Source organism: Vipera berus (genome assembly GCF_964194415.1).
Source record: "Vipera berus genome assembly, chromosome: 2".
Taxonomy (NCBI): domain Eukaryota; kingdom Metazoa; phylum Chordata; class Lepidosauria; order Squamata; family Viperidae; genus Vipera; species Vipera berus.
In genome coordinates, this window is record NC_138203.1 from 273520827 (window position 1) to 273577618 (window position 56792).

Genomic DNA, 56792 nt, shown 5'->3' on the forward strand with positions numbered 1-56792 from the left:
TATATTCAGGAAGGCGCTATGCAGTACAGAGCAATATCTTTTGCAGATATCAACCCACTGATCTATTCAGTTCTGTCCATCCCAGCTGACATTAACTACCAAGACTGCACAAAAGGGTCATTTCTAACCTGCTGGCGATCCCAGGGCTTGAACAAAGAACTTCAATGTGAAACAAGTCTATTTTAAAAACATTTTAATGTGTCGATATTTTTTTTAAAAAAAAAACCACCAATGCCTCTCGTGCTCGGCTCTCAACTGTCTGCTAATATTGTCCCTCTGAAACTGCCTATTAGACCTGAACACCAATCCTGCCACCTAGACTGTTCCTCATAGATGGATTTTCATGTTTATGAAATATGGAAAAATTACAGAAACTTGTACTTTTAGTGGACCACCAAGATGGATTTGGCATTCTTGTGGCTTCTCTCCTATATGGTCCTCTTGTGTTTGATGAGGGTGTCTTGACCAATGCAGCTTTTGCCACAATTAAGTGTGTTTGTATGGCTCAGGGGCTTGACCAGAATCCCCTATTGCCCCGCAAAAGCTTTTCCACTTCATTGCATTTGTATGGCTTTTCTCCTAGATGGGTCTTCTTGTGTTTAATCAGATTTTGCATTGAACACCTTTGCTGGAATTTGAACTTTTATGACTTCTCTGCTGTGTGGATTTTCATGAGCTTCAGAAGCTTTGTTTTCCAACCCATTTCCCCATACTCTGAGCAATACACTTTTCTCTTGCAGAGGGAGTGTGCCCCTGTTGAATAAAAGAGGGTTTGCTGTGAATTTTCTCACAGAGATATTTATGCAGGTTATCCTTTGGTTGCACACGTGGGGTATGTGGAACAGTGATGGTTGCACACTGTTAATTCCAGACTTTTTCCCAAACTGAAAATTGGCTTCATTTGAGCTTTGATCACCTTCGTCAGACAGGAAAGCCTCACTGGCTTTTTTTCATGAGCGCCTTTGTGCTCCCGCTGGATTTATTGGCTTTCCTTTAATCCCAGACCCCAGAAAAATAATCTTTTGACTCATTCCAAACTCTTGCAAATGTCCATTTCTTCAGATCATCTCACCAAGAAGGTCTTCTTCTTATGTATCTGTCATATGTCGTATTCTAAGAGAAACAGAAAAGCATTTATTGTATGTCTAATTGTCCTCCAACAATAAATTCCACTTCCAAGCAACTTCTGCTATGAATTCTACTGCTGGTGGGTCTCCTCACAGGCCAAGTCTTCCCTCTCCCATTTGACCTAAGAAATCCCAAATTCAACCATCCTCATTTGATGCCATGCCAGCATCTACCCAAAGCCTCTGATTTGGGAGGACCCCATCATCAAGAAGACTCTTCTAGGACTAAGCCTGTTCTAGTTAGAATAGGTTCTGAACTGTAATCTTATCTAAACACAATGAATGGTCTCACCCATTAACATTGTGCAAACCATCATTGTTGGGTCCATGCAACATTCCAAGCCAATCTAAACACATTACAGCTAACCTCAGCCTTCCCTAGATGGGCACAGTTCAGTTCCCAGAATCCTTCATTCCTGATCAATCTGTGCAATAAAACCGACAAAGCTGTGGGCCAGAAAGATGGGAAGTTCCCCTTTGTTATAGCCAGGCAGAAGTTAAATAGTTGTGCATTGGGTGGCTAACTTTGCATTCCTACCCTGACCAATATTTTGGACTTCCTGGCCTCCTCGGAATATAGGATTCTATCCTCTGTAGGGTGATTAAGTTAATAATAATAATAATAATAATAATAATAATAATAATAATAATAATAATAATAATAATAATAATAATAATAATAATAATAATAATAATAATAATAAATAAAAAGAGCCTTGGTGGAGCAGTGGGCTAATGCCTCCTTAAGTAACACCAGCTGCCTGCAATTAGTGCAGGTTCGCATCCCACCAGGCTCAAGGTTGACTCAGCCTTCCATCCTTCCGAGGTAGGTAAAATGAGGACCCAGATTGTTGGGGGCAATTAAGCTGACTTTGTAATAATGCCGCTTGGGGTGTGTGTGAAAGCCCTAATAAGCAGGCATATACATAGAATGAAGGCTATTGCTAAGCACATTGATTTGTGCTTTAAATTGTAAGTCGCCCTGAGTCTTCGGAGAAGGGCGGGATATAAATGGGATTAAATAATAATAATAATAATAATAATAATAATAATAATAATAATAATAATAATAATAATAATAATAATAATAATTAGTAGTAGTAGTAGTAGTAGTAGTAGTAGTAGCAGCAGCTGTTGGAAGGGACCCTGGAGATCATCTAGTCCAACCCGCTGTTCTGGCAGGAATCCCTATACCATTTCAGACAAATGGCTGTCCAGTCCCTTCTTAAAAACTTCCAGTGTTGGAGCATTCGCCGCTTCTGGAGGCAGGTTGTTCCACTAGTTAATCCTTCTAACTGTCAGGAAATTTCTCCTTAGTTCTAGGTTGCTTCTCTCCTTGACTAGTTTCTATCCGTTGCTTCTTGTCCTGCCTTCGGGCATTTTGGAAAATAGCTGGACTAATTACAGATCTAGTCATGGGAAAAGTCTATCTACTGTGTGTAGTCACTAATACTCAACACTAATGGCTCATGGTCTATACAATTATTGGTTCCTGACAGATATAAGGAACATGGGGGTACCTAGTCCAATATTACATTCTCAACTGGGGCAGGTCTCTAGGTTTCTCAGCAGTCAGGTCTTTCCTATCCACTGCAACCTAATCCTTTTCAACCAAAGATTTTATGAACCAAAAATTCTGCAATGGAAACTGGGTCCGTCTCTTTCCTCAGCTTGCTGGAATCATCCGATGTGAAGGACTGTGCACAACCAACTAGTTCTGCCAGATGCTGTCCCTTCTCTGGTTTCAAAAAAGGGAGCAGAGGATTCTACTGGCTCAAAGCACCCCAGAAATGTTTGCAATGATTGACACTCTGCATCCTTACCTAGTGAGTTGGCCTCCCCATCAATCTCTTGCTTTATGTCCAGGGGAATCTTCACCTTCACAATCTCAAAGGCTTCTTCTTCCAATTTGGGAGGTTTCAGCATTGTATCTTTTGGGACTCCTGGGGGGGGGGGAGAAAGGGAAAGTTGATTCAATTTAAAGAAATCCTGCATGGGTTTTGCACCAGGCATTGTCTGCCTCCCTCCATGATTTGTAGCACTCAAACAAGTTGGGGGAGATGGATCCACAGTTCTGAACTGGGCAGTAGATGATCCAAAATACACAAAAATAATTGGCTGCAACTCTGAAGCCTAGTGATGAAGACTCTTCCCTACCGAAACATTTCCTGGCTGTAGGAATCACAAGGAGCAAATCCTGAGCAGCTGCCTCTTGTAATGACTTTTCTGGTTTATTGATTACACCTGCTCTTCATTCTGTTCCAAAGACCAGGTCATCAAGCGAAATGTCACTGGGTGAGCTATTGCTATTGTGCTTTCAATTTTAATTTGGCCTCCCACATTCAATATAATAATAATAATAATAATAATAATAATAATAATAATAATAATAATAATGATGATAATAATAAAGTTGGAAGGGATCTTGGAGGTCATCTAGTCCAACCCCCTGTTCAGGCAGGAAACCCTATACCATTTCAGACAAATGGCTGTCCAGTCTCTTCTTAAAAGCTTCCAGTGTTGGAGCATTCACCACTTCTGGAGGCAGGTTGTTCCACTGATTAATTGTTCTAACTGTCATTGTTCTAACTGTCATTAATTTTTGATATCCTTTCTGAAGAGGACATGTTTAACAACATTTTGTTTAACATCTAAATTATATATACATATATACATATATACATATATACATATATACATATACATATACATATACATATACATATACATATACATATACATATACATATACATATACATATACATATACATATACATATACATATATATATATATATATATATATATATATATATATATATATATATATATATATATATATATATATATATATATATATATACACACACAGTTTCTATCCTGCGAGGGAGCTGGGCAATTTCTAAATTTGATAAGTAAATAAATAAAATAAAAGTTATGCATTCTGCTTCCAAGATCTCTTTCATTCTAACATATTTTTTTTGCGATTAAAATACAGGAAGTCCCTGACTTACAAAAATTCAGTTAGCGACCGTTCAGTTACAAACAGCACTGAAAAAAGTGACTTATGAGCCCTTTTTCACATTTACGACCATTGAATTACGGTCATGTGACCAAAATTCAGAGGCTTGGCAACTGTCTCATATTAATGACGGTTTGCAGGGATCATGTGATCCCCTTTGGTGACCCTTCGGACAAAGCAAAGTCAACGGGGAAGCCAGATTTACTTAACAACGACTGCAGTAATTCACTTAAGAACGATGGCAAGAAAGGTCGTAAAATGGGACAAAACTCGCTTAACAAATGTCTCACTTAACCACAGAAATTTTGGTCATAAGTCAAGGACTACCTGTAGACTACAGTAAATGATTAGCTTTTAAAGCTTTGGTTATCATTCTGACAATTCAAAACGCAGGACTACTTTCAAAGCTTACGTTTAATTCTGTAGGCAGATTTTTTTTAAAAAAAACCCAACAAGAAGTAATCCAAATAGAAACAAAAAAGGTTAAATGGAAGATCAGCGTGTGAATATTGAAGGAGTCCTCGCCTCACGGCTACTCAAGACTGCCTTGCCAGGAATGGAGAAGATGGATTGATTATATCCAGAATAAATATGGGGCCAAAAAGTTTCATTTAGCATTTGAATGAGTGTTAGATTTAGAAGATTTGTTATTATTTAGTTATTTTTAAGGAGAGTTAAAAGTGCGATAGGATTCAAAGTGTTATTATAGTTAGTTTGCATATTATAGTTTAAGATTGTTATGGTCAATGCCCTGTATTTGCTCTGGGAAGTTGGGGGGGGGGAGGGAGAGGGAGGGGGAACTGGGTGGGGGTGGGATGGGTTTTTATGTTTTTTATGTTTAAAATTAAAAAAAAAAGACTGCCTTGCCTTTCAAAGTTATGACGCTGCTGAATGAGGGGGTTTTACAAGCCTACTCACAAGTTCCAGGTGTCCCAATGTTTGCGCAGTCACGAGATCGTGATTAATGTAGATGATGACGATGCAGGGAGCAGCCATCACGTGAATGCCATTCACAACCTTACCCTAGGGCTTCCGGTAAGCAAAGTCAGTGAGGAAGTCGGCAGGAAGTTTCACAAGGCCTTCTTTTAAGCTGCTCCTACCAATTTTCTTCTGAGGAGCCCGACTACAGAGTTAAAAACAGCCCAGGGATCCCGTACTCTGTTGTGCCTCCTCACCAGCCTCTGCCCTATAGCTCCCTCCCCCCAGACTGCCCACACTTCATAGGGACCATCATCCACATCCTGTGGTTCCTGCCAGCTTGCCTTTGGTCACCAGCACCCAGCTAAGGCAGGGGTCCCCAACACACACACACCCGGTCCGTGGACCGCCACCGGTCCACAGCATGCCAAACAAGTGGGCTGCACAAACAAGCAAAGCTCCATCCTCGGGATGCAGGCAGTATTCAAAACCACACCCTCTCTGGTCCGCGGAAAAACCTTTCTCCACGGCACCGGTCCCTGTTGCCCAAAAGGTTGGGGACCTCTTGACCTAGGGGACTCATCTACCCATCTGCAGCTCTCACCATCTGGCCTGGTTGCCCTACGACTCCGTTCGCCTGAAGTCCTCTCTGAATGACCCACGCAGTCTCTGGGTTATAACGGCGCCGGGATTACCAAGATGGCCATCGCAAGTGATGTGGTTATGTGACATTTTACAAGAGCATCACTTAGTGTTGGAAAATTACGGTCCCAACTACCGTTCTAAAATATTACATGTATTTTATGCTAAGTACAAGATTAGGGGTAATAATATCGCATTACCAACTTTTTTTTTTAAAAAAAAAAGCAAGTAGACTACAATTGGGGTCAGCAACAAGGTCAGTGATAACGCATGATCACACAGGTGGAGGTAGTCCTTGACATACGACCACAATTGAGCCCATAGTATTTGTTGAGACATTTGTTAAGTGAATTTTGCCACATTTTAGGACCTTCCTTGCTACAGCTGCTAAGTGAAGCACTGCAGTTGTTCAATTAGTAACACGTTTGTTGAGTGAATTTGTCTTCCCCATTGACTTTGCTTGTCAGAAGGTCGCAAAAGGGGATCACATGACCCCGGGACACGGCAAGCGTCATAGAATACATGCCAGTCGCCAAAGCATATGAATTTTGATCGCGTGACCCTGGGGACGCTGCAATGGCCGTAAGTGTGGTAAACAGTCACAAGTCACCATTCCAGTGCCGTTGTAACTTTGAACGGTCACTACGTGAACTGTTGCAGCAGCTTCATTTAGCAACCATTCGCTGTTATCACGGCAACGAAAAAGTAATCTCACTTCACGAGTAAATCCTTGTACTTATGACCTTTGCAGCTCTGTAAAGCAATCAAAAAGCTGAATTGGGAGGGTGAACGCTGTGTGCCTGTACTAAAGATTTCCTTTCCTTTACCGATCTGTGAAGATCCTAGGTGCAAGCGTTAGGCGTAAAACTATTTTTCCATCATCACCGTAACTGCGCTTGTTAAAATGAGGCAGTTGCTAAACGAAGACTCCCCCCACCTGAACAAATCAGATTTTACAGTTACAGTACCTGTAAACATCAAGTTGGATATGAATCCTTGGAAATATTCATAGTTTTCCACGTTTTCGGGAACAGTGAATTGGCTGGCGTAGCTGGTTGACGGCTGAGGATCTGGGTGTTGTATTCCTGTAGAGGGGAAGGGCAAGAGGAAGGGACGTGGATCTGGGGAAGGAGTAACTTCCTTCAGGAAGCCACTCTGCTTGGCTTCTTTATCATTCCTTTCTTTCTTTTTCCCTTCATATATTTCGCGGTAACACTTTAAGATTTCACTCATTTCCCAGTGCACCTTTCTAAAACGTTCCACATCTGGATCCATCCGCTTCAATTCCGATAAAACTTTGTTAACCCCCGAAAAAACTCCAGCCAATCTTTTCAGACTGAACTTTTTGGGCTGAATTTCTACGACTTTCTCTTTCTCTTTCTCTTTTTCTTTCTCTTTCTCCTTCTCCTTCTCCACTTCTTCCTCCACCACCTTCTGTGCTTCCAGTTCTTCCTTCAGTTCAATTAAATCTTCATTGGAAAGCTCCCCCTCCGCGTAACCTATCCATTTCTTTACATCTTTAGCATCAACCTCCAAGTCAAGGAATCCCACGAGGGTCAAAATTTTCTTATTTATCTCATCCAGGTTTGGGGTTTGGTCAAATTCCCCCGAATGATCGAGAAGATCAGCAAAACATTTTAGGCATTTATTCCAAAATCCTTGCATGCATTCCACGCTGACGTCCTGCCAGGCTGTGGCAACGTTTTCGATACAGTGCAGGATATTGTAGCTTTTCCAAAAGTCCCGCAAGCTAGCCCTGTCATCTTCCGTTGCAGCTAAAGCTTTGGCAAGCATTGCATGCAAGTAGTACATCTTGAAGGCCGAGATAGCTCCCTGGCCCACAGGTTGTAAGAGAGCGGTGGTATTTGGGGGTAGATAAACCACCTTTATATTAGGGTGGATACTGTCGAGATGCAAGGGGCGTCCCGGGGCTTTGTCTACGAGCAGCAGAATTCTAAACGTTATTCCTTCGTGCCAACAATATTCCTTGACTTGGGGTATGAAACAATTCGTAAACCAATCCTCAAAGAGGGCGTGCGTCATCCAGGCCTTCCAATCAAATCGGTAATAAACGGGGAGGCTGTCCTTGCTTACGTTTTCAAACATATAGGCGTGATCCGATTTGAGGATCAGGAAAGGCTTCAGCTTGAATCCAGCGACATTTCCACCCAATAGTAAGGTTACTCTGTCCTTAAACGCTTTGCAGCCGGGCATGGCTTGGGCTTCTCTGTGTATGTAGGTCCGCTCCGGCATTCTTTTCCAGTACAACCCAGTTTCGTCCACTCGGAATATCTGCTCGGCGAAATAGTTCCCTTCGGTTACGACGTTATCAAGTTCATCCAGATACTGTCTGGCAGCTTCTTTGTCAGCTTTGCTGGATCTGTGCGTTTTCTGGTAGTGAAACCTCTGCTGAAACCGCATAAACCAGCCCCGGCTGGCCGTGAACGTTTCCGTGCACTCCTCGCCCGCTTGTTCCTTCAGCGTGGAGAAAATACTGCGCGCCTTGTTCTGGATGAGGAGAAGGCTCACCGGCAGCCTCTTCTGTATCTGGTCTTCGATCCAGAGTATCAGGAGTTTTTCCATTTCGTGGACGAGGTGTTTTTGCTTCCTGATGATGCTTGTGGTCATTCCTGATGATCCTTTCATGGCCTCTTTGATCCTCTCCTTGTCCTTCAAAATGGCGGAGATGGTGGAGTGGGCCAGGCTTTCCTCCTGAGCTATGTTAGTCACTTTCTTCCCAGCCTCGTAGGCTTTGATGATCTTCATCTTCAGATTGAGACTGATGACTTTCCTTTGTTTCTTTCTTATGCCTTCCGGTGTGTTGGAGTTCTTTCTCTTTGAAGTCAGCTTGGGGTGGGATACAAACGGACAAAAACCATTAAATAAGCAAGTGAAATTAAGAGCAGGTTCTACACATGTGATTAAGAGATAAGGGCCTCAAAGGGCCTAAAGGAAGGCACCAATTGCTAAATTAATGTTCAGCTGCAGAAATTTCCTCCTAAAATTATGTTTTTACACGGCTTATTACTGTTGTATTTGCAAATCGCTGCTCGCCTAGGTAGCAGCCAAACGAAGAGCCACTATATTGTGGCTAGTGAAGTTAGGAGTTGAGCTTATGTCGTGAGAAGTCAGCCACAGATTTATAAGCAAGGAAGTGATCCTTTGCCTCTGCAGTAGATTGCCCAGGATGAGGTAGCGACTCCTCATTTAGTGACCTTGAATAGGAATCACTCGCAAACAGAACAGTAACAAACAAAAACTAATAATTTTACAACCAATGTATGCACTTATGACCAAGTTTCTGTGCCTGACAACATACACTGGAGGGAGAGCAATGCTGGCACGGCTGCACCAGAAAAGCTTGTCTGAATGAAATGGCAGCTGCCAGAGATCTCCGCAGCATCTCTTGATCACATGTTTGTTTAGCAACCATTTCGCTTCCTATTTAAGCAGCAGACTGTGGTTACTAAGCAGGAAAGGGTGTTTGCAGAACTTATGAAACCCAGTCATTTGAACTATATTGTGACTGAATGTGATGACTTTCTCTGTGAAGGTTGCAAGACAAAGTTGGGGCTCCTACAACATGCTCACTCACAAACTATCCAGCCCTTGGATGGAGGAGGAGGAGGAGGAGGAGGAGGAAGAAGAAGAAGAAGAGGAAGAGGAAGAGGAAGAAGAAGAAGAAGAGGAAGAAGAAGAAGAAGAAGAAGAAGAAGAAGAAGAAGAAGAAGAAGAAGAAGAAGAAGAAGAAGAAGAAGAAGAAGTAGTAGTAGTAGTAGTTAGGGAGTGCCGGCGGGTGATCCCCAGAGGGAGGGCATTCTCTGTGGGCGCGCCTGCCCTTTGGAATGATTTACCTGTGGAACTCCGGACCGCCCCCGATCTGTGTTCATTTCGCCGGGACCTGAAAACCTGGCTTTTCGATTTATCAGGCCTGGACTGAAGGGGTTTTAGCTTTTTAAATATTGTTTTAATTGTTGGGCTTAATTAATGTATTTTAATTTTATATTATCTTTTATATTGTATTTTATGCTGCCCTGTAAACCGCCCTGAGTCCTTCGGGAATAGGGCGGTATAGAAATCTAATTAAATAATAATAATAATAATAATAATAATAATAATAATAATAATGATGGTGCATAAAATCTACACCTATTCACTGGCTACCAGTTCTTAGCCACATACTTCCCCCGCACTTACGACAAGAAGCTCTCATTCGGGAGTATAGTAAGATCCTGCTAAACTCCTCTCTACCCATTCATGCCTATACCTTTGATCTCTTAAGATGTCGATTAAAGTCAAGAAATCCACCACTCCTCACAGCGCTTAAGCTGCTGGCTGAACATCAGAGCACTATACAAAAATGGATGGAAGCATGGAGTAGCTATACCTCCCAAGATATTTCTGAGCATATTAATCCTAATAGTATACCTCCAGGATTTAATCTACCCCGAAACATATGGGTGACATACAATAGAATTAGAACGACTCATGGGGTATGTGCCGATTCTCTGTATAAATGGGGAAAGACACCTTCAGCACAATGTGATTGCGGGGCTCCCCGACAGACTATCCAACATATAGTGAGGGAATGCACTAATAGAAGATACCCAGGAGATTTTAAGGACTTCCTCTGCGTAACAACGGCAGCTACTGACTGGATCTCCAAACTCGACATTAAACTCTGAAATGTTTTAACTGTTCTAACTTGTAAATATGAAGTGCTTTTAATTCTGTGTGTGACCAGCCATACGCTAAATAAATAAATAATAAAAGAAGCTGCAATGAAAGAACTTTTAATAACAGCAGCAGCAGAAAAGGTGGGAGAATGGGCAAGGAAGACCAAGAATTGGTCAGCACAGATGAAGATGAACTGCAAGGGGTTTGGCTGAAACATGTGACTGGCCGACACCCATTCGTGGCTAAACAGTTCAACAACAAAGGGCAAGGCAGTAAATTGGAAGTCGGTTAACATCTGGTAAAACCTGCCTAATAATGAAAAGTCCAATAAAAAAGGCCGCACCAGGCAACTACAGGCTAATTATCTATTTACCGTGTTTCCCCCAAAATAAGAGAGGGTCTTATTTTTTTTTTTACACCAAAAGACCCATTAGGTCTCATTTTTGGGGGAGGTCTTATTTTGTGCCCACCCGCTCCCTCCAATCATCTGCTTGCCTGGGGCCTAAAGGCTTACAGGGCTTCCCAGGGCAGACACACTTTTCGCCTGGACGGAGAAAAGATGGGGACTCGGAGCTTTGTCTACTTGCAAATGGGGTGCTTTGAAATGGAGCACCCCATTTGGGTGCTCCATCTGGGCGAAAAGTGCATGGCGGAGCCAAGTGGAAGCAGAGGGGGCAGAGGGAGGAGGCAGGTGATTCGGCGTGCCTGTCTGAGGCATTCTGGGAGTTGAAGTCCACAAGTCATAAAAGGGCCAAGTTTGAAGACCCCTGATCTAGATGAAGAAGATCACTGCAAACACCTGGATAGCCTCCAAGCTCACAAGCTCAAAAACAATGAAGTCAAGCAGAAGGTTAGAAATGGAACACATCACTAAAGTGAAGGAAGTACCATCAAGGCAAATAACACCTGGGTAATTCCAGTCATTAGATACACAGCTGGAATGCTGGATTGGACTGGATTCAGGCTGAAGTTAAAGCCCTGGATCGGAAGACCAGAAAAATAGCGACAATGAAACATGCCCTCCATCCACGCAGCAATGTTGACAGATTCTACTTATCAAGGAAAATAGGTGGGCATGGAATGTTGCAAGTAGACCAGACAGTTGAAAAAGAAAAAAGGAGATTGGAAGAATATCTAAAGGACGTGGAAGAAGATGCACTGAAGACAGTAAACTGTGAAGTAAACTGGAGATATCTAACTCACTTATAAGAAAGACCAAATGAAGAATGAAAAAGAGGCAAAGTATTACATGGCCAGTACATTAAACTGGTCTTCCCAGTTGCAATGTATGGCTGTGAAAGTTGGACCATAAGAAAGGCTGAGCGCCAAAGAACTGAAGCCTTTGAACTATGGTGCTGGAGAAGACTCCTGCCAGTCCCTTGGACTGCAAGGCGATCAAACTGGTCACTCCTAGAGGAGATCAACCCTGACTGCTCTTTAGAAGGCCAGATCCTGAAGCTTTGGCCACCTAATGAGAAGGAAGGACTCACTGGAGAAGAGCCTAATGCTGGGAAAGGTTGAGGGCAATAGAAGGAGGGGACGACAGAGAATGAGGTGGCTGGATGGAGTCACTGAAGCAGTAGGCATGAGCCTAAATGGACTCCAGAAGATGGTAGAGGACAGGAAGGCCTGGAGGAACGTTGTCCAAGGGGTCACGATGGGTCAGACACGACTTCGCAATTAACAACAACAATACATTAAAAAAAAGCAGACAAAGCAAATAACAATAAGATCTGATAATGGCTAAGATCAGGAAAATTGAACAAAAAAAAATGACGGGCTAATTCTGGCAGCACAAGACCAAGCCTTAAGAACAAATGCACGCAAAGCCAAAATTGAGAAAACACCAACAGATAGCAGTGGACCACCTCCTTAGTTGCTACAAGAAGATAGCATAGACTGACTACAAACAACAGCAAAACAAACTAGCAAGTAATGATAGGCGCCTTGGGTGCAATGCCAAAACAACTGGAGCACCACTTGAACACCTTTAGCACTGACAAAAAATCTCCATCAGTCAATTGTAAAAGGCAGGCTTACTTGGAATAGCTAATATCCTGCAGTGGTGCCTTTCTTATTAAATGACAACATATGTCTATTTCAAGTCTTTGGAAGGACTCGAGGGGTGAACAAAAAAAATGCCAGATCCCGTTTAAACAACTGGCTGATTGTGTGATCAACCATCATAATAATTTATTAAACTTATAAGCCCCCTGAGTCCAAGTGACTCTGGGTGATTATGGTAACCTAGCGTTCCCAAGCTGGGAGTCTTTAAAAATCCAGCCTTCACCAAACTGTCACATTTTAATCTACTGCAGGGGTGTCAAACTGCCAGCCCACGGGCTGGAGCATCACGGAGAAACTGCGCCCATCCCATTTTCGGCAATGGGAAAAAGTTCCGATACGTCGCGCGACGTCACGTGACGTCGCAAGTTTGACATGCCTGATCTACTGCAAGGTGAGGATAATGAGAACATCTGGAAAGCACTGCTTGGGGAACACGTTTTAGATCAGGAGTGCCAAACTGCTGGCCCGCTGGCCGGATGCATCATAGCGAAACTGCGCCCACCCCATTGCTGGCAATGGCAAAAATGTCACGATAGGCAGAGACACGTCACGTGATATTGCGAGTTTGACACCCCTGCTTTAGATCACTAAGAGAGAGGAAAGATTTGGGTAAAAGGTTCTGCAGGAAAGTCTTTATCTGAAGCAATTGATAAACAGCTATAAACACCATCTGATCCTTCTGCAACAGCCTGAAGACCTGGCTCTGCCAATTGGCCTGGGGACCTTGGCTCTTTTATGACTCATGGACTTCAACTCCCAGTATTCCTGAGCCAGCTGTGCTGGCTCAGGAATTCTGGGAGTTGAAGTCCCCGAGTCATAAAGGAGCCAAGGTTGCCTACCCCTGCTCTAGTCTGTACTAGAATGATAGCAAACCCCAGCTCCTCCCTCTGCATTCCCTGCTTCCCCTCGTCTATCTTTTAATCTCACATTGCTGTATGCCCATTGTTTATTTCACTGTTTATTTTATTGTTTTGTTATTTTCCTACTGTTACATTGACACTTCATTTTTCTGATTTTACTGGTGTAAACCGCCTGGAGTAAGCCCCACAGTGAGAGGCGGCAAATAAAATTTCACAAATAAATAAACAGGTCATCCAAAACAGTGTTATATTCTATAACAAAGGGAAAATTGCATTATTATTATTATTTTGGGGGGGTTCTCAGGCAATACTACCAAACAGGAACATCTAAAAATCCTGCCATCTTCTTTTACCTTTCTCATCCTCCGGATCCACTCCAAAATCATCTGCCACATAATATTCCCCTATGGATAACCGCCCAGTCCTCATAGATGAATAGAATCCCCCACAATCTCCTTAAAGGAATCCCGGTATTTTATGCTCCGAGACGATTATGGTAATCACGTTTTCCTACAGGCTCTTCCGAACAAAACTGAAATGCAAACTCTAAACTCTGCCACTTCAGATGGCTCGTAAGAAATTTCACAGGTTAGTAATTCTGATGGCTTTTTGCAACCCCCACATTATTTTCCCCACCCCACCCCACCTTTCCCTCTTTTCGGGATTGGATACCTCCTGGTGCTGCTCAGCATCCTGGGGACCGAACTGCCTGAGCTGCAAAGGCCACTGGCTCCCCAGATCAACTGCCTTCAAAGTCTCTTCCACCTGCACTTTCATGCAGAAATCCAGCTTTTCCCTGTCCATCCAGGCTTTCCCACTGATGTTCGGATCCATTTGGAGCACAGATTCCCCTCTGGACCACCCAGAATTCTCTTCCTGCAGATCCTCTTGGTCTTTCCCCACGGAGGCCTGGGTGTCTGTGGCATCTTCCACCAAGGGAGGCAATGCTGCAGGAAGCTCAGCCACCCTTTTCAGGAATTTCTGCAAATGGGAGTCCCAGCATTGGTGGATTTCCTCCTGTGACTCCAGCTTAATGTGGGATGGGCCGTGGCTGGTCAAGCAGTCCCCCGTGGTCCTGACTACAATGACCGGGTCTCTTTCCTCGTTCTCATTCCCCGCTTCTCTGGGTACCACAAGCCTCTGTTCTGCCATCGTCGTTCCTCCCTGCAGTTCCGGAAGGAAAAAAAGGAAAAGAAGGAGGAAATATTAATGAAGGGCACACAATGTGTCAGGAATAAAAGGATCTGTAAATCCCTGTAAACCGCCCTGAGTCCTCAGGGAATAGGGCGGTATATAAATGCAACTAAATAAATAAATAAATAAATCTTCTCCTATATCTCCAATATTCATTACTTCTTTAAAATTTCGAGAATATTCTCTCATTAGAATAAAGATTCCCTGACGGTATGTATAAATAAATAACCTGGAGTCTAGGCTCAGCTGAAGCCATGGCTGCTGATACTTCAATTATCCCAGTCTTCCTCCAATATCACTTGGCTTTTCTCTTTCCCCACAGCCCTCAGGCTTCCCTTGCTCAGGGTTGGTGGGCTCTTCGAGTTTGGTGTCTTTACGTACAAGGTCCTCTGAGCTTAAAATGAACTCCTTTCGTCTCTTGGGGAAAACCGGCTTTTAAAAAGGGTATTTAAAAACCTCTTTATTTAATTAGCCGTTGAGTTTAAAGCCTGGTCATTCCATCCTACTCTTGCTTAGTTGCAAGTGAACAGCCGAGTTAAATTATTTCATCTATTGCAGAGATACACGGATACGTCCTTGCTTAGCAACCACAGTGCGGACGGGCAACTCAGTTGCTAAGCATTGTGGGCACTAAGCAGAAAAAAAAATAAAAAATAAATAAAAATCACATGACCGTGACAGAGTGATGATGTCACTTCCCTTCCATTGTTAAAAGACAAGTGGCAGGTTGCTAAGCGCAAGATCACAATTTGACCCGATCACAATTTGACCCGCCAGCTTGTGGTGGGCTGGTTTGAAAAGACAAGAAGGGGCCATTATGTGATGGTGGGACGCTGCGGTAGCCGCCCCCGTACGTGGGAGAATTAAGTCACCAAAAAAAAAATGCAAGACTTGGGTCACAAAACCCGGTTTTCTTTTCCCACCGTCCTGACTTTGAATGGTGGCTGCCCTAAGCATTATTTCTCCACCCCCCCCGCCCCCCCAAAATTGGTCTTGACTCTCTGGGCATTTAGGAAAGTCCTGAATGAGTGTAGGGCTTTGGGGGGGGGGGACAGGGGGCTCTTACAGGGGCTGCGCTGCAGATTCTGCCCCTGACTGTGATTTATTATTATTATTATTATTATTATTATTATTATTATTGTTTCGTTTTTTCAATCTGATTGCGGGGTGGATGAAGTGGCGGCGGGGGGGGGGCTACAAATCGGACCGCATAAAGACCAAATCCGTGCCGGAGGGAACGCTGCAAAAGATCGTAAATGAACGAGAGAGATGATTTCCAGCCCCCCCCCCAACCCCCGACCCCCGACGGTCACTAAGCGAGGCGGTTGTTAAAAGGAGGCACCTCCTCGTCCTCTGCTGGGAAACTCCGCCCCAACGGTCGGGCATTTAAAAGCAGCCATCTAGCCAATTTGATAACGTAAACTCTTGCTAAGCGGGTCGCACGATCGGTTCTGATCCACCGAGGGAGGGGGCGACCTCCACGATCGGTTCTGATCCACCGAGGGAGGGGGCGACCTCCACGATCGGTTCTGATCCACCGAGGGAGGGGGCGACCTCCACGATCGGTTCTGATCCACCGAGGGAGGGGGCGACCTCCACGATCGGTTCTGATCCACCGAGGGAGGGGGCGACCTCCACGACACCGCCGAGGCTCCCCCCTTTCCCTTCCTCGTGGCTCGTCTCGGCCACCAACCGACGGGGGGGGGGCTGCCGCCACCCCGGCATCTCTTGCCCACCCGCCCCACGTTGCCCCCCCGCAATATGCAACTCCGTCCAACCGGCATGGCTGAAACACGGGGCGAAAAGGCGGCGCAAGACGAGATCGCGAGAAGTTCCAGCTTGCTTGCTTTCCTTTCCACCCCCCCCCCTCCTCTTCCCATTCAAAAAAGCCACCGCCGGATCCGAGGAATCGGGGGAATAAGAGGAGAGTCCGAGGTCTCCGATCTCCAGGAGGGATTTCTTTTCCCCGCCGCCCCCACCACCCCCCCAAAAAAAAAATAAGTGCAAAAAGGCCTCTTGAGCTGCACCTGCGGGGCAAAGGGCGAAGCCTCTGGGCTGCTGTGCACGTGCGGCGGGGGGGGGCGGAGAAAGGCAAAACAAAACGAGATCCCTTCCCCCCTTTCCCCCCCCCCCGCGGCCGCTCCAGCGGATCCCCGATCCGGAGGGTCCCCTCCCCAACCCCTACCTTCTTCCCCCGGGAAGCCCCGCCGCCTGCCTGCCTGCCTGCCTGCCTGCCTTCCAGGCAGCGACCCTCCTCCGCGGGAAGAGCCGGCGCCCCTCCCCCGCCCCGATCTGCTCGCCACGCGCCTCCCTCCCTCCCAGATGGGGCCGCAGCCTCTCCGCCCATCTCCGGACGGGAGGAGGGGCGGGGAGGGGTGTGTATGTGTGTTTGTGTGTGTGAAAGAAAGAGGCCAGGCGAAGGGCGTCTCTTGGGAGGCGGAGCTCAGGTTGCCTTTGCACAGGTTAAGCTGGGGAGGGTTGGCTCTCCGGGGCCCTCGAGAGCCCGTCGGGAGAGGAATCCATCCGTTGCTTGCTAAGCAACGAGAGAGAGAGGCCTGGCGGCGGAAGGTCCGTATCCTACCCATCAGACCCCTAGGGACAGGCCAGTGAAGGGAAGGACCAGGGGTGACATGAATAATAATAATAATAATAATAATAATAATAATAATAATAATAATAATAATAATAATAATAATAATAATAATAATAATAATAATAATAATAATAATAATAATAATAATAATAATAATAATTTATTTTATTTATTTATTTTATTTTAATTCCATTTATATCCCGCCCTTCTCCGAAGACTCAGGGCGGCTTACAAGCTTAGCAGTAGCCTTCATTCTATGTATATGCCTGCTTATTAGGCTTTCACACACACCCCCAAGCGGCATTATTACAAAGTCAGCTTAAATAATATTAATAATAATAATAATAATAATAATAATAATAATAATAATAAGAAGAAGAAGAAGAAGAAGAAGAAGAAGAAGAAGAAGGAGGAGAAGGAGGAAAAGGAAAAGAAGAAGAAGAAGAAAAAGAAGAAGAAAAGAGAAAAAGAAATTGGAAAAGAAAAAGAAGAAAAAGGAGGAGGAGGAAGAGGAGAAGGAGAAGAAAAAGAAAGAAGAAAAGAGGAAAAGAAATTGGAAAAGAAGAAAAGAAGAAGAAGAAGAAGAAGAAGAAGAAGAAGAAGAAGAAGAAGAAGAAGAAGAAGAAGAAGAAGAAAGAAGAAATTGGAAGGGACCTTGGAGGTCATCTAGTCCAACCCCGTGCTCAGGCAGGAAACCGTATACCATTTCAGGCAAATGGCTGTCCAGTCTCTTCTTAAAAATTTCCAGTGTTGGAGCACCCACAACTTCTGGAGGCAGGCAATTCCACTGATTAATTGTTCTAACTGTCAGGAAGTTTCTCCTTAGTTCTAGGTTGCTTCTCTCCTTGATTAGTTTCCATCCATTGCTTCTTGTCCTGCCTTTGGGCACCTTGGAGAATAGCTTGACTCCCTCCTTTTTGTGGCAGCCCCTGAGATAGAGTGTTCCTATATTATTTGCGGGGCTGTCGCAGAGAGGAAGAGGGGTGTGTGTGTGGGGGGGGGGGTCAGCCTAATTTTCCAAAGCACCTGAAGGCCAGACGAGGAACGACGGGTGGAAATTTGATGGAGGAGAGATTCAAGCTGGAAATAAGGAGAAATTTCCTGACAGAACAATGAAACAGCTCGCCTTCCTGTGTGTTGTGGGTGCTTCATCCCTGGAGGCTTTTGAGATGAGACTGGGCAGCCATCTGTCAGAAATGATATAAGGCAGGGAAACTGCCAGCCCGTGGGCCAGATGTGTCATGCCAACCCCCCCCCCAGCTTCGGCAATGGGGGGAAAAGTCGCGACACATCACATGATGTGGTGAGTTTGACACCCCTGGTATAGGGTCTCCTGTGGGTTGGACTATATGATCTATAAGGTCCCTTCCAACTCTGCTATTCTATTCTATTCTATTCTATTCTATTCTATTCTATTCCTATTCTATTCTATTCTATTCTATTCTATTCTATTGCAGTTTCTATTCTAATTTCTATTCTATCTGACCTATTTAAGGGCATCATCATCATCATCAATCATCATTTTAGCCATTGTCTGTTCACTGCAGGATGAAGGCCTCTTCCGCATGTTTCCAACCTATACAATCCTGAGGTTTCTTTTGCCAATTGGGCCCGCAATACTTGCTGATGTATTGGTTTATCATAATATAAGATACAAAACATACAAGAAAAGTAAAGATAATGGGAAAAAATAGGGAGGGAGAAGGGAAAGATAAAGATGTGGAGGCAAGAGGGAAAAAGAAAAAAAAAGGCTTTGGCTTCTGACTCCTTTGAGTGCAGTAGAATATGGTAATAACATAAAACCTCATTTTTTAAACTTTTATATAACAATATATACTAGCCATTACTATAACAGCAAACCTATCTAATCGGCAAAACCCAAGTCAAAATTTAATTTTTTCCCACCACAAGCACAAAGTCCAAAAGTGAAAATAGTTTTCCATTTTCAGTTATCTGAAAGATTAAAGGCTTATATGATAAGGAGCAAAGTTAGCCAGAATTTGAAATTCAGTTGTGTATGGTGATGAACATGGAACTGCCAAAGTGAACAAAGCCTTCCTGAAATTTAACCTGAACAGGTTAAAGAACGCATGGTAAAGTGTGCCAAAAATTTGGAATACACAGTAATATATAGATGGATGAGTGGGAAATTATGTGGGTAAAAATATACATTGTGTTATGACTTCAAATAGAATTTTTATGATGAACCATTGTTGATGCCAGAGAAATTATCTAGAATATACAAAGGCACTTCAAATATGAACAACATTTTATCATGCTTGGTGGTCATGTAAAAAAAGCTTAGAATTTTGAATTCAAATACAATCTTTAGTACAGAATGTTTTAAAGATCAATACTGAAGCCAGCAGCGCTTTTCCTGTTAGGATTAAGGGATAAACAGTCAGAAAAATGCCGTGGCAGATTATTTCAATACGATTACTGTGATAAGGTTACAGTATGCCTAGAGATGGAAAGTTTTGACACTACTCACTGTAGAGAAATACCATAGTGAAGTTGACAGATTTTGCTGAAAAGTACCTATTATTGTAGGTAATGATACCAATAAGCGCCTTGGGTGTAATCCTAAAACAACTGGAGCACCACTGGAAAAAAAATCAGTATTGACAAAATCCCCATAAGTCAATTGCAAAGGACAGCTTTACTTGGAAATGCCTATACCTTGTTATGAAAGCTGTAACATTAAGCTACATCATCATTGGCATCCTTCAATCTCGAGAGACTATATGCCAGGGGTAGGCAACCTTGGGTCTTTGATGACTTGTGGACTTCAACTCCCAGAATTCCTGAGCCAGCATGGCTCAGCTTGGAAACCTCTCCCTTTTCCCCTCTGCTGGCTCAGGAATTCTGGGAGTTGAACTCCATGAGTCATCAAAGAGCCGAGGTTGCCTACCCCTGGACAATCTGTCCCCTGTCCAGCCCCCAGATTTTGCTGGTTCTGGGACTGCCTTTGCCTCAGCCTGCCGCACAAGTGTCTCTTCAAATTGGAGAAGGCCATGCTGCGTCTTTAGCCTCCAAGCTGAGCGACCGGAGGTCAAGGTTCCCCAGCTGTTATTGTCCATTCCCAAGGCCTTTAGATTCCCTACCAATCACGGGGCTGCTAAAAACTGGGCGGGAAGAGGGAGAAAAGCCTTAGCCGAGCAAGCCCGTGAATTGGGCGATGGAATGCCAAGCGGCAGGTGAAAAATTAAAAGGGCTGTTCGTGGCTGGACCAGTTTGAAAACACCCAAACCCAGAAGTGACATTTGTGATTCAAGTGGATACCAGTGAGGTGGCTGTGCGGACAGTTCTCCAGCAGAGCCAAGAGGGCCAAGGGCATGAACATAGTAGGCCAGAAGCCTGGTTAACTTTTAATTTGGACAAAAGCAAGAATCAGCTTTTCGAAATTCCCAGACCGTCAAAATACCATCAACCTTGCTAGAAATGCCTTGCAGTTGCAGACCAAGTACATGTTAAATGAGGCGGCTTTGCATTTTGCCTTGCAATATATGGGATTTATTGGTTTCTGTATTTTATTGCTGTAAATCATGTGGAGTCACCATGAGTTGGGCTGCCATATACATTTTCTTACTAAATATACATACCCCACATTTATTATATGTAGAAATTACTCAAAATGGCAAACATACCTAATGCAGATCTAAGCTCGCTTTCTCTGGCCCAGCATGGCAGTTCCCTTCGACGCCATGAAGGGGAACGACCACACTGGGCCAAAGGAAGTCCAGATCTCCTCCCTCATGTTTAATAATAAGACATGCTTGACTAAAAAAAAAGCATGCAATAAATTAAATTAATTTCTCAGCTGAGCTTCCAATATGAGACAAGAAAAGAAATTCAATATTCCTCCGCAAAGGACATGTGTTAATTCCTCATGTGGAATTTCTTCTGTGATAAGGGAGGAATTTTGTGTGAAAAACTGTCCACAATCTGGGTATTTGAATGGTTACTCCCCTATATGTAACCTTACATGATTTATAAGGCTAGATCTAGTACTGAAATCTTTCTCACAATCTGGACATACATATGGCTTATCTCCTGTGTGGGTCCTCTTATGTTTCAGAAGGTTGGAATTATAACTGAAACTTTTCCCACAGTCAGGAAAATCAAAGGGTTTCTCTCCTGTGTGAGTTTTCTGGTGGACAAGCCGGCTGGAATTCTGCTTGAAAGTTTTCCCACAATCAGTGCACTCATATAGTTTTTCTCCTGTATGAGTTCTATGGTGTTTCACCAGGTTGCAATTCTGACTGAAACTTTTCCCACAATACAGACACTTATATGGTTTCTCTCCCGTGTGAGTCCTCTGGTGTATCACCAGCTTGGAATTATGCTGGAAACTTTTCCCACAATACACACATTCATATGGTTTCTCTCCAGGGTGAGTCCTCTTGTGTCGCACCAGATTGGTTTGCATGCTAAATCTTTTGTCACAATGAGAGCAGTGGTAGAGCTTCTCTTCGATCTGAGTCCTTCCATGAATCATGAGAGACCTGTTCCGAGTAAAGCTTTTGCCATACTCCATGCATTTGTATTGCTTTTGAAAGGGTAGATCCACTTGTGCATAATTAAGATGTTTATTTGCAATCTGTGTTTTTCCCACAATAGGCAATCTGTGCGGTTTTATCAACATTCATATTTTTGGATTCTTGGAAGCCAAAAATATTTCTGATCTCTTGTCTGATGGTTTTTTGATTCAAGCCACTCTTTCCTTCCTCAAAGGCTTTAATGCCTGCCCATTTTGGCTATCCAAAGTACCTTTTCATTCCCACTGACTTCCAAGGTATTTCCCACTTTTTCTTTCTTTGGAAATTATCCTCCTTGACTTCTCATGTAATGTTTCCTTGAGTTGCACGTACTCTATTTTTTTCCCCAGCTCAGAACTCTGTCCTTGTTATTCTCTCCCTTGTTTCTCATTTGCTGAGGAAGAAGCAGAGTTTTTACACTTTCCGAAGGGAGTAGGGAAAAAAATTTGATTGATGATTTGTTTTGCATTTTAATGCTCCTTCTCATTCTCTGTTGTCCAGAGTGCTCTTCTTGGCATCCTCTTTGTCTGTAAGATTCATATTAATGGGTTAGTTTCATTATTGTTTAAAGAATGGCTGCAGAACATGTGAAAGCAGCAAAAAAAACACCCTTATATCACCAGGAAAAAAAGAAACACCGAAATTCTAGTTTAATCTCTAATAATAATTATGATTCATTTGGCATGTAGAAGACTACCAAGATCCAAGTTCAAATATTGATTCAATCATAAGATTCGTTTTTCAATCAATCCATCCATCCGCTTTAAATCGCGCAGCCCCAGAGGAAGAAAATTTGGGGAGAGCAAGATTATGCAGCAGCAGCCCACGTTTCCCCCTCGTTGCTTGGCTGCTCGACTTGCTCCCGGCTTCTCCTCCGACCTGCCCTCCACTCACCTTCCAGGAGCCGCTTCCACCCTGGAACTAGCACAAGAGGCTCCACCGACGCCATCCCCCTCCCTTCGGGGAGTCGAAAGAGGAAGTTCCTCTTTCCTTCGCTTCTTCTCCACGTCCTCTCTAGTAATACTCTCTATCGCTTCAACTCGTGCCGGCTCAGTCTACTCTCTCCCCCTCCCCTTAGAATAGTTCGTCCGCCGCCGTACCTTACCTGCTTTCTAGGCGCGAGTGTTGCTTCTTTGTAGAGCGCCATCTAGCGACAGAAGGCCGAAAGCCACGCCCGTCCTCCGGGCTTCCTTCTGTACCATCGAGTCGTATTCGACTCCCACCGAGCACGTCGGTAGCTTTTCTCCCTGAGGATCCATCCCACAGCTTTTCCTTTGCAAGAAGCGGCAATTAAACCAAAGGAAAGCGCCCTTTGGCGGGTGGGGGGGGGGATGGAGGTAGGAAGTGGGAAAGTGCACCTCCCTTCGTTCAAGCCCCTTTTCCCTCTGGGGAGGTGGAGCACAAGATAACTCGAAATTTGCCTCTGCAATTTAGGGAAGGTGAAAGACTGAAGCTTGCTTGATCCCTTGTGTCTTCTGTCATTTTATTTTCTTTTACTTCCGTGTTTAGCTAACAAGCACCATATTTCCTACTGGTGCCCCATCCCTGCTAAGCAATGGAAATTCGGGTGCCAATTGCTGTCACTGTCAGAATCCATTTATATCACATTCATAAATATATGTTTAAAACATTATCCCCCCCCATACGGATTCTGCCATCTCCTGAGGAAGGAGGAGCAGATGTGGATTCAGCCTGCCTTAGGTTATTTCAAAGACCAAGGAAACCATTTGAACTAGGGGGATCAAAAGGGAAGGGGAGAGGAAAAAGGCAATAACCATAAAGATTCGAAGTTCATTTTTTCCCCCCAGGAAAGGGTTGACACGAAGTAGAAGGATGGGGGCTGGTCAAATGGGGTTGAGGGAAGGGGGGCTGAACTGGGTACCCTTTATAAAATTTCAATTTGTAAAACAATACTAAGTCCTGTCTTGTATTGCCACAACCAAGCATGTCCTAGTAAAGATTCATTTTGGACTAGAACTGACTCCAAGAGTTTTTGTCTTCCTAAGACGTGGTTTGGGGTGGGTCCTGACAGTAGACAGGACTTAGTATTGGGGTGGGTCCTGACAGTCACAATCCAAGGACTACCTATATTTCTTTTCCAAGCTCAGGAGAGGGCTGGAAGAGTCATTTCCCCCACTTCCGGACAGTTGGCATCCCGGCCAGCTTCATACCTTCAACAGCAGTTTTTTCTGTGCATCAGAAAATCATGACAGGTTTTCCTGGCAGAGTTCAAGGCATTGCTGCAAATTAAGACCCTTTTCTAAGTGCAGCTGAAGAGGGCAATGAAAGGCTGGCAGCCTGGAACTTCAACTCGCCCCCAGCTTGCAGCTCGTGACTTTGCCACCTGCAGAAAGGGCTGTGCAGGAGAAAGTCACCTGGGGGCTTCTCGGTCTGGGTTCAGTCTGGGGCACAGCAACAAAATTGGACTGGTTGCAACTCTCATGGACTTTTTGGAGGCCTGGGGATAGATGGGGTACAGCCATTTTGTCCCTCCTAGACCTGTCATCAGGTTTCAATACTATTGACCGTGATATTCGTCTGGACCAGCTTTGGGAACTGGAAATGAGAGGCACTTTATTAAGGTGATTCTACTTCTGCCTCTATGCCCAGTTCCAATTGGTGTGGGTAGAAGAGAGGCCGACTCCTAGGCCCTTGCACAGGGGTAGGCAACCTCGGCTCTTTTATGACTCATGGACTTCAACTCCCAGAATTCCTGAGTCAGCTATGCTGGGAGTTGAAGTCCATGAGTCATAAAAGAGCCGAGGTTGCCTACCCCTGCCCTTGCAGTTTGGGGTGCCCAGGGCTCAAGCCTTTCACTGCTCCTTTTTAACATATATATGAAACCTCTAGGAGAAGCCATCCATTCTACGATACCCAACTATGTACAGGTAGTCCTTCACTTACAAAACTTTATTTACTGACCATTTGCTACCACTTTGTAAAGCCTTAGTAAGACCATACCTGGAATACTGTATCCAGTTTTGGTCAACACATTACAGAAATACGTTGAAAAAGTCCAAAGTGGAACTATGATTAAAGGCCTGGAGACTGAAACACATGAAGAACGGTTGCAAGATTTGGGTATGGCCAGTCTAGAGAAAAGAAGGACTAAGGGGGGGACATGATACCACTATTCCAATATTTGAGAGGTTGCCACAAAGAGGAGGGGCGGTCAACTCATTTTCCAAAGCACCAGAAGGCACAAGAAACAATGGATGGAAACTAATCAAGGAGAGAAGCAACTTGGAATTATGGAGAAGCTTTCTAACAATACAAACAATCAGTGGAACAACTTGCCTTCAGAAGTTGTGGGTGCTTCATCATTGGAGGTTTTTAAGAAAAGACTGGACAGTCACTTGTCTGAAACGGTATAGGGTCTCCTGCTTGAGCAGGGGTTGGACTAGAAGACCTCCAAGGTCCCTTCCTATTTTATTCTAATTGATTGGTTGCGTATATGGAGTTTATTGGTTACTGTACAGGGTTTTATTGCTGTAAGCTGTTCAGTTGCACAGAGTTGGGATGCCATATGCATTTTCTTAATAAATAAAAATACATACATATTTATATCCCACCTTTATTATATGCAGAAATAACTCAAGATGGCAAACATAAATAAGAGACAGCCAAGCTGTTTTTCTCTGGCCCAGCACAGCAGTTCCCCTCAACGCTGGGAAAGGGAATGGCTGCATTGGACCGGAAAAAGGAAGCTCAGATCTCCTGCCTCTTGTGTGAGACTAAGACACATTTGACTAAAAAGAATAAGGCAAGAAATTAAAGGGTTAATTTCTCAACTGGGTGTTGAATGAGAGAAATGAAATTTAACACTCCTCTACACGCATCAAATTTTGCTTCATATGGAATTTCTTGTGTGCGGTAAGAGAGGAATTTTGTGTGAAACACTGTTCACAATCTGGACATTTGAATGGTTTCTCCCCTGTGTGTAACCTTACATGATTTATGAGGCTAGATCTAATGCTAAAATCTTTCCCACAATCCGGACACTCATACGGTTTCTCCCCTGTGTGAGTCCTCCAATGTATCACCAAGCCAGAATTCCGAATGAACCTTTTCCCACATTCGGGACACTCATATGGTTTTTCTCCTGTGTGAATTCTCTGGTGTTTAACCAGGTAGGAATTCTGACTGAAACCTTTCCCACAAAACAGACATTCGTATGGTTTCTCTCCTGTGTGAGACCTCTGGTGTAACATCAGGTGAGAATTCTGACTGAAACTTTTTCCACAATCCAGACACTCATACAGTTTCTCTCCTGTGTGAGTCCTTTGGTGTATCACCAAGTCAGAATTTCGAATGAAACTTTTCCCACACTCGACACACTCATATGGCTTTTCTCCTGTGTGAGTCCTCTGGTGTATCACTAGGGTGGAGTTCCAATTGAAACTTTTACCACAATCCAGACACTGATACGGTTTGTCCCCTGTGTGAGATCTCTGGTGTATTACCAGGTGGGAATTCCGATAGAAACCTTTCCCACAATCTGGACATTTATATGGTTTCTCTTCTGTATGAGTCCTGCGGTGTTGCACAAGATGGGAATTTCGAATGAAACGTTTCCCACACTCCAAACACTCATACGGTTTTTCTCCTGTGTGAATCCTCTGGTGTATCACCAGGTCAGAATTCCAATTGAAACCTTTTCCACAATCTGGACATTCATATGGTTTCTCTCCTGTGTGAGTTCTCTGGTGCATGAGCAGTTTCGAATTCCTACTAAAAAGTTTCCCACAATCTAGACATTCATATGGTATCTCTCCTGTATGAGTCCTCTGGTGTATCACCAGGTTAGCATTCTGACTGAAACTTTTCCCACAATCCGGACACTCATATGGTTTCTCTCCTGTGTGACTCCTCTGGTGTATCACCAGCTTAGAATTCTGCTTGAAACTTTTCCCACAATCCGGACACTCGTATGGTTTCTCTCCCGTGTGAGTCCTCTGGTGTATCACCAACTTGGAATTCTGCTGGAAACTTTTCCCACAATCTAGACACTCATATGGTTTCTCTCCTGTGTGAGTCCTCTGGTGTTCAACCAGGTGGGAATTCCGACTGAAACTTTTCCCACAATCCGGGCACTCATATGGTTTTTCTCCTGTGTGAGTCCTCTGGTGTACTTCCAACTCAGAATTCCAGTTAAAACCTTTCCCACAATCTGGACATTTATATGGTTTGTCTCCTGTGTGACTCCTCTGGTGTATCACCAGCTTAGAATTCTGTTGGAAACTCTTCCCACAATCTGGACATTCATATGGTTTTTCTCCAGTGTGAGTCCTTTGGTGTATCACCAGGTTGGAATTCTGACTGAATCGTTTGCCACAATCTGGACACTCATATGGTTTCTCTCCTGTGTGAGTCCTCTGGTGTATCACCAGCTTGGAATTATGCAGAAAACGTTTCCCACAATACAGACACTCAAATGGTTTCTCCCCAATGTCAGTTCTCTTGTGTCTCACTAGAGTGCTTTGCATGCTAAATCTTTTGCCAGATTGGAGCAATGGTAGAACTAATCTCCAGTGTGGATCCTTCCATGAATCATAAGGGAGCTGTTCTGAGTAAAAGTTTGGCTGCTCTCCAAACATTTGTATAGCTTTTCTCTGGGTAGATCATCTCACCGATGGTCTGCAATCTGTTTTTCTGACAATAGGCAGTCTGTGGGTTTTTCCAACAGTGATATTCTTGGATTCCTCCGGAGGCTAAAAATATTTCTGATCTAGACAGTCACTTGTCTGAAATGGTATAGGTTCTCCTGCTTGAGCAATGGGCTGGACTAGAAGACCTCCAAGGTCCCTTCCTACTCTACTCTACTCTTATTCTATTCTATTCTGTTCTGTTCTGTTCTGTTCTATTCTATTCTTACCTGGGGCTGCTTTGATTCAAGCCACTCTTTCCTTCCTCAAAGGCCTTAATTAATGCCTGCCCATTCTGGCTATCCAAAGTACCCTTTCCTCCCCACTGACTTCCAGGTATTTCCCACCTTTTCTTTCTTTGGAAATTATCCTCCTTGACTTCTCATGTAATGCTTTCTTGAGTTGCACATACTCTTATTTTTTTCCAGCTGAAAACCTTGTTGTTGTAGTTCTCTCCCTTGTCTCTCATCAGCTAAGGAAGGAGAAGAGTTTTTACACTTTCTGGAAGAAGTGGAACAGATTTTGATTGATGCTTTGTTTTACATTTTAATGCTGCTTCTCATTTTCTGTTGTCGAGAGTGCTCTTCTTGGCATCCTCTTTGTCTGTAAGATCCATATCAATGGGTTAGTTTAACTATTATTTTAAAAACGGCTTCAGTACATGTGAAATGAGCAAAAATATCCCATATATTACTGTGAAAAAACAAACATCAAAATTCCAGTTTAACCTGTAACATTATGATTCATTTGGCATGCGGAAGACTAACAGATCCAAATATCAACTCAATCAGAAAATTCTCTGTTTGGCTTCAGTAAATCACATGTACAGTGTATTCAGAAAGTGTCCAAAGTATTCAGACCCTCTTCACTTCTATCAATTTTGTTATGCTGCAGACTGATTCTACACTTGTTGAAATTCATTTTTGCTCATTAATCTACACTCTTATTGACAAAGTGAAAACAGAATTTTAAAAATGTTTGTAAATTTATTAAAAAGACAAAAACTGAAATATCACATCGATGTAAGTATCCAGACCCTTCACTCAGTACTTGGTGGAAGCGCCTTTGGCAGCAACTACAGCCTTGAATTTTTTGGTTACGACGTGAGAAGTTTTGTACACCTGGATTGGGGGATTTTCTGCCATTCTTCCTTGCAAATCCTCTCAAGCTCAGACAGATTGGATGGTGATCATTGGTGGACAGCCATTGCCAGGTCCTTCCAGAGATGTTCAAGTCAGGCCTCTGGCTGGGCCACTCTGGGAGATTCACAAAGTTGTCCCTAAGCCACTCCTGTGTTGTCTTGGCAAAGCTTCTCATGTCATAACCAAAAAAAAAATGGACACTAATTGCTGCCAAAGGTGCTCCAACAAAGTACTTAGTGAAGAGTCTGAGTAATTACACCACTGTGATTTCAGTGTTTTTGTTTTTAATAAATTTACAGACACTTCTCAAATTCTGTTTTCACTTTGTACATACCATTAATGAGGAAAAAATGAATTTCAACAACTGTAAAATCAGGCTGCAGCATAACAAAATTGACATAAGTGAAGGAGGTCCGAGTACCTTCTGAATGCACTATATATGGGTGCTGATTGACACGGAAACACACTCCAAAGAATTGATTCGTGTAAAGAATTCTGTGTATTCCAATCTGCAAAAGGCAGTCAACTCAATCATTCTGACCTCATTTTGAAAGCGGGGGGGGGGGAAGCTAACAGATGAAATGGTGCCCAAATCCCACGGGAGATTTAAACCATCCGTTTTGCAGCAGGAAACTCCTCGCTTGCCAAGAAAACAACATGTCAAAAAAACAAATCACAAGGAATCAAGTGTTACGTGAAGGCTGGGGGAGATGGGAGGTTAAAAAAACATGAAAAAACAAAAGACGTTTTAAATGTCCCAAATCTCCCAGCAGAAAATGACAGGCAGCAGTTTTAAACGATGCGGCATAAGGGCAATAATAGCATTTGGGGAGAGAAAGAGTAGGCAGCTGCAGCTGGCATGCTTCAGCCTCGTTGCTTGCTCCGCTTCCACGCCGTGGAGGAAACCAAACAGCCCGACTTGCTCGCGGCTTCTCCTCCGATCTGCCCTCCACTCACCTCCCAGGAGCCGCTTCGACTCTCGGAACCGCACAAAAGGGGCCACCGACGCCATCGCCCTCCCGCGGGAGAGCCGGAATCGGGAGTTCCTCCTCCCCTCCACATCCCCTCTAGCAATCCAAGACTCTATCGTTTCGATTCGTTCCAGCTCGGCCTCCCTCCCTCCCGTACAATGTCAATACTAGCGATGCGGCTGCTGTTATATACTGTATTCGCGGCTTTTCTAGGCACGACTGATGCTTCTTTCTAGAGCGCCATCTAGCGACGAAAGGTTGAAAATCACGCTCGGTCCTACCCTGAAGCCTTTGGTTTCACTGCTTTCGTACTTCCTTATCTGCCGTCGAGTCGCATTCGACTCCCAACGAGCTCGTCGATCGCTTTCCTCCCTGAGGATCTGTCCCAGGGGGTAGGCAACCTTGGCTCTTTTATGACTCTTTCATGACCCGTGGACTTCTGGGAGTTGAAGTCCTGAAAGAAAGGGATGAGAATAGATCAGGGGTAGGCAACCTTGGCTCTTTTATGACTCTTTCATGACGCGTGGACTTCTGGGAGTTGAAGTCCTGAAAGAAAGGGATGAGAATAGATCAGGGGTAGGCAACCTTGGCTCTTTTATGACTCTTTCATGACGCGTGGACTTCTGGGAGTTGAAGTCCTGAAAGAAAGGGATGAGAATAGATCAGGGGTAGGCTACCTTGGCTCTTTTATGACTCTTTCATGACGCGTGGACTTCGGGGGGGGGGAAGTCCTGAAAGAAAGGGATGAGAATAGATCAGGGGTAAGCAACCTTGGCTCTTTTATGACTCTTTCATGACGCGTGGACTTCTGGGAGTTGAAGTCCTGAAAGAAAGGGATGAGAATAGATCAGCGGTAGGCAACCTTGGCTCTTTAATTACTCTTTCATGACTCGTGGACTTCTGGGAGTTGAAGTCCTGAAAGAAAGGGATGAGAATAGATCAGGGGTAGGCAACCTTGGCTCTTTTATGACTCTTTCATGACTCGTGGACTTCTGGGAGTTGAAGTCCTGAAAGAAAGGGATGAGAATAGATCAGGGGTAGGCAACCTTGGCTCTTTAATGACTCTTTCATGACTCGTGGACTTCTGGGAGTTGAAGTCCTGAAAGAAAGGGATGAGAATAGATCAGGGGTAGGCAACCTTGGCTCTTTTATGACTCTTTCGTGACCCGTGGATTTCTGGGAGTTGAAGTCCTGAAAGAAAGGGATGAGAATAGATCGGGGCTAGCAAACCTTGGCTCTTTTATGACTCTTTCATGACCCGTGGACTTCTGGGAGTTGAAGTCCTGAAAGAAAGGGATGAGAATAGATCAGGGGTAGGCAACCTTGGCTCTTTTATGACTCTTTCGTGACCCGTGGACTTCTGGGAGTTGAAGTCCTGAAAGAAAGGGATGAGAATAGATATGGGGTAGGCAACCTTGGCTCTTTTATGACTCTTTCATGGCCCGTGGACTTCTGGGAGTTGAAGTCCTGAAAGAAAGGGATGAGAATAGATCAGGGGTAGGCAACCTTGGCTCTTTTATGACTCTTTCATGACTCGTGGACTTCTGGGAGTTGAAGTCCTGAAAGAAAGGGATGAGAATAGATCAGGGGTAGGCAACCTTGGCTCTTTTATGACTCTTTCATGACGCGTGGACTTCTGGGATTTGATGTCCGTGAGTCATAAAAGAGCCAAGGTTGCCTACCCCTGATCTATCCTCATCCCTTTCTTTCAGGTCTCCCAAGAGGGACGTCATGTCCCTCTTGCTGCATCTGAATCAAAGGAAAGTGTCTTAGGGGGAAAAATGACGTACAACAGCAAATCAGAACATGGGCCTCCCTTGGGGGGGGGGGGCTAGTGAAGATTGTTCCAGCCTGTTTTTTGTCTTGCGCGCTGCAAGATAACTCCTCGAAATCTGCCTCTGCAAATGATTGAAGCTTGACCCCTACTTTAGCTTCAAAATATTAGCCAAGTCCTGAGCCCTAAAAGTTCATGACATTTTTGGTTGTGTGTTTGTGTGGCGGGGGGGGGGCTAAACGGTTGCCAGCTCCATCCTGTTAATAGAACAAAGAAACATGGAACAACTCAGAAGCGCCCACTGGCATTGCCGCTGCGACACATCTAAGACAGGAGGTAGACATGATCTTCCTGTCTGTATTATTGGGGAGTCTAAATCTTGCTAGTGGTCTTCCATAAACAAAGAACTAGCTTTTCCCCGTAAGCATCAGTGTAAGAGAGGCCTGCACAGCAAAAGCTTGAAACCAGGTTTTTGTTTCTATGCATTTGGTTTTAATATGGTTTTTGAGTAAATTAAGAGATTGGGACCCAGCTAAAATTTCTCATAACGCAGGTGGCTACGTAAATATTTTAAATAAATCAGAAGAAAAAGGAATGAATGAATGAATCCACTGAGGCTGCCCATCTGCAAGTTGCCTGAGGCACTGAAGAGCTATTCATTCATTCATCAAATTTATATGCTGCTATGCATCTGTCTGTCTGTCTGTCTGTCTGTCTGTCTGTCTGTCTGTCTGTCTGTCTATCTATCTATCTATCTATCTATCTATCTATCTATCTATCTATCTATCTATCTATCAAATCTATCTTCTATTAAATTTATATGCTGCTAATCCTGAGGTTAACTTCTCCAATTTAACTCCTTGCCAGGAGAAAGATGATCATTTTTAAGCAAAGTCCACTGGGAAAATCTGCAAAAAAAGTGATGGGGAAAGGGTATCCCACCCACATAAGAGAAAAGAGAAATGGGGCCACACCAGAGAGAGTTAGGAAGGCCGTGTCAGAGCAGGGGAAGGATCAGCAAACTGTTCCAAAAGACCTTATGGAGATATTCAGCAAGAAGGAGTACATCATGCTGCTCCCTCACTGGCCCACAGACTGTGCCATCGAGATCTTGCCTGGAGCAAAACTCCCTAAGCTGAAAATGTATCCCTTGAAAAGAAGAAAACCAAGATCATGGCATCCGGCCCTCTCAATTCCTGGCAAACAGATGGGGAAGAAATTGAGGTAGTGACAGATTTTATTTTCCTGGGCTCCAAGATCACTGCAGATGGGGACTGTAGCCAAGAAATTAAAAGACGCTTGCTCCTCGGGAGGAAAGCCATGGCAAATCTAGACAGCACACTAAAAAGCAGAGACATCACCCTGTCAACAAAAGTGCGTATAGTCAAGGCTATGGTCTTCCCAGTTGCACTGTATGGCAGTGAAAGTTGGACCATAAGAAAGGCTGAGCGCCAAAGCATTGAGGCCTTTGAACTCTGGTGCTGGAGAAGACTCCTGCGAGTCCCTTGGACTGCAAGGCGATCAAACCGGTCAGTCCTAGAGGAGATCAACCCTGACTGCTCTTTAGAAGGCCAGATCCTGAAGCTAAAACTCAAATACTTTGGCCACCTGATGAGAAGGAAGGACTCACTGGAGAAGAGCCTAATGCTGGGAAAGGTTGAGGGCAAGAGAAGAAGGGGACGACAGAGAATGAGGTGGCTGGATGGAGTCACTGAAGCAGAAGGCGTGAGCTTAAATGGACTCCAGAAGATGGTAGAGGACAGGAAGGCCTGGAGGAACGTTGTCCATAGGGTCGCGATGGGTCGGACACGACTTCGCAGCTAACAATAACAATCCCATGACCCTAAGGGAGATGACAGAGCTGAGGGACTACATTGATAAGAAGTTACCAAGTCCAAATGCCTTTGGACTATAAGGCATTTAGCTGATGTTTTTATGCAACTTATAAATGAGGTGCTGCATGAACATTTATACAAGGGGTTTGTTTTTTTTGGTATACCTGGCTGACATCCTTATTTGCTCTGAGACAAAGGATGAATGTGTGAAACACATGCGACAGGTGCCGAGAAAGCTTTTGGATGCTAAGCTATATGCCAGGTTGTCAAAATGTGAGTTCCACAAGACAAACGTAAGCTACAGAGTGTCATGCAAAGGAGTAGAGTTGGACCTGGGAAAGGTGAAAGCCATCTTGGAATGTCAAGCCCCACCCCCACCCCCCCGGCCCCATAAACAACTACACAGCTTTTGGAGGTTTGCAAACTTTTACAGACAACTTACCCCATCCTTCGCAAAGATTGCCCTACCAATCATCCTTGGCATCCTTCAGTCTCGAGAGACTATGGCAGGGGTAGGCCACCTTGGGTGTTTGATGACTCGTGGACTTCAACTCCCAGAATTCCTGAGCCAGCATGGCTCAGCTTGGAAACCTCTCCCTTTTCCCCTCAGCATGGCTGGTAACATGGCTCAGGAATTCTAGGAGTTGAAGTCCACGAGTCATAAAAGAGCCAAGGTTGCCTACCCCTGTATTGAATATGCAACCAACCAATAAAATTATGTATTCAGTGTATAAGTCACTTGAATCTCAATGTTTCTGGGTGTTTAATGGTATCCTAGTTCCCAACCTGCGGCTCTTAAAATCTAGCATTCCCCAAACTGGCACATTTGAATCTACTGCAGGGTGAGAATAATGAGAATATCTGGAAGGGGAACGTTGGGGAACGTTGCATTAGATCAGTACCAGAAAGAAAAGATTTGCTTCTTATTGGAACAACTGACCAGCTGACCAGTGACCGTTCAAAGTTACAATGGCACTGAAAAAATGGGACTTATGTCTGTTTTTCCATGCTTACGACCACTGCGACATCCCCATGCTCACGTGATCAAAATTCAGACACTTGACAACTAGTTCCTCTTTATGACGGTTGCAGTGTCCTGGTGTCATAGGATCACCTTTTGCAACCTTCTGACAAGCAAAGTCAATATTGGAAGCCAAATTCATTTAACAACCATCTTACTAACTTAACAACTGCGGAGATTCACTTCACAAACGGATCAAGAAAGGTCACAGAATGGGGCAAAATTCACTTAACAACTGTCTCACTTAGCAAAATAAATTTTTGGCTCAATTGGAGTCATAAGTTAAGGACTACCTCAGGGGTAGGCAGCCTTGGCTCTTTTATGACTTGTGGACTTCAACTCCCAGAATTCCCTTTCCCCTCAGCATGGCTGGCTCAGGAATTCTGGGAGTTGAAGTCCACGAGTCATAAAAGAGCCAAGGTTGCCTACCCCTGGACTACTTGTGTCTGAAAAGTCGACCACACTTTTTTGCCTTTCTAAATATTCTCCTTTGGGCAGCTGTCTGATCACCATAGCAAGCCAAATAGAATAGAAGTCTGCGCAATCTCCAGGTTTTAGTAATGACAAAAATCCCAGTATCTATATGCTATATTTTTCACAGGGATTAAAACTGAAACTATGATTTCTGCAACTGTATAGTTGGCTAGCAACTAGTTAAGAGTTAGTTGCAACACTTTTCACAGGCTAGTAATTTTTGTGGCTTTTTGCAATGCCCTCACGTTGCCTCCCACCTCCTTTCCTCCCCTCCCCTTTTCAGCCTTTAGAGGCTGGATACCTCTTGGTGCACCTCAACACCCTGGGAGCCAAATTGCCTGAGGTGCAGAAGCCCCTGCTCTCCAGATCAACTGTCATTTGTCCCACTTATCTTAGTCAGTAAAGCAAGACTCCTGGGCTATTTCTTTCCAAAAGTATACTTTACTGCAGGTTAAAATGGTTACAGAAGTAGCAAAGCAGAATCTGGCAATTTGGCGTGCAAAAGATTTTCTTAATTTTCTTTTCCCCATGCCTATCCCCCTTTTATCAGTCACTGATTTGGCACGCAAACGATATTCTTAAATTTTTTTCCCCCATAGCTATTCCCCTTTTATCAGTCACTGTCCAATTAGCAGTTCCTAGGTTATTTGGTTAATGGACCTCACGCTGGTGCCTTCTCCTTCACATTCTTTCCTTTGGCCTTGGCTTGGATTGGTGCACTCATTTCTGATTGGCACAGCTTGGATCCCAAAATCCCACCCTTCCCATCATACACATTCCAATCTCCTCCCCCCCCCCCCCCCCCGCACAAATGTCAGGCTGGCAAGATGCATTGAGAGGCTGGCAGAATGGCAGCCATGACATCAATTTCCCCCAGAGTCTCTTTCCATTTTCACTTCCATGTAAAAATCCAGCTCTTCCCCTGCCTGTCCAAGCTTTCCCAGTGATCTTCGGATCTCTTTGGAGCATAGATTTCCCCCTCTGGCCTCTTCAGAACTCTCCTCCTTGACTCCCCCCCCCCAGGGGCCTGGAAACCTACGGCATCGTCTTCCAATGGAGGCAGTGCTGCTGGAAGCCCAGGAATTCCTGCCATTGAGAATGTTGATGAATATCCTCCAGTGACTCCATCTTAATGGGGGGATGGGCCACCTCCAGAAAAACAGTTCCTGGTGGTCCTGACCTCAATGAAAGGGTTTCTTTCCTCATTCTCGCTTCCCTCTTCTTCTTCAAATACCAGAAATTTCTTTTCTTCCACAGCTGATCTTCCCTGCAATTCCAGGAAGGAAAAGAATTAGCGGGGGCCACACAATGTGGAAGGAATACAAGAAGTCACTTCCACGTTTCTAGTATTCATTGTTTTAAGTCTCTTTGCTAAATATTCTCTTGGAATAAAGACAGTTCCCTGCTGGTACATATATAAGTATGAATGAATAAACAGCTCGGAGCCTGAACTCAGTTGAAGAGCCACGGGTGCTGGTGCTTCAATTCTCCCAATACCTTCCAGTCAGTGTCTCTCGGCCTTTCTCTCTCCCCACAATACTAGGAGACCCTCCTTCCTCAACGCTGGGCTCTGCAAGTTTGGGGCCTTTTTTGTACAGTCTTGTGAATCTGGAATAAGCTCCTTTTGTCCTTGGAGAAATCTGACCTTTCATAAGGTCATAAAAATCTCTCTCTTTGATCAGTGATTCAGCTTAGGGCCTGGTCATTCCACCCTCCTCTTGTTTTGCTGACAGTTTCATGCCGACCCCTGAGTGACCCCTGAGTTACGTTGTTTTGTAGAGGGAAAGATAGTAAGATAGATTGTACAGGGGTAATCCTAGCCAGAGTCAAATATTTCAGACATTGTCTACTAAATAAAGGTCTAGCAAATTGACGCATTTAATAGTGGTAGAAGAAACCAGATAATTCTATGATTCATTGGGTGATCCTTTGAGACCAAGGCAGTACAGTCAGGGATGGCAGTGAGGGTATACTTAGGCCATTGCACCCACCTCAGGAAAAAGAAATTATACCTTGTAACTCATGCAATTTGTTTTTTTTCTTCTCTCTTGAGGTCTTGTCCTCAAAGGAAGCCATTGTTATATTCACCAACTCCAGCACTAATTGATGTTTGCCATATATTCTCAAGTTGATCTTCCCTTTTCTTCTCCTTCTCTGTTTGTCTTCTCATCCCGTAAATTTCTCTTTGTTTCTGAAGACGTGTGGCTCTTTCCTCCACGGTTTCTTGTTCTCTCCTCCTCCTCGCCGCATCCCAACATTTGTGGTCATCTCTTCTCCATAATATTCATCCTTTCTTTCCACATGGCCTAACTGGGTCGATTTTTTTTTTATCCCAATGCTGGGCAGTCTCCTCATCCACTAAGACTACATATCTAAATGGAAAAATAATTGTACTGGCAAATGACCCTCAATAAAAAGTCAATATTTATTTGTGTAAATAAATAAACAGAATGACACCAGGCAGGCAAACAAGCAGTGGGACGGGGAGTGACTTTCTGAAGGTTATCCTGTTGAATTTGGTTGGGAAGCTGGCACAGAGCACCAGTTAGCACGATGAGGTGACCATTGCGGACACTGCCATTGCCTCATATTTGCGAATAAAACTGGTCTGAACATGCTGTAAATTTCAAAGGATTAATGGGTCTAGACCAGGGGTAGGCAACCTTGGCTCTTTTATGACTTGTGGACTTCAACTCCCAGAATTCCTGAGCCAGCCACGCTGAGGGAAAAGGGAGAGATTTCCAAGCTGAGCCATGCTGGCTCAGGAATTCTGGGAGTTGAAGTCCACAAGTCATAAAAGAGCCAAGGTTGCCTTCCCCTGGTCTAGACTCGAGAATTTTTAATGCATTCCTTTTGTTAGCAAATGTTAGGTAACTTGACTTAAAAATTGTTGTGGTAAAGGTAAGGTAAAGTAAGGTAAAGGTAAAGTTTCCCCTGCACATTCGTGCTAGTCGTTTCCAACTCTAGGGGCTGGTGCTCATCTCCGTTTCAAAGCCAAAGAGCCAGCACTTGTCCGAGGACGTCTCCGTGGTCATGTGGCTGGCATGACTAGATGCCAAAGGCGCACGGAACGCTGTTACCTTCCCACCGGAGTGGTCCCTCTTTTTCTACTTGCATTTTTACGTGCTTTCGAACTGCTAGGTTGGCAAAAGCTGAGACGAGTAAGAGGCGCTCACTCTGTTACGCGGCACTCGGGATTCGACCCGCCAAACTGCCGACCTTCTGATCGACAAGCTCAGCGTCCTAACCCACTGAGCCACCGCGTCCCTAACTTGAGAGTACAAAAAGGCAAATAAACTCTATGAGAGTTTACTAGACAACCTATGACCACTTGGTCACCCTTTCAGAGATATTTATTACCTACCATTCATATATCCCATGAATCATCTCTAACATTTGCTGCACCTCCCTTGCATCTTCAGAAACTGTCACTGATGTGCATTCTCCCCAAACACTGGCGATGCCCCTCATATCTTTGCCCACCTGCACGCACTCCACAACCAAATCTGGACTGTTGTGCACCCTCCCCAAACTGTAAGGCAGCTCTGCCACACATCCCCTCAGGCATTTCCCCCAAATGGTAGTAGCCCCTTACCTGCCTGTGGGCCTGAGGTTTCCAACTTCCCGGAGCTCCCAAATATAGATAGTCATCAACTTAATGACCACGATTGAGCCCAAAATTTCTGTTGCTAAATGAGACATTTGGTAAGTGAGTTTGGCCCAGTGGTAGGATTCAAACACGTGAACAACTTATTCTGTGTGTGGATGCCGCTTCCGGAAGTCCATTCTGGGCTTGAGCAACAAAAAATTAGCTACCGTTTCTGCCGAAGTGGAGCGAATCACCACTGGTTCTGCCCCCTTTTACGATCTTTCTTGCCACAGTTGTTAAGTGAATCACTGCAGCTGTTAAGTTAGTAACACGGTTGTTAAGCGAATCTCGCTTCCCCACGGAGTTGGCTTGTCAGAAGGTTGCAAAAGGGGACCACATGATCCCAAGTACACTGCAACCATCATAAATATGAACCGGGTGCCAAGCATCTGAATTCTGATCATGCGACCGCAGCAATGCTGCAACAGCTGTAAGTGTGGAAAACGGTCATAAGTCGCTTTTTTTCAGTGCCGTTGTAACTTGAAATGGTCACTAAACGAACTGTTGTAAGTCGAGGACTACTTGTAAAAGTGGAATAAATTAGTAATATTACAGTAGGAGCTGCCTCATAGAGGTTGAATAAACAGGGATTGGGGAAGAAAGTGGAGCCCCAGCTCTGTTGGAGCCACGGGGTGCTGGTGTTGTAACTACAATGTGCCTTGGCCTTTCCACAATTACAAGGGAAATTGTAGGGGTATAAAACCTCTTTATTAGTGTTTTACTTTAGGGCCTGGTCACTCCACCCTATTCTTGTTTGACAGCTGCAAGTGAACCTCTAAGTCAGGGGTGTCAAACTCAATTTCATTGAGGGCCGCATCAGCATTGCGGTTGCCCTCAGGGGGCTGGGTGGGCGTGGCCAGGGTGAGTGTGGCCTACTGGGTGGGCGTGGCTAGAGTGCATATGGCCTACTGGGTGGGCGTGGCCAGCTCTACATCGTTCACATCAAGGGTGCCTATGGGGACCTGGGCAGGAATGGGGCAGATCTGAGGGTCTCTGGCAGAAGGAGGGTCTCTGGGCCAGGGCCAAGGCAGTGGGGGCTGTTCCCTCACTGTTTCCAGGATGGCTTCACGGGCCACATGAAACCACTTCGCGGGCCGGATCCGGCCCCGGGGCCTCGTGTTTGACATGTCTGCTCTAAGTTAAATTATGTGATATTGAGAAAGATACAGACATATTGATGTAGATATAGAGAAAGATAGAGGTTGCTTAGCGACCACAATTGGGACTGTAAATTTAGTCGGTTAAGCTCCATGGTGGCTAGGTAGATTGATTTATTTCTTTAGCGCAGGCTATACCACACAAGGACTAGCAACGTTATATTAACATTTCACCTAGGTTAGTAAAAACATAGTAAAATGCAAACGTTAAAAGATCTGTCTTCAAACAGCAATGAAGCACAGCATCATTTATATTAAAAGAAATCACGATATTGGCTCAGTATGTGATAGGCAGAAAAATCACGTGACCGTGACACAGTTAGGACAGTCACTTCCCCTTGGTTGCTAAGAGGAAAATCACATAATTGTCACCATTTTATTGCTGGCTTCTCCAAGACTGCTTGTCCCAAGCTGGATTGGGGACAATTATGTGACCGTGGGGTGCTCTGACAGTCATAAATGCAAGCAGTTACCACAAGCTGGGGGTGGTAGTTGCTGGTTTGGGGACAATTATGTGACTGTGGGGTGCTGTGACAGTCATAAAGGCAAGCATTTGCCACAAACTGCTTTTTCTCACTGTCATAACTTTGAATGGTTCCTGCCCAAGTCATTATTCCTCTTCCCCCACCCCCAACTGGCCCTGATTTTCTTGGCCGTTAGGAACGGGCTGAATCCCAGCTCTTCCACCCTGCCCAGGGGTCTAGCAACGGTGGGGAGATCTTACAGGGGCTGTATTGAGGCTTCTGCTGCTAAGCGTGATTTGTTTTTGTTTTTAAATGGATTATGGATAGTTTTTGTATGCTTGTATCTTGGTTTTTACATGTTTTTGGTCTTTACCTCTTTAGCGCTGTCCAGAGTTGCTTTGACAAGATGGGGGTAAACTAAATTTCAAATGTAAAAGTAGTGTTCCATTTATAACAGTTCATTCAAAGTTACAAGAGTGCTGAAAAACATTGGACTTATGATGGGTTTTTCACACTTGTGACCACTGCAGCATCCCCATGGTCATGTGATCAAAATTTGGATGCTTGGCAACTGGTTCACATTTATGACCGTTGCAGTATTCTGGAGTCATGTGATCACCTTTTGCCACCTTCTGACAAGTCAATGGGAAAGCCAGATTCACACGAGTTACTAACTTAACAATTGCAATGATTCACTTAGCAACTGTGGCAAGAAAGGTTGTAACACGGGGCAAAACTCAGTGAACAAATGTCTCGCTGAGCAACATAAATTTTGGGCTCGACTGGTTGTTAAGTCGAGGACTACCTGTTAATGCAGCCTAGCACTGTGTTGGCTTTTTTGGCATCTGCGGCACACAGCTGGCTCACTAGACTTCAAGATCCCTCTCGCAGTTAATACTGGGTTGTTGTTTTGGAGAAAATAGGAGGAGGAAGGATTATTGTGTGTGTTCACTGCCCTGAGGTATTTATTTGTTGTCGTTGTTAGTTGCAAAGTCATGTCCAACCCATCGCGACCCCATGGACAATGTTCCTCCAGGTCTTCCTGTCCTCTACCATCTTCTGGAGTCCATTTAAGCTCACGCCTACTGCTTCAGTGACTCCATCCAGCCACCTCATTCTCTGTCGTCCCCTTCTTCTCTTGCCCTCAACCTTTCCCAGCATTAAGCTCTTCTCCAGTGAGTCCTTCCTTCTCATTAGGTGGCCAAAGTATTTGAGTTTCAACTTCAGGATCTGGCCTTTCTAAAGAGCAGTCAGGGTTGATCTCCTCTAGGACTGACCAATTTGATCACCTTGCAGTCCAAGGGACTGGCAGGAGTCTTCTTCAGCACCATAGTTCAAAGGCCTCGATTCTTTGGCGCTCAGCCTTTCTTATGGTCCAACTTTCACAGCCATACATTGCAACTGGGAAGACCATAGCTTTGACTATACGCACTTTTATTGGCAGGGTTATGTCTCTGCTTTTTAGTGTGCTGTCTACAGTTATTTATAAATAAGTATAAATGAAGGTGGGGCATAAACAAATGAGGAAGAACAGGGAAGCTTTCACCCTGTGAAAACTCCTGCAGCAATGCCTTTATCGAAGCAATTGACAAACAGCCCTGATTGTCTCTACCTCATTCAAAATACATTATAGTTTATAACAAAGGCCAAGGTTATTCATTTTTTCCTTCATCAGGCAAGACTAACCTAAACAGAATATCTGAAAATATTAACATTCTTCTCTGCCTTTTTAAATATTCTCCTTTGGGCAGCTGTCTGATCGCCACAGATGAATAGAATGCCTCACAATTTTCTTGAGTGAATCACAGGATCTTATATTGTGTGACCGCAGATATTCCCCGACTTACAACATTTAGTGACCGTTCAAAGTTACAATGGCACTGAATAAAGTGAGTTATGACCATTTTTCATGCTTACCACCGCTTCAGCATCCCCATGGTCACGTGATTTACATTTGAATATTTGACATGCGGTTCCTATTTTTGGCAGTTGCAGTGTCCAGGGTTCATGTCACCCCCTTTTTGCGACCTTCTGTTACAAGCAAAGTCAACAGGGAAGCCGGATTCTCTTCACAACCATGTTACTAATTTAACAGCTGCCGTGATTCACTTGAGAAGCAGGGCAAGAAAAGTCGTAAAATGGGGCAAAACTCAGCTAACGAATTTCTCTGTCAGAATCCATTTATATCACATTCATAAATGTATGTTTAAAACATTATCCCCCCCCCATCAATTCTGCCATCTCCCGAGGAAGGAGGAGCGCATGTGGATTCAGCCTGCCTTAGGTTATTTCAAAGACCCAAGGGAAACCTTTTGAACTGGGGGAGCAAAGGGGAGGGTTAGGGAAGAAGGCATCTGACCTGTGTCTCCATTTGAATCTGTAGCGGAAGAAGGCAATAACCATAAAGATTCGAAGTTCCCTTTTTCCCATGAAAGGGATGACATGAAGTAAAATGATGGGGGGGCTGACCAAATGGGGTTGAGGGAAGGGGGGGTTGAACCGGGAACTCTTTGTTGTTGTTGTTAGTTGTGAAGTCGTGTCTGACCCATCGCGACCCTATGGACAACATTCCTCCAGGCCTTCCTGTCCTCTACCATCTTCTGGAGTCCATTTAGGCTCACGCCTACTGCTTCAGTGACTCCATCCAGCCACCTCATTCTCTGTCGTCCCCTTCTTCTCTTGCCCTCAACCTTTCCCAGCATGAGGCTCTTCTCCAGTGAGTCCTTCCTTCTCATTAGGTGGCCAAAGTATTTGAGTTTTAGCTTCAGGATCTGGCCTTCTAAAGAGCAGTCAGGGTTGATCTCCTCCAGGACTGACCAGTTTGATCGCCTTGCAGTCCAAGGGACTCGCAGGAGTCTTCTCCAGCACCACAGTTCAAAGGCCTCAATTCTTTGGCGCTCAGCCTTTCTTATGGTCCATCTTTCACTGCCATACATTGCAACTGGGAAGACCATAGCCTTGCCTATACGCACTTTTGTTGACAGGGTGATGTCTCTGCTTTTTAGTGTGCTGTCTAGATTTGCCATGGCTCTCCTCCCGAGGAGCAAGCGTCTTTTAATTTCTTGGCTACAGTCCCCATCTACATTGATCTTGGAGCCCAGGAAAATAAAATCTGTCACTACCTCCATTTCTTCCCCATCTATTTGCCAGGAATTGAGAGGGCCAGAACTCTTTATAAAGTTTCAATTTGTAAAACAATACCAAGTCCTGTCTTGTATTTCCACAACCAAGCATGTCCTAGTAAAAATTCCTTTTGGACTAGAACTGACTCCAAGAGTTTTTTTTTTCCCTAAGACGTGGATTGGGGTGGGTCCTGACACGTACATTGAGGACTGCCTGTACTATGCTAACTGAAATCCTTTTCACAGGGACCAAAATTAAAACACAAATGATGACTCTTGCAACTGTGTAGTCGGCTAATAGCTAGTTACAGCTAGTTGTAACACGTTTCACAGCTAGTAATTTCTGTTGCCTTTTGCAATACCCTCATCCAGGGGTAGGCAATCTTGGCTCTTTTATGACTCATGGACTTCAACTCCCAGAATTCCTGAGCCAGCTATGCTGGCTCAGGAATTCTGGGAGTTGAAGTCCATGAGTCATAAAAGAGCCAAGGTTGCCTACCACTGCCCTCATCCTCTACCCCACACAAACACACACTAACCACCCCCCACACACAAACACACAGTAACCCCACCCCTTTTCAGCCTTTAGGGGTTGGATACCTCCTGGTGCTCCTCAGCATCGAATTGCCTGAGGTAGAAGTTCTGCTGGCTCTCCAGATCAACCATCTGCAGAGACTCTTCCATCTCCACTTTCACGCAGAAATCCAGCTTTTCTCTGCCCACCGAGGCTTTGCCACTGGTGTTTAGATCTTTTTGGAGCACAGATTCCCCTCTGGTCTGCTTGGGGCTCTCTTCCGATGGTTCCCCCTTGACTCTCCCCAAGGAGAACTGGAGCTCCTTGGCCTCTTCCTCCAACGGAGGAGCTGCTGCAGAAAGCCCAGCCAGATTTTTCAGGAATTCCTGCCATTGAGAGTGCCGGTATTGGTGGATTTCCTCCTCTAACTCCAGCTTAATGTGGGACGGGCTGGTCAAACAGTCCCTGATAGTCCAAACCTGGACGATGAGAGGGTTTCTTTCCCCACTCTCTGTTCCCTCTTTTTTTTGGGGGGGGGCACAAGCTTCTCTTCCCCCATAGTTGTTCCTTCCTGCAGATCCGTGAGGGAAAAGGAAAGGAAGGAAATATTAATGGGGACCACACAATGTGAAAGGAATAAAAACTTATCTTCTGCATCCCTAATTATATTGCATATAGTCCTCAGGTTACGACGGGCTCCTTAAGTGAGCATCCAAAATTACGACGGGGCTCCTGAAGGGTATTTAATAATAATAAATAATAAAGCTGGAAGGGACCTTGGAGGTCATCTAGTCCAACCCCCTGCTCAGGCAGGAAACCCTATACCATTTCAGGCAAATGGCTGTCCAGTCTCTTCTTAAAAACCTCCAGTGTTGGAGCATTCACCACCTCTGGAGGCAGGTTGTTCCACTGGTTAATTGTTCTAACTGTCAGGATGTTTCTCCTTATTTTTAGGTTGCTTCTCTCCTTGATTAGTTTCCATCCGTTGCTTCTCGTCCTGCCTTCAGGTGCTCTGGAGAATAGCGTGCCTCCCTCTTCTTTGTGGCAGCCCTTGAGATATTTGGAACACTGCTATCGTGTCTTCCCTAGTCTTTCTTTTCATTAAACTAGACATACGCAATCCCAGCAACCTTTCTTTATCTGTTTTAGCCTCCAGTTCTCCGATCATCTTTGTTGCTCTTCTCTGCACTCTTTCTAGAGTCTCAACATCTTTTTTATATCGTGGCGACCAAAACTGGATGCAGTATTCCAAGTGTGGCCTTAGCAAGGTGTTATAAAGTGGTATTATTTATTTATTTATTTATTGCATTTATATACCGCCCTTTCCCTGAGGACTCAGGGCGGTTTACAGGGAGTTAAAAATCAACCATACAAAAGTTAAAACCCAATTTAAAAAATATTAAATCAGCCCTGTACTATTAAAAACCCCAATTAAAATGAATGTCTCCTCAGCCTGGGCCCGAGAGCTCAAAGAGCCAGGTCTTCAGGCCCCGGCGGAATGATCGGAGGTCGGGAGCAGTCCTCAGCTCCACCCGCAGCTGGTTCCAGAGGGCAGGCGCCCCCACTGAGAAGGCCCTATCCCTGGGTGTCACCCGCCGGCAATCTCTTACCGGCGGGACCCTGAGCAGACCCTCCCTCTGCGAGCGCACTGGGCGAAGGGCGTTTGATGCCGGCAGCAGGTGTTCCCTCAAATACCCCGGACCCAGGCCATGTAGAGCTTTATAGGTAATAACCAGCACCTTGAATTTCACCCGGAGGGCAACCGGAAGCCAATGCAGCTCGCGGAGTAGAGGTGTTACATGGGAGTATCGGGAGACCCCCATTACAACTCGCGCGGCCGCATTCTGCACCAGTTGAAGCCTCCAAGTGGTCTTCAAGGGCAGCCCCATGTAGAGAGCGTTACAGTAGTCCAAACGGGAGGTCACAAGCGCATGAGTAACTGTGCGTAGGGCGTCTCGGTCCAGATAGGGACGCAACTGGCGCACCAGGCGAACCTGTGCAAAAGCCCCCCTGGTCACGGCTCCTATGTGATCTTCAAAATTGAGCCGTGAATCCAGGAGGACGCCCAAGTTGCGAGCCCTATCAACGGGGGGTAACACCTCACCCCCCATCGTTAGAGGTGGAATAACTTGGTTAATCCGAGATGCCGATATGCACAGCCACTCAGTCTTGGCGGGATTGAGATGAAGCCTGTTTCTCCCCATCCAGACCTGAACTGCCTCCAGGCACCGGGACATCACGGAGAGGGCATCGCTGGGTTGGTTCGGGGTGGAAAGAAAAAGTTGGGTATCATCAGCGTACTGGTGATACCCCACCCCGAAGCCACGAATGATCTCGCCCAGCGGCTTCATATAGATGTTGAACAGGAGAGGCGAGAGAACCGACCCCTGAGGAACTCCACAAATGAGAGGCCTCGGGGCGGATCTCTGCCCTCCCGTCAACACCGACTGCGAGCGGCCCTGGAGGTAGGAGGAGAACCACCGTAAAACGGTGCCTCCCACTCCCAACCCCCTGAGACGCCGCAGCAGGATACCATGGTCGATGGTATCGAAAGCCGCTGAGAGATCTAATAGGACCAGGACAGAGGAGCAACCCCTGTCCCTTGCCCTCCAGAGATCATTCACCAGCGCGACCAATGCCGTCTCCGTGCTGTGTCCGGGCCTGAAACCCGATTGGTACGGGTCCAGATAATCAGTTTCCTCCAGGAACAGAGGGAGCTGATGCGCCACCACACTCTCAACAACCTTCGCCAGAAAGCGAAGGTTGGAGACTGGACGGTAGTTGTCTAAAGCAGCCGGGTCCAAAGCAGGCTTCTTGAGAAGGGGTCTCACCACCGCCTCCTTCAAGGCGGCAGGGAAGACACCCTCCTTCAGAGAAGCAGTTATTACTGCATGGAACCAGCCTCGTATTAACCCTTCATCTGATCAAATAGTTATCATAATCATAATCATAATGGCAAATGTGACTGAGGAATGTTGCAAAGACCTAAATACAAGCCTTGGTCACCAAATTATTGGATGGTGCATGAGGTTAATGAGATCTCCCTATATATCGTCCTCTGATGGAAAATGCTGCCCATTGATCACACAGCCAGAGTCGAACATTTCATACAAATGTATTAAATAAAAGTCTGAAGTAAAGGTAAAGGTTCCCCTGCACATGCGTGCTAGTCGTTTCTGACTCTAGGGGCCGGTGCTCATCTCCGTTTCAAAGCCAAAGAGCCAGCGCTTGTCCAAGGACGTCTCCGTGGTCATGTGGCTGGCATGACTAGACACCAAAGGCGCACAGAATGCTGTTACCTTCCCATCGTAGTGGTCCCTATTTTTCTACTTGCATTTTTACGTGCTTTCGAACTGCTAGGTTGGCAGAAGCTGGGACGAGTAACAGGCACTCACTCTGTTACGCGCAGTGCTTTTTTTGTAAAAGAAAAAGGTGCCGGAAGTCACACATGTCATACAACCTGCCTTGCCTACCCTCCATCCAAAAAAAAGGTGCCGGAACTCCGTTCTGAGTGTTCTATAAGAAAAAAAGCCCTGGTTACGCGGCACTCAGGATTCAACCCGCCAAACTGCCGACCTTCTGATCGACAAGCTCAGCGTCCTAACCCACTGAGCCACCACATCCCTAATAAAAGTCTGCCAAACGGTTATATTTGATAGAATAAACTAGACAGGCCTGTGTCCCATTGTGTCGTCATTTGAGGGAAAGGTACAGCCGTCAGATACTACATTAAAAGCCTACTTTGGCCATCGCACTAACCTTCACAGAAATATTACGCCGTGTGAGTCGTGCATTTTGCCGTGCTGTTCTTTCTCTGAGGTCTTGTTGTTGAAGGTGGGCCTTGTGGCGTTCAGCAACTTTTCCACTAATTGCTCTTTGCCACATATTCCCAAGTTGAGCCTCCCTTTCCGCTTCTCTCCTCTTTCTGTGCCTTGCACTGTCTTTCTGGAGACGTGAGGCTCTGTCCTCCTCAGTTACTTCTTTTCTCCTCCTCCTCCTCGCTGCATCCCGACGACGTTTGTGGTCGTCTCTTGTCCACGAAGTTCATCCTTTCTTTCCACGTGGCATCATTAGTCTGACAATTTTTTAAAACCACAATTTATTTTATTTATTTATTAAATTTTTATACCGCCCTTCTCCCGAAGGACTCAGGGCGGTGTACAGGGCAATAATTATCAAAGTGTAAATACAAAAGTTAAAAAAGAGATTAAAAAGAATTAGATAAATTATGCCCAAGAATACAATACTAAAAATGTGTTAAGAACTTATTTAAATCCAACCCCAAACCCATCAGACCAGGCCAGATTGTTCAAATAGATAAGTTTTTAAATCACGCCGGAAGGAGCGCAGGTCGGGGGCCATCCGGAGCTCGACCGGCAAGCAGTTCCATAGGTCTGGCGCGCCCACAGAGAATGCCCTCCCCCTGGGGGCCACCAATCGACATTCTCTGATCGGAGGCACCCTGAGGAGACCCTCTCTGTGGGAGCGCACTGGACGGAGGGAGGTTGATGCCGGCGGCAGGTGCTGCCGTAGGTAATCCGGACCCATGCCATGTAGGGCTTTGTAGGTCATAACCAGCACCTTGAATCTCACCCGGAGGGCAACCGGCAGCCAATGCAGAATGGTCCCGTGATTATCTAAGACAGCTATGTATCACAAACAGGAAAATAATTGCAGTGGCGAGTGAACTTCAATTATAAGTCAATATTTACTTACCTAATAGAGAGGGGAAGGCCTGGGGGGGGGGAAACAGAAAAATTGAGGGGAAAACGGCTTTTTCCCCCCATTTTTTTCCAAATGGCTTTGGAAAAAAATGGAAAAAAACCCCCATTTTCCCCCCTATTTTTCTGTTTTTTTTCTCAGGCCTCCCCATCTCTATATTTAGGTAATATCTAAATAGATAAACAGAATGACAAACAAGCAGTGGAACGGGGCAGACAAACAAGCAGTGGAACAGGGGAGTGATATAATGCACCATTTAGTCAAATCACTCAATAATATTTACTTAATCAATGACTAACAAAATTTAAAACAACAAAACCAGAGTGAAGCAAATACAGGTAGTCCTCGACTTACAACCGTTCGCTTACTGACCGTTTGAAGTTACAACGGCACTGAAAAAAGTGACTTATAACCATTTTTCACACTTCGAACCATTGCATCATTTCCAAGGTCATGTGATTTACATTCGAATGCTTGACAACTGACTCAGATTTATGATGGTTGCAGCAGAGAAGGGAACTAGGGGATTAGCCATATTGGATCTAATCCTCACGAACAGAGATGAAATGATATAAGGTGTTGAAGCCACAGGAACATTGGAGGGAAGTGATCATGCAATATTGGAATTCAACATTATGGAAGCACAAGCAATAAGCAGACAGTCAAACTAGAGTCTTGGACTTTAAAAGAGCTAATTTCAATAAACTTAGAGTTTGGGAAGGATTCCACGGATGAGAATCCTAAAGGGGAAAACAACTCAAGAAGCTTGGGAAATTTTGAAAAGTGAGATAATAAAAACCCAGTCTAGCATAATACCAACAAAGAAGAAAAATAAGAGCTCTCAGAAAAAAACCAGCATGGCTGCATAAAGAGCTCAAAAAGTGGAAAGAGGGGCACATAACTAAGGCAGAATAGTCAAGCTAGAAAAAACGGATGGTGACTAGTCAAGGAGAGAAGCCACCTAGAACTAAGGAGAAACTTCCTGACAGTTAGAACAACTAACCAGTGGAACAACCTGCCTCCAGAAGTGGTGAATGCTCCAACACTGGAAGTTTTTAAGAAGAGACTGGACAGCCATTTGTCTGAAATGGTATAGTGTTTCCTGACTGAGCAGGGGGTTGGACTAGATGACCTCCAAAGTCCCTTCCAACTTCATTATTATTGTTGTTGTTGTTGTTATTAAAAACTACCAGCTACAAGGATTTTACTATGCCTGCCTTGAAGAAGTGCAGATGGAGAAGAATTTAAATCTAGCTTTAGAGATTGTGATTCTCAGCTTAGAGAAAGTCAGATTTAGCAAATCAGTTGGTGGTCCAAATTCTAACATACTGGCGGAGCTTGTAAATTCCAATCTGGAATTCCATATCCCTTATTCTTTGAGTAACAATTTGCTTAGCTTATTATAACCTAACGATATTGGAAATTGTGGAGAGAACCTGTATGAAGTCAGCTTGTCAGCTCTTCCAACTTTTTAAATGTTTTAATATATAATTTTATCACAATTACCATAGTACAAAATACAAATGAAAACAAAGATAATAAGGAAATGGGGAAGGGAAAAGAAGAGGAAAGAGGAGTGTAGGGTAAGGAGAAAAAAGAAGAAAATAAAGCACTAACTTCCAACTTTGTTCAGTACAGTAGAATTAAAATAGTAAAACACAGACTCAATTTTTTACTTTTACATACTTAGTATATACTAGCTGTTTCTAGCACAACAAACTTATCTAACCAAGTAAATCCCAAAGTCAGAATTTATTTTTTTTCTGCTAGAGCACCAAGTCTATAAGGAGTTACTAAGTAGATACAAAACTGATACATTCTTTTCTTTAATTAAAGCAGTTAATTTGGCCAAGTCTGCTAACTCCATCTGTTTTTCTACCCATTGTTCTGTTGCGTGTTTCCAGGGTGAGGAAAAGTTATCTGTTAGAACTAGAGGGGTCAGTCAAACTGGGAAGAATTGCATTTGGAGCCAATAAGTTATCATAATATTTCACGGCCTAACCTGAATTGATATGCATTCCTGTCTCAAGTCTTAACTGGGCATTTGACCCCTATTGGGTGCAGGTAGAATTTATTGCGGGATTTTTATTTGCACTGTTTCCTGTGGCTCCTTCTTCAAATAGAATTCTCTTTGTCCCCACCATAAAGAATTTGAGCCAATGTTTTGGCTCCACAAAGTTTTACAGCTGCAGGGACTAATTGTCTTCCACAAGTGTAAAAGAGATGCTTGATGGAATTCTTCGAGCTAAGGGTTAAATAATTTTTTGTTTGTGTTTGTTTGTTTTTTGCTGCAAGAGCCAACCAGTGCTCTTAGGGAATAAAAGGGCATAACCCCCGGAATCTGGAGGTGACAGTCTTCCAGCTGAGCTATTCAAAATCTTAAAAGACGATGCAGTAAAAGTGGTACACTCAATTTGCCAGCAAATTTGGAAAACTCAACAGTGGCCACAGGATTGGAAAAGATCAGTTTACATTCCAATTCCAAAGAAAGGCAGTGCCAAAGAATGTTCAAACTATCGCACCATTGCACTCATTTCTCATGCTAGTAAAGTTATGCTTAAAATCCTACAAGCTAGACTCCAGCAGTATGTGGATCGAGAACTACCAGAAGTACAGGCAGGATTTCAAAGAGGCAGAGGAACTAGAGATCAAATTGCCAACATACGCTGGATCATGGAGAAAGCTAGAGAGTTCCAGAAAAACATATACTTCTGCTTCATTGACTATGCTAAAACTTCTGATTGTGTGGATCACAAAAAACTGTGGCAAGTTCTTAAAGAGATGGGAGTACCAGACCATCTTATTTGTCTCTTGAGAAACCTATATGCTGGTCAAGAAGCAACAGTGAGAACTGGACACGGAACCACTGATTGGTTCAAAATTGAGTCCGGCAAGGCTGTATACTGTCGCCCTGCCTATTTAACTTATATGCAGAGCACATCATGAGAAAGGCAGGGCTAGATGAATCAAAAGTTGGAATTAAGATTGCCGGGAGAAATATCAACAACCTAAGATATGCAGATGATACTACTCTAATGGCAGAAAGTGAAGAAGAACTAAAGAGCCTCTTGTTGCGGGTGAAGAAGGGGAGTGCAAAACTTCGGTTGAAACTTAACATTAAGAAAACCAAGATCATGGCATCCGGCCCTCTCAATTCCTGGCAAATAGATTGGGAAGAAATGGAGGTAGTGACAGATTTTATTTTCCTGGGCTTCAAGATCCCTGCAGATGGGGACTGTAGCCAAGAAATTAAAAGACACTTCCTCCTGGGGAGGAAAGCAATGGCAAATCTAGACAGCACACTAAAAAGCAGAGACATCACCCTGTCAACAAAAGTGCGTATAGTCAAGGCTATGGTCTTCCCAGTTGCAATGTATGGCAGTGAAAGTTGGACCATAAGAAAGGCTGAGCGCCGAAGAATTGAGGCCTTTGAACTATGGTGCTGGAGAAGACTCCTGCAAGTCCATTGGACTGCAAGGCGATCAAACCGGTCAGTCCTAGAGGAGATCAACCCTGACTGCTCTTTAGAAGGCCAGATCCTGAAGTTGAAATTCAAATACTTTGGCCACCTAATGAGAAGGAAGGACTCACTGGAGAAGAGCCTAATGCTGGGAAAGGTTGAGGGCAAGAGAAGAAGGGGACGACAGAGAATGAGGTGGCTGGATGGAGTCACTGAAGCAGTAGGCGTGAGCTTAAATGGACTCCAGAAGATGGTAGAGGACAGGAAGGCCTGGAGGAACGTTGTCCATGGGGTTGCGATGGGTCGGACACGACTTCGCAGCTAACAACAACAGTGAGGACAATTAAACAGTGGAACAGTTTGCCTCCAGAAATTGTGGGTGTTTCCCACGACTTTTCGGACACAGGCAAGTTGTATTTTTTACACAATGCCCAGTGGTTTAGTTTAGCAACTCGGTCATGTCTAGCTTTGTAATCAGTTTGTGCAATTTTGCTGCACTCACATATTAAATGTGAAACAGTTTCAACTTTGTCGTTGCAAAGTCAGCAATTTGGATTGTCAGTAGATTGTTGTATCTTCACTTCCATGGCATTAGTTTGTAGTGCTTGTTCTTGAGCAGCCAGTATTAAGCCTTCCGTTTCTTTCTTGATGGTTCCCATCTTAAGCCATGCCCATGTCAAGTTGTTATCACATTTTCCTTCAGTGTTTTTCAAATGTTGTCCATGCAAAGCTTTGGTTTTCCATCTATTTAATCTGTCATCCAGCCGTTTTTCCTTATATTCTGCCTTTGTTTCTGTTATTTTTATAATGCTCTCTGTTTTTACAGCCTGCAGCAATTTTTCTGTACTTTGATTGACATAGTCATTCAAACTTCGTTTTTCTTCTTCTACAGTTTGGTGGATTTGCAGTAGCCCTCTGCCCCCTATACTTCTTGGCAGGTACAACCTGTCGATGTCACTTCGTGGATGTAGAGCAGGAGTGTCAAACTCAATTTCATTGAGGGCCACATCAGCATTGTGGTTGCCCTCGGGGGGCCGGGTGGGTATGGCCAGGGTGGGCGTGGCCTACTGGGTGGGCGCAGATGGAGTGCGTATGGCCTACTGGGTGGGCATGGCCAGCTCTACATCGTTCGCATCAAGGGTACCTATGGGGGCCTGGGCAGGAGTGGGACAGATCTGGGGGTCTCTGGCAGAAGGAGGGTCTCTGGGCCAGGGCCAAGGCAGCGGGGACCGTTCCCTCACTGTTTCCAGGATGGCTTCGGGGGCCACATGAAACCACTTCGCAGGCCGGATCCGGCCCCCGGGCCTTGTGTTTGACATGTCTGATGTAGAGCGTGGTGCATATTCAAAAGTTTACGCGTTTTCCGGTCTAGGTTGTTGTTGTTGATGTTATTATTATTATATTATTATATGGTTATAGGGTCTCCTGCTTGAGCAGGGGGTTGGACTAGAAGGCCTCGAAGGTCCCTTCCAGCTGATTGATTGATTAAACAGAGCAGATCAATGCAAATATCTAGAGGTAGTTTCCCACTTGAAAAATATGTGGAACGCACACCAGAATCATGTGGTGTAGCACTTGGTCTAACTTGAGAGTACGAAGAGACAAGCCGATAATTTCAATGGGAGTTTTAGAAGTATATTAGACAGCCCACGCATGACCCATTGGGTCAGCCTTTCAGAGATATAAATAACAGCCTGTTCTGTACCAGCCTGCTACCGGCCCTGCAACAAAAGCAGGGACGACCCCTTTACAAACGGCAAGAGGCTGGAATAAAGCCTGCCAAATTTATGCACATAAAACAAGAGCAAGACAAGACACCAACCATAAAACACGAGCTAAGAAGCAGGAACAATCCAAGCGGTTGCCTTCAGCAAACCAGCCCTCCCACACATTCCCCTTAAATACAGTTCAGGGCGTGGCTTCTCTGTGCTTTCTTCCGAGGAGCCCCATCGCCTTCCTCTGTTTACTCCTACTTGACTGCCTCCTGCGTCGGGCGTCCTTGAACAGGGCCAGCTGTGGGTCATCTTCATCCACGCTGTCAGGCTCACACAGCTGGGTCTCCACCAGGTGGGAGGGGCCTGGCTGGGGGCTCTGCGGAGCCTCAAAGCCATCATCAGCAAGTTCTTCAACACCCCCCTCCTCCTCCTCCTCTGAGTCATCCGACCCAACTGCCGAACCCACAGGCTGACCCTGAATCACAACACAGCCATTTATTGAGATGGGCAGCTATAGAAATCAAATAAATACAGATAGACCTCGACTTGCAACCACAACTGAACTCCAAATTTCTCTTGCTAAGTGAGATAGTTGTTAAGTAAGTTTTGCTCCAATTTACGACCTTTCTTGCCACGATTCTTAAGGGAATCACTGCAGTCGTTAACTGAGTAACATGATTGTTAAGTGAATCTGGCTTCCCCGTTGACTTTGCTTGTCGGAAGGTCACATGACCCTGGGACAGTGCAACCGTCATCAATATGAGCCACTTGCCAAGCATCCAAATTTTGATCATGTGACATTAGGATGCTGCAACGGTTGTAAGTGCGAAAAACGGTCATAAGTCACTTTTTTCGGTGCTGCTGTAACTTGGAATGGTCACTAAATGAACCATTTTAAGTCGAGGACCACCTGTAAATCAATTTACTTACCTATCACTCAGGCATACTCTCACACCATCCCGACCATTAAACATAGAAACACAGAAAACAACTTAGTTGTTTTCTGGCCTTTGAGCTTTTGTTTTCTTTTAATTAATTCATAATTAATTCCAATTATTTTTATCTTTAAAGGAGTACCTCGGGGACCACCTGCTGCCGGCGTCAACTTCCCTCCGCCCTGTGCGTTCCCACAGAGAGGGCCTCCTCAGGGTGCCTCCTGTCAGAGAATGTCGGCTTGTGGCCCCCAGGGGGAGGGCCTTCTCTGTGGGCGCTCCGGCTTTATGGAATCAGCTACCGGTCGAGCTCCGGATGGCACCTGACCTTCGCTCCTTCCGACGCGGTCTGAAGACCCATCTATTTGAACAAGCCGGCCTGGCCTGATGGGGGATATGTTGGGGTTTTAATGGGGATTTTTATATTGTTATTGTTTTAGCTGGGCTACTATTTAATTCTTTTTTAATTTTTGTATTTTGTATTTTTTATATGTGCCCTGTTCACCGCCCTGAGTCCTTCGGGAGAAGGGCGGTATATAAATATAATAAAATAAAATAAATAAATAAATTTATTGGATGATGGACCTGGACGATGGACTTTACCCTAAGGATGTTTAAACTCAGTTACTGATGATGGAAACACAGCGACCTCTGCTGGAGGTCGTTTTCAAGCTTCAACTACTCTTGCTGTGAAGTAATACTTTCTAACATTACTTTTGAATTTCCCTCCTGTCAGTTTGAGATTAATAGAGTAACAGTAGAATTAACAAAATAACAGAGTTGGAAGGGACCTTGGAGGTCTTCTACTCTAACCCCCTGCTTAAGCAAGAAACCCTACAAATTGGCAGTCCAATCTTTTCTTCAAAGCCTCCAACACGGAGCACCGACAATGTCTGAAACAAGTTTTTCCCCTGGTTAATTGTTCTCACTGTTAGGAAATTTTTCCTTAGTTCTAGGTTGCTTCTCTCCTTGACTAGTTTCCATCCGTTGCTTCTTGTCCTGCCTTTGGGTGCTCTGGAGAATAGTTGAATCCCACCACTGGTTTTAACCAAGACAAAACCCTCAGAACTGAAAGGCCTCAAAATACAGTTGCCAGTGGTTTTACCATTTTAGTTATCTGAAAGATTTAAAATGGACAAAAAGCCTTAATAGTACCGTATGGAGCAAAGTAAGTCAGGATCTGAATTACAATGGTGCACTGGGGATGACTTTTCACTGCTGTGAAAAATATCGGAAGCCGCTTCTTTTTAATCAACTTTCTATTTTTCTCCCAAATGTTTCTTTTGTCACACTTTTTCATTTATTTATTTATTTCCCCTTCTTCTTCCTTACTTTCTGTCAGATTTTATCTTCTAGTTTAAAAACATTTTAATAAAAAAAATCTATTTAAAAAAATCAAATGCCTCCTGCAAATCCTGTGCAGCTGCCTCCTATAAGCTTGCTCGGAGAAGGGGAAGGGGGGGGAAGCTGCCTTGGGTGAGGGCAGCTTTTTCAGATGTGGGGTCTGAGCTAAATGAGGAGCCCTCGCTCCACTTTTACTTCAAAGCCCGAGAGAGAGAGAGAGATAAAGTGGCTCTCCATCCCCTGAGTCTCCCTACAACGGTCTGGGGAAGGAACCGCGCCTGTCTATCTGAGAGCTTCTCCAATTCAAAATGAAGAGTGCCCGTGGAAGCAGTTCTTCCTTTCAGAGAAACGGTGTCAATGGTGTAGACCTCACCTAATGCCTAATGCAGGGGTGTCAAACTCGCTATGTCACGTGACGTGTTGCAACGTAGCATGACTTTGCCCCCATTGCCGGAGCTCGGGTGGGTGCGGTTTCGGCATGACACATCCGGCTTGTGGGCTGGCAGTACGGCCCTAGGGCAGGGGTCTACAAACGTGGCCCTTTTATGATTCGTGGACTTCAACTCCCAGAATTCCTCAGCCAGGCACGCTGGCTGAGGAATTCTGGGAGTTGAAGTCCACAAATCATAAAAGGGCCAAGTTTGAAGACCCCTGCCCTAGGGCCTGCGGCCCTAGCAGTGCCCCCCCCTCCCCCAGGCAAGCCTTTTTTCTGGTTTACTGATTATACCCAATCCTCGTTCTGCTCCAAGGATCAGATCATCATGGTGGTTTAGGTGTAACTGTGACTGCGCTTGCAATTTTACCTCAGCCTTCCATACTCAATTTCTGTTATCCTCCAGCGCTTCATCCCTGGTGGCTTTAAAAAAAAAAAAAGACCGGACAGCCATTTGTCTGAAATGGTATAGGGTCTCTTGCTTGAACAGGGGGTTGAACTAAAAGACCTCCAAGGTCCCTTATAGCTCTATTATGATTGGATACTTTTAACAACATTTTGTACATTCTATTCCAAAGATGTCGTTAATTCTAACACAATTTTTCAGTTAAAAATAAACTAATAATGTATTACTTTTTAAATCTTTGGATATCATTCCGAGAATTTATAACACAGGAACATTTTAAAGCCTTGCTTTAATACTGTGTGCAGTTGTGTACAGTGTTTATGAACAGTGTGAAGGGGGAGAAAAAGTGTTGAATAGAAACTCAGTGTATGAAA

The 56792-nt window shown here is 44.6% G+C and overlaps 1 protein-coding gene across 1 annotated transcript; it reads right to left on the reverse strand.

The window, feature by feature from the left end:
• Positions 1-219: 219 nt before the first annotated feature.
• LOC308662387 (tigger transposable element-derived protein 1-like) lies at positions 220-29536 on the reverse strand. The gene is made up of 5 exons (XM_081318137.1): positions 29383-29536; positions 13986-14477; positions 6678-8556; positions 2951-3070; positions 220-1113 (listed from the first exon to the last, which is right to left on the reverse strand). The coding sequence occupies exons 1-5, from the start codon at positions 29485-29487 to the stop codon at positions 1100-1102; spliced, it is 2610 nt and encodes an 869-aa protein (XP_081174263.1). The 5' UTR covers positions 29488-29536; the 3' UTR covers positions 220-1099.
• Positions 29537-56792: the final 27256 nt, after the last annotated feature.

What these genes read in the sequence shown, in the direction of transcription:
- LOC308662387 (XM_081318137.1), bottom strand. Translation starts at nt 29,487, where the DNA reads ATGTGGAGGGGAGGAGGAACTCCCGATTCCGGCTCTCCCGCGGGAGGG. An exon ending in GTCGAAGCGGCTCCTGGGAG is followed by an intron (nt 14,478 to 29,382) that starts GTGAGTGGAGGG and finishes CCGGAACTGCAG; the next exon opens with GGAGGAACGACGATGGCAGA. An exon ending in ATCCAACTTGATGTTTACAG is followed by an intron (nt 3,071 to 6,677) that starts GTACTGTAACTG and finishes CCCCCCCCCCAG; the next exon opens with GAGTCCCAAAAGATACAATG.